A 72089-nucleotide genomic window follows, 5' to 3' on the forward strand; every position below is an offset into this window, starting at 1 on the left:
AGGGGCTGCTTCCTCATCAACGTCCTGCTCTTTACGCTAAAGTTTCTTACTGTTTTAAAAAGAAGAGTTGAGAGAAAGAGTCAAACTTTAGCGTAAAGAGCGGGGCGTTGATGAGGAAGCAGCCCCTTTCATATACGAAGTAAATTCTGTTCGTTTTAAGTTTTAATGTCGCTCCTTACTTTCAGTTGAAAAAACTTGTTTTTTTTTTAATTTAATCTTTCAATCTAAAACGAATAGAAGTTAGTTTATGCAGGAATTCAAAATTGATAATGAACAAAATTGCTCCATAACTGAAAAAGACCCCTCATTGTCAACAATTTGTCAGTAAATTAGTAATTATAACGTATTGAGAACCAAACAAACTTACAAAAGTACTAAATACGGTTGGCTTTGTTTGTTGTATTCTGCCAAGCTTTCATTAAATTGTGAATAATACATTAGTAATTAATATATACTAAACCAGACACGTCAATTGAGGAGCTGCCAAGGTTGAACTATTGTAAATTGGAGAGTTGCCATGGTGAAGCAATTGCCCCCTCGTATTTTTGGCACTTCTACAAAAATTTTCGTGAGTGGACGGGCGGCGTGGACGGGCGGCGAAACCAAATCAAACGGACTCATAATTAGAATAGACGTGATATTTTGTGACTCAAACCCTCTTTCAGTCCTACATCTGCGCGTCCACTCTCCGTGCTTAGATGTCTCTGGCTTACGCAAACTACTCAAGCTTGCAGTTCCTTGGAAGGATGAATCACTCGCTAAAAACGATTAAAGTCAAGAGTAGTAAATTACTTAGTGGTTCCTAATGTTAATAGAATGTGCTGTGTTTTTTCAAAACGCCATTTTAATACATTTATCAGGTGCTAATTTCCCTTAAAGTACTCAAGATTTTTTCCCCTACTTTAGATCTTTTGCCATATAGGCTAAGTCTTACGAACCAGCAGTATACTGGCTGCGTTTCAAAAGATATCAATCCTAGTTCATCTGGTGTAAGCGTAAATGAACCCTCTTTCAACTGAAACCCGTTCAACTCAGCCTATCTAACTGAGCCCTCGTCCAATTCAGCCACAATTTACCTCACTCCCCATGAAACCTAACACCTATTTAACTCAAAACTCATTCAACCCAGCCCCCGTTTCAACTCAGCCCCCATCGAACTCAACCGAGTTTAACTCAACCCTCATTCAACTCAACCCTGTGGAATCAAACCCGTTATAACCCAATTATCATGTAACTCAATCACTGTTTAATTCAACTCTAATGGGCCACAACCCCCGTTTAAGTCGACCTATGTTTGACTCAACTCAACAGCTGATATATGAATAAATTTGAACTAGCGCTGGTTAGGGGCTCAAAATTTGCCTTGCGCTTCGCTCGTAGTTCCTAACTTTTATCGTAATGCCCTAAACTTAAGGTGAGATCTGACGTTTTCAAAATTTTACAGGTTTAAAGTTTTTAGTGAAATCAAGCTTGTTAAGGTTTTGTGGTAAAGGTATGGGCTGGGAGTTTGCCAAATCTTCGATTAAATCACTAGCTCAAAGCTAACATTCAATTTACCAACCAAAGCTCTTTCCAAATATAATAATCGCGACGGCGTAACTGCCTTCCTGCTCCCCTATTGCCAAAAGTAGCCCTAGACTCTATGCCAAACGTCATATCTTTTTTTTTTTTGTATTATTTGCTATTATGAATCAACTTTTGACGAAATATAAGCACAAAAACATAGTACAAACAAACAAAATCATCAATTTTTTGTAAATAATATAGGGATATTTACTTACATTGGGGGTCAGGGAGTGGGACCCCATTGTAAAGGCAGCAGTTATAATATTCAAAACCAGCACTGAATGGCGAATAGAATGGCCATCTTTTAGCAAACGAATTTCAGAGACTTTCAGGAATGTATATGTTATTGTGAATGTCTGAAATCTGGTTATTGTCGACATTCACCGGTGAATGTCCGAAATTGCTTTTTCTGTGCTTGGGTTCAATTAGCTTTACGAATCAACTTTTTCAGTCTTATGCAAGCATTGACGGTAAAAGTTAAAGTTAGGTTAAATTTATGTTATAAATTTCAGAAATGGGTTGAAAATCTATCCTGTTACCATCAAACCTTGCAAAAAACTGAAAAAGTTGACTGGTAACACTTTCTAAATCAAAGGAGAAAAAACGGTATTTCGGACATTCACGGTAACTTATCTATATTGTTTTCGCTGTACTAGGTAGCAGCAATTAGCTATTGCTGCTATCATGAAGTTCAAATTTGTTCAGGTTTTGCTAATTTCAAATATATAAGACAAAAGGATAAATTGTTTTTTTTTAGAAGACGGGAGAGGTATTGTTTTGCATTGAGTCAGTATAAAATGATATAAAAACACTTACATAAGAATTAATCAAGGAATAAAGATCATTTCATTCGAATCATCTTTTATTATTTCCGACAAAACAGGCTGAATTACATTTTCATTACATTTCTCTGAATTACATTTAAAGAGGGTTCAGCTGAATGGGGACTCAGTCAAATAGGATTTGGTTAAACGAAGGACTGAGTTACAGGGCGTTTGAGCTGTATGAGGTTGGGTTAAACGAGGATTTTTTTTAATCGTTGGCTTAGTTGAACGAGGGTTTGGTTAAACGGAGTTAAGTTAAACGAGAATTCAGTTACACAAAACCCCTGTATTAATTTTTTGCATTTTTCTTTACATAGTTTCTTCATTCTGAGAATTTATTTTATATTTACTTTGCTATTTTTGCCGTCTATATGTATTTTTGAATTTTTGTTGAATAAATTTGTCTGTTAAAATGTTTTTTTTTGTGCAACAACAATAACTATGTTTTGCATTGTTTCCCCCTAAAATACGCTCCTTGAAAATATAGGGTTATTTATATTTATTGCTATTTTTGCAGGGTGACCCGTCATGCAAACCCCTCATATTTCTTTTTGGTGGGAACAGGGGTGTGGGCAGGGTAGAATTTTTTTTTTGAATCTACCATTACTCGCTGAAGATTTTGTGTGTATGTGCCTGTACACCATCTGTTAAAAATAAAAAAAAATAAAAAAAAAAGAATAGTCTTTGATTATTTGAATCCAGGCTGCATCAAACTAAGATAACGCTGGATAAACATCCTCAGGGTTGCGAACGTTGTCCACGCGTATCTTGGTCATCTTAAGAACGTAATCCTTAAGAATCCCTATTCTCACCAGTGGGGTTGCGTTTTGTCAGTGTCCATGCATAGGCTATATATGGTGGGTAATAGAAACTATACCAGAATTCTCGAATTCGAACTAAAAAAATCATGAAATGGACTTTGAATCGATGAAAGTGGTCGCATGACATGACTTCCAATTATTCAGAGGCGTTATCCAAAGTTATTGAAAGGGAAAGCAGTAATTTATGCCTTTAATAAAAGCATCACAGACAGCCAATGAAAACCACTCCTTGTCGAGTAAATTCAGAGTACCACGAAACTGTTTGTTCAAACTTGAGAAAAGTGGCTCCAAGTTTGAGACAGATGGTCAAAATAGCGATACTGGGGGCTATGGAAATGAGACTGATGGACCATGTTTGCCACCCTTATCCCCTCTCCAACTACTTAATATAGTATGCTTTTAATTTATTTCTCCTGACATTTACTGGTGGAACTAGAAGCTCTTGTTCAGTTCCACAGTAATAACATAATCATTATATTTCAGTACATTAATCTGCATTTCACGCCAGTAAGGAGCAATAGTTCTAGTTTAGTTCATTTCGCTCGGCAGTAATATAAAAAAATTAAGTTTTTTTTTGTCCTGCAAAGATAGACAATCGGTCTGTCTACCAAATAGGGTTCTCCACATTGCTTCATCATATTCATTGTTGCCTTTGCAAGATCTTTATGTTATAAATGTAGTATATCTTGCCATTTTTTTAATAAGGAATAACCAACCTGCTATAGTAAGATACAAATTTCAATCAGCTTTCTGAATAATGCCCGGCTCACACCGTAGTAACAACTGTAGATAACAGTGCATTTACGCGCAGTGCATTGCATTGCAGTGCAGTGCATTGCAGTAATTTACCCATTGCGTAATCTGGTGATTCAAGCTATGTTGGACTTTCATATCTAATTTTTATAATTGACAAATCAAAACAAATATTCAAATAATATTTTTTTTTAATTAGAAAAGAGGGAAGTTTGAACATCACTTTAACTATATGTATACTGAATTTGAAACGGTACAGTGATTACATTTGGACCCAAACTTCGATAGCTGACTACAGCTAATTTGGCTACAATCCAGTCTATCTTAATTCTGACTGCAGAGCTGACAACATCCTAACGTTAAACTTTTTTTCTTTGTCAATATGGCAAATTTATAGAAACTTTGAAAATTTTATCCTAATTCCAAAATAATTATAGAGTCCTGTTCAAATGCCGTAAGATCATCTTTGTCAAAAAATTAAACAAAAAACAAGTTTTTTTAACTTAAAGTAAGGAGCAAAATTAAAACTTAAAACGAACAGAAATTACTCCGTATATGAAACGGGCTGTTCCCTCCTCAATGCCCCTCTCTGTACGCTAAAGTTTGACTCTTTCTCACAACTCGACTTTTTAAAACAATAAAAAACTTTAGCGTAAAGAGCGGGGTGTTCAGGAGGGAACAGCCCCTTTCATATACGGAGTAATTTCTGTTCGTTTTAAGTTTTAAGTTTTAATTTTTGCTCCTTACTTTAAGCTAAAAAAAACTTGTTTTTTATTTAATTTCTGAACGTTTTTGAATTAATGCATGTTTTGGTTTTGGCTCTCCGCACATGAATAATTTAAACAAGTTTTGGATATTAATTTTTTTTTTTTGGCTAAATGGCTTTCTCATAGTTTTGATCGGACGATTTTGAGAAAAAAAGGAGCTGGGGAGGAGGCCTAGTTGCCCTCCAATTCTTGGTCGCTTAAAAAAGCATCTACAACTTTTAATTTTTTACGAACGTTCTTATTAGTAAAAAATATACATAACTTACGAATTAACTTACGTAACGAACTTCTATATTCGTATGTCTTTATTAAGTATATGAGGGGGTTCGCCCCCTCGTCAACACCTCGCTCTTAACACTAAAGCTTAAATTTTGTCCCAATTCCTTAAGAATGACCTCTGAATCACAAAGGCCGTACAATAAATAGTTGAAATCACTAAAAATACCTTAGTCTAAAGGGCGAGGTATTAGGAGGAGGTGGGCCCTATGTGTGTAATAATTTTTGTTCGTTTTAAGTTTTATTGCTGCTCCTTACTTACAGTTGAAAAAACTTTTTCATGTTTATTTTTTCTTTTTTTTTTAAATAATTCTAGAAGATCCTGCGCCTTCTTCATGGAAATTATCTTCCGCCATGATAAATTCCTCCATGGAAAAATCCCTCCACGTAACCCCCTACCTTAAACGCCTCCCCCAACCGAAAAAAAAATCCCCCTGAAAACGTCTGTACACTTCCCAATAACCATTACTATATGTAAACACTGGTCAAAGTTTGCAACTTGCAGCCCCTCCCATGGGGACTGTGGGGGAGTAAGTCACCTCCAAAGACATATTTAATAAGTTTTTTGACTATGCTGAATAAAATGGCTATCTCAGAATTTTGATCCGGTGACTTGGGAAAAAAATGAGCGTGGGAGGGGCCTCGGTGCCCTCCAATTTTTTTTTTCGCTTAAAAAGGGCACTAGAACTTTTCACTTCCATTAGAATGAGCCCTATCGTGACATTATAGGGCCACTGGGTCGACGCGATCACCCCTGAAAAAAAAACACGCATCAGTGATCTGTCTTCTGGCAAAAAATACAAAACTCCACATTTTTGTAGATAGATGCTTGAAACTTCTTGGGTTCTCTGATATTCTGAATCTGATAGTGCGATTTTCGTTAAGATTCTAAGACTTATAGGGAGTGTTTCTCCCTATTTTCTAAAATAAGGCAAATTTTTTCAGGCTCATAAATTTTGATTGATAAGACTAAACTTGATGAAACTTATATATTTAAGATCAGCATTAAAATTCAATTCTTTTGATGTAACTATTGGTATCAGAATTCCGTTTTTTAGAGTTTCGGTTACTATTGAGCCGGGTCGCTCCTTACTACAGTTCATTACCACGAACTGTTTGATTCTAATTCCATAAGTGAAATTTTAATACTCTTGCGCCAGTACTCGCTGACTTTACTCAGTGAAAGGAGGCAAAAAGATTCAATTGAGTTTGAGGGAAAAATGGTCCGAGTAGCTCTGACTTCAGAAGGGGAGACGCTGGAACTTGACTGTAATTCAGGCATAATCAACTGATGTCTCAAGAATTCAGAATTAGTAGAAAATGCTAAGGAGCAATTTAGTGTTGGTCCAACCTAAGCTATCGGCATTTGTGTTTTCCCTTCTGCAGTGCAGGTCTGAGGTTATCTGACGTTAAACCTACTGAAGAACTTTGATCATTCATAAATCTCTTTCTTTTCTTATTAATAAATGCAACTAATTCGGGTTTGGCACAATGTTTTGATACTTTTGCCAACCCAAAAAGCTTTCTTCCTTCAAAAGTTCCGTTTCCAGAACTGTCATTCTGGTGAAACTAGCCGATCGTTTATTACAGCCCTCTAGATATAATTAGTTTCAGAATGGCATCAATTTCTTAATGGTCACAAGTGTGTGCTCGAGCATAATCGTACAGTTAGGTGACAGGTGACAGATAATTTCATCATATAAGTTACGAACTTTCAGTATCATTCAGTGAGGCCAACAGGGGGGGGGGGAGATTTGCCCCCGCCGCTTGGATTTTGTAGAATGTCCTTTTTGGTGTTTTCAGCTAAAAACTAAAACACTTGCCCCCTCCCCCCTTTTGTTTCCCCGAATTGACACCGCTGGTGTCGTTGATGAACATTGGGACTATGCAGTGTACTAAAAACTAACGGGTCAACTATGTGTAAGGGTGGATTGACTGGGCTAAATTGAAGAGCTTCAGAATGATACACGTTTCGTTGTAAGTTGATCTCTTCAATAGTTAAAAAAAAATGGAATCGTTCTTTCCAAAAGGCATTTATAGCAGCTTTGCCTAATCGAGTAATTCCACTTCCATTTTGTAGTTCTTTTTCGTGATTTTTTACCTTCACTTTTGTAAGTTTATGATGACTTAGTTTAAGTCAGTAGCCTAAGTTTCGAAAACACTTATGAAGTTTTGTAAGTTTTTGATGTTCGATTCAAGCCTAAAATCGTGAAAAAGTGTTTATAGTAAAAGCAACAGTTGATTCATGACCTGCTATATAAACACTATATAAACACAAATAGAAATAGAAATAAGTTAGGAGGGAAGCAAAACCAGCAACAATAATGATAAACCAAAATTATAAATGTAAATGTACATAAACCCACACTATGAACTAACATTTGAAACATAATGGACGTTTTCAAAAATTTTGAATGCTAGATTCAGCCACAACGTAGGAAAAATGAAGCATCCCATTTAATTCTAAGTAAATTTATTGCTAAGACCATTCCATGCTCAACTGCTGTTCAATATTACCTATATGCTCAAAGACGTATCCAATCTAAAAAAGTTGTAAAAGCTCATCATTTATACTGTTGACTGTTTTGAGTCAATTGTGGTTCAAAAGAAGTCAATGATGCTCAAAAGAACATCATTTATACCAAAAGTTTGGCACACTAAAATAAAATCAGCAATTGATCTTCTTTGGCACTTGTCTACTGTTTTTTATAGATTTGATTGATTTGAGTTCTGGATGACTCACGTATCACATGCATGATTCTCTGTTGTAAGATGGGTAATTATTTAGTTTTGAAACATTTTTTCAATGTCGAATCTTTACAATGGAAAAAAAATACACATGTCATTATTTTCATTCAATGTGCTACCCACTTGTGTAACAATGTGTATACCCACAATGTGGAGAACCCCTCAAGGGCTTTTCACTACCTATGAAACAGCAATTGTAATGATTCAACAATGATGCATTGCAATTGCTGCTTCCTACAGCTATGGTGACAATTTACAACTATAAATACCAATAGTTTTTAGTAAAGGATAAATAACGCTATGGCCTCTAGGAGTTTTACGGGGGGGTACTTCTTTTAAATCGTTGTTCAAAATGTATATTTAATTCGCGTTTCTGATGAGCAGTAGTTTGATGTTTACCGGACAAAAGAAGGTGATATTGTGGGCCTGGGTGTCCTGAAGCTGTAAGATTTTCTAAGTAAGAATTCTTTTAACATAGTTCAACTGTCACTTTGTTATCTTTTCGAACGTTCCTCCTCTCCTCCATTCCTCTCTCCCAAACTCCATTCCTCTCTTTGGAGGAACGTTCCTCCATTCCTCTCTCCCAAACTCCAAGAATTTAATCCTTTTCTGGAGGGAAACTGAAAATACTCTTTGGTATTTTCATTGAAAAAATCGAAAAGAAATTCCCTGTTAATGGAAAATTCCCATAAAAATTTGCAAAAATTGTCTCACACTTTAAATTCAAACAAACTACTGTAATTATAATTTCCAAAGGTTCTCCAATGAAATTTCTGTTATAGCTAGTAGAGTGAATAATACATTTTTAATGTAGGATAATAATATTGGAATAAATAACTGTTGAACAGGGGTGTAAATTTCTTAGAAGCCAGGGGCAACTGCCCCACCCTCCTCATATCCCAGTTTGCACTCAAACTGAAATCTAGCGTCTTTAAAAATCTTGCCAACACTAAGGTAAGCCTACGTAATTCAAGTATATACAGAAACAGATCAGTTTTCTTTAGTACACCTTTGCCTTTATGGTACTATATGGCTTTTCTTTCATTCTCATTTGATTTGGAAAAATCTATTCTAACTTTACTCCCCCCCCCCAGAATTTTCACGAAATAACGCCACTGTTATTCAGTAGTACCCATAGAGATTTATTTCGATATCACTTGGTGGAGAATAAAAAAAAAATTATAGTATGTTCTTAATGCTTATTTGGGTGCTGCTTTAACTCACTGTTTCCATTGGGAAATATTCTGAACCAAGATTTTATAGACACTAAGCTTTTTATTGTACTCATTGTAGATGGCGTTGTTGCTTTTGAATAAAGCGTATAATCTTCTTTTTTGCGCTCCAAAACATAAAAAACCTAAATAATATGTTAAGATTTAGATTAGTTGTACTAGAGTAGTTAATAGGTTCAGAAATATTAAATACCTTTTGGTTGTAAAAACGGTCATAGAACGACGAAGCAGTGGACTTCAACCCCTCAAAACACTTTAAGGTGAAGCATATATACTTTATAGCAAAGAAAAAAAAAAGTGTTTTAGGTTTTTGAATAAAACTCAGGACCAGTCGTCTCGTAAGAAAGGTTTTTTCTAGGCATTCAACATTCTGTCTTGATACCAAAAGCCCAATTTCGAGACTATTCATGTGAGTAAGAAAAAGAGACATAATGCATCTTAAAAAAAAACTTTAAATATTCAAAACTTTAAATCAATATTCTGATAATAGAATAAGACATAATAAAACAGAATAGGTTACTTGGTAGATCCAGCTTAGAAAAAGGGGACTTCTATTACTTTTGGGATTATTTTTTTTTTTTATGTATTTTAGACTTCGATGTGGAAACTCTATTTATCTCAACCTTAGTGTTTTTGTTTTTCAAAAGGAGTATATATCTTTTGCAGAATAAAGCGTTTTCTTTACTAATTTTCTATTTAAAAATCCGTTAAAGTGTCAGAAATTAATTATATTTGATAATTTCTGAAGTTTCGTTTTTATGCACAATTTGGTTTGAAACATGCTCTTACGCCATTTTGATTACTACTATCTGGTCAAGGTCCGCATCTCTACTTCTACAAATCTTGATTAAATCCCGATGTTTTCATTGAGGTCCAATCATCTTCCATTCAGTAGCGTCAATGGGGGAGGGAGGCTCTAGATTTTTACCTTCCCCTCAGATTTTGAAAATACCTTTTTGTTTTATTTTCATCGAAAATTACCTTTTTTTTTGCATTTTCGTGGGTAGAATAAAAAAAGACAAATGTGTGACCCTCCCTAAAATTTGGAAAATACGTTTTACATCTTCTAAATTGCCGTAAATTAATCCCACTGTTATAATTTTGCTTATCGTCCTCAATGAACCATATTGAAGCATTATATTAAAAAAAAAAAAAAATCTAAAGGTATGAAAGGAAAACTGTCCAGGTGCACTTAATATTCATCCAAAATGTTTAAAGTATCCCATCACGCTGAAATTTGGCTTGTGCGAAGACGCCAATCGCTGGCATCGCTGGCATCGCTGGCATAACATACGTAGATCGAGTCTCAAGTGCCGACCTATTCAAAAGACTGCTGTATAACACTACCACCCTAAACAGGGTCCATGTCCAACAATTTGGGTGGCTTGGCCACGTCCAGCGCATGAGCAACGACCAACTACCTAAAATTGCCTTGGAAGGTCACATCCACAGTTCTCGCCCTCGCGGTCGCCCTCCGAAGCGTTGCAAGGAGAAATTTTCTGACTGCAACCTCCCTGGTCTTCTCAGACTGGCACAAAAAAAGAGAGCAGTATAGGCGACAGATACATTTGCTCGTGAGGAGAGAGGTACCGAGATGACCACCAAGGCCAGATGGGACTTAAGCTAAGTAAGCCAAGAAGACGCCAAAGTTAGTGAGCTTTTTTAAGTCTTTCAACAAAGGATTTTGTGATGGCTTTTGATTCTGGTAGGGGGTATCTAATGGTCTTTTTTAAGGTATTGAATAACTAAAATTACTAAATAAGCCATATTTTATGTACTTTTGTGTATTTCCAGGAGTAGAGAGGGTGTTCTAATAATGTAAGACGTAAGTTCGAAGAGCATACTCGCTAAACATTTCAGCCAGTGAAAATCCCGAAAATGGGGTTCTTTCAATTCTGTTTTGACTTTATTTCATTTGACATATTTCATTATTTAGAAACTTTCTTCTTTTTGCACTAAAAGCGACTGAGTGGAGATTTCCGCCAAAACATTTTCATAATTTTCTTGTTTTCATTGACTTTTCTAATTTCATGATTTTGTATAAATAATCTAATATATATTGTCAATAGCAATAACATGCATTTTAGAATTTTCAAACCCCTTATCCCCCCCCCCCCATTCCCTGCTAGATACGACCTTGCTTATGATAAAACTGTCTGTTTTAGGAGAACTTTTTATCTTATCTTGGGGCAGGAATAATGTAGTTTTAATTGATAAATAGTGTTTCCCTTACACATGGAGGATTTTGCATCTTTTTTTAACGTTCGAGTGAAACCTAAGCATTTTGTTTTAACTGTGGTAAGTTAAAAGGGACTGCTTTTTTTTATTTCATGTAAAGTCTATGTTTCGGAAATAAATTAGTCATATCGGTCGGTTTCAGCAGTTCTATTCTAATTTATTAGGTCCGGTTTTTGAAAATGATTTGTATCCAATTGTTTCTTACACTTACAAAGATTTTCGAAAATCTTTTTTGCCATCCTCTTCACAATAGTTAAATGGTGGTACCATTTTAGTTCTTTTTGCACTTATATCACGCAATATTTACCAACCGTTTTCTTACCTCACTATGGATGCAGCAATAGCAGCAGCTTAGTAAAGAGTGTAACATAGTCAATAGCAGCCGAAAAAAAAAAGGTTTTTGAATATACCTCTAATGTAAAAAAGCTGCCATTTGATAATGATTTAGGAATGTTGACTATTATTTATATCACTATTATTCTGTCGTTTGAAAGTTACGAAATAGTTGGTGGTAACGAACTGTAGGTAAAGAATAACTTGTGCGAATTGTAGCCAAAACCCTAGTAGAAACGCGATTTAGTGACAATGTATGCATCAACAGGGTCGGCTTCTTTATGGTGATACGCGGAATCCAATAAGTATAGAAATAAGATGCCTGAGATTAATTGCCTGCTCTTTGAAAAGGGGAAAAAACTTTGCCAAAAGTGCAAGCGATAAATTATTTCCATAGAAGGATGATTTCGGATGTGAGTTTATTTGTTCTATTCTCCAGGGATGATTGTATTGAATTGATGGTCCTAAAATACTGGGGTAAGGCTTATTTGAACTCAAACTGAAAGTTCTACTACCCCTGTTAGTCATAAAAAGATTGTGCCACAGCCAAGTGGCGTTTTCCGCCATTGCGTGGCTCCAAACAGTGATTTTGGCTCAAGTAGAATAAAAAAAACTATCGAGTGAAAATTTTGAAATAGTCAATCGGAGATAAATAATCGAAAAAGTTCAATAAAATTTCAAAAAAAGTTCTTATATTGAATTTTTCAGTCAGTAATGCCGCGCGATGGCCAATTTGAAACTAATGATATCAAATGAATTTAATTCTTTTCGGGGAAAGCTGATTTTTATGAGCGAGAAGAGAGGATACAATACATTTCTAAAACAAAAATGTAGAAACTTGAAAAAAATAAGAAAATGAAAATCTCTTTAGAATCAAATAAAATAGAAGAAAACGGGTTGGAATGCTGGATAGAACTTGTTGGTTTGTAGGAGCAGTCTTTAAACCCAAGTTGTCCAAAAATGTTACATTATGTCTTTTGAATCCCCGCTCCCGATAATAAATCAAATCCTTACTAATTGCTACTGAGTGTAATCTAGCCTTGCAATTTAGTTAAACTACAGTCAACTTCAACCAGTTGTCTTTCCGTATTCCAAGCTACTGTGACTGCTTTACCAGTGACTGTTACTGGGTAGGGTCGACGCGTAGTCATCTAAGGACAATGGGAAATTCACTACCGGATCTTGTAATTTTTGAAAGAGATGGTGTCAGGGTATTTCTCTTCTGCCGTTAAGTTGATAACAGCAGTTCAGGGTACGAAACCTCTCACTATCGGTGGGGTCAGGGCTTAAAAATCTAGGGAAGGGGGAAAAAAATTTATTTTTAAAAGTCTAGGGGGGCATATTTGTTGTTTTTTTTTTTTTTTCTTTGAAAATACTGAAAAAGACATGTTCAACGATAATACCAAAAAAGAGATATTCTTAAGAGCTAAGGAGTATGGGGGGGTGGGGGTGCAAATAATATAGAGGACCATGCATCCCTTCTCCCCAATTGAAGCTCCAGCTCACTATGTCTAGTAACAGATATATGCCTCAAAGGCTAAATTAAAATTATACTACAAAAAAGGCTGGGAATAAGATTGGAAAAAGTTCCCCTATCAAGTGCTGGAATTCTCTAGAAATTATATTGAAAATAAGCAGCTCTAGGCTATTTTTTCGTATAAACGCTAAGCTGTTGCACAACCAGGATGGCATGTGGCTTATAGGTGAAAGTGGAAATGTTTTCAGAGATAATGTTGCAACCACATTATTAGAAAAAGTGGCTATTGTTTTGTGTATGTACTATTATTCTTATCTAATATTGCAAATCCAAGGTAAACAAGTTCAGCAAGTTCTTACTATTATATTTATTTTACTCCAGCAGGTTTTCAATCGGGTATGTAACCAGGATTTTACTTTGGATATGCTCAGAATTTCAAGGGTGACATATGCAGCTTTAAATATACAAAAATCATGCAGAAATAGCAATAATATCGATTTTTTGGCTGTTTTACCAGTGACTGTCACATGGCAGAATCGGCGCGTAGTCATCTAAGGATATTGAGACTTCACTAACGGATCTTGGAATTTTGACAAAGAAGATGTTAGGGTATTTCTTTACAGTAGTTTGCTCCTAATAGTTCTTCTTCTGTAGACATGCCTGTTTTAATTTTTTAGGAAAATTTTATTGTAGAATAGCAAATTTTTTTATGCCTAACTATATATATTAAATTATCAATCTTAGCATTTCAAGTATTCCTATTAGGCCTATGTTGCCTTTTCTTTGTCATACTAAACACTTGTAGACTAGGTTACTCTAGTAAAAAGACGTAAGTTCTCGATTCTGTGTTTACATTTTCTACTATTAGAATCCTGTACCCTTCCTAAAACCTTACTGTTCTTCTCTCAAAACTTGTCTTCAGCATCAAAACACAGAATCAAAGAGGAAAGAAAAACTTTCCTGGTCTTAGATTAAGTTGATGGTTTAAGCATCCTAGATGAAAGTTAGAGCAAAATGAATGAAGTTGTAGAGGTTCTTCGAGTTCAGGGCGTTGGAGTAGATTTGAAAATTAATGTTAAGGAGAATAAGTCGCTAAGGCTCAGAGTTTTTTTTTTCACAGTTGAGAAAGTTTGAAATAACAGAATTAGTGAGGGTATTGTGGATTTAAAGACAAATAAATGGGGTATACTATTGGAGCTACTAGCCCCTCAAGAGGCTATTACGCACACCTGAGTCTTGCACAAGGAGTCTGTTTGGACATCAATGTCCAAACACATTCCTTTTTGATCATTTTTTGACTTTTTGACCATTATCTCTTTTTATATGCAGTTCTGATTGGCCCGAAAAGTAATATCTAGATATTGATATCCAGCTAAGGTTACGTGTAAACAGGACCTAAGGAAACGCCACTTAATTGGTTTCGCTAACCAAAATTACGTCTTGTATTAATAATTCAGCTCATAATTCCTATTTTCTAATTTGATGATCCATTTGACGTAAGATCGTTCAGGCTCAAAAGAATTATGACAGTTAAAATTTTTAGCACTTAAAATATATGCAGACATCCTGACATTTTGCATTAATTAATTACATAGCTTATACAATTGCAATTTCCGGATGCAACTAAAGTGCTTAACATAATTTTCCTTGTTGAGCTATTTCAAATTTTGCAAATAAGTATTCAACTATTAATAATTTTTCCTCCTCAACTTATTCCGGTTTTTTGCTAATGCTGACCTTGGCTACAAGAATAAAACATTAAAACTCTTTAAGTTAACTCTTTAATTATGCATGCAATTCAAGATGCTAAAGTGTTTCATGTAATAACTCCGGAGCCGGGTTGAAGAGTTCCTTTAACTTAACTGCACCACTACCTGCTCATGAGGAGTATAGTAGTTATTTTGACAACCTGCCTGGATCCTTAATTCATATTTGGCTTAATCAGGGATATTAATTAGTGGGGACACATGTCCCTAAATTGTTTTGCCCCCTCTCTCTAAACTTAGAATATAACTCTTTGGTATTTTGATTGAAAAATACCCCATCCCTACATTTGAAGTGGTGCCAATAGGCGCGGTGCCTAAATCCTTGAATTAAGGTAATAAGTGTTGACATCAACCAAGGCCACATTGAGGGGGGATAATGGGTTTGAATCCCTCCTCCAACCAAAAAAATTTCTGATTCGTAAAAAGGCAACAAAAATGCTGGTAAATAAATTTTGATGCGTCTCCTACAGTTTTTTTGGACCCCACCCCCTTGGTAAAAATATCAGATCCGGCCTGTTCATCAACTCCTTTTCACAAATTTTATCGTCGTTTTAAATTTGATTCTGGCTCGAATTGAGGTGGAACTTGAGCAGCGCATTTTAATGCGCTGCTCAAGTGATCGTTATTTGCTCCATTAGGCATATTTTTTAGTTTCAAATATGCGTAAATGTTTTCAAAACTTGTTAAGTCTTTACATAATCAATTACAGTTTATCCTGAAAGGCTACCTCGACAGTGATATTAATTGAGATATGAGGCATGTGGGACGTGTTTCCTATTTTTTTGCCCCTCTTGATTTCGACCAATACCTTGTTTGTGTGCCTGATCATTCATTTTGAACTGATTGACTTTTATTTCTAATTGAAGGCTTAATCAAGACTTTAAGCTACATGAATTGCTTTTTAACTTCCTAAAACTGCTTTTTTTATGTAGGCCTTTATGAACAACTTCATGGTTTTAGTAGACAGCACTGGTTGTTATTTCTTGGAGACAAACTTAAATTTCAGTTTTCAAGAATTTCAGCACTTGCATTTATACCATATCTATCATACAACAGGAACGTTTCCGCTCCAAATGTAGATGTCTCTAAGCATACGGACAGCAAACGGCCGGTACAAAGATTGTAGGAAACGACTAGGAAAGGGAACTTCAGCCTCTGACAAGGGTTCAATCTTCTGTTACCAGCTCTTTGGGAAAAATTGTGCTGGTTTTCTGACTTTGCGGTACTGCTATAGTTTTGAGCATGTATATGGTCAATATGCATCTGATATCCTTAACAATGGTAGATCATTTTCAGGAAATTAGCTTTTAGTTTTGAGAAACAAGGATCCTTTTTCTAAAAATGTATCTAATATCCTTACTAATATTAGATCATTTTGAGAAACTTGGCTTTTAGTTTTGAGAAACAAGGCTGTATATGGTCAAAATGTATCTGATATCCTGAGCAATGTTAGATCATTTTTAGGAACTTAACAAAAATTGGTCCATAATAAAAACTGGGGCACCCTTGCTTGGGGTTGTAAATACAGGTGGAGGAGGAAGAAGGTCTCTCATTTGTACACTCAAAGGGGCCTACCGGCGTGTGCAGACGTCCTGTGAGTTGCAAACATTCTCCCAGTAATGGGTTAAATTGGATGGGTTAAAGACAGTGGGAGCAGTGAAGATGTTAAAAATAGAATAGCCAAGGCTAAGGCTATTTTTTCACAGATAAAAAGAGTTTGGAAGAATAGGAAGATAAGTGTGCAAAGCAAGATTAGAATATTGGAAGCTACATTAAAAGATACGGAAAGGGGGAGGGAGGGGGTTGTTAATTCCTGGTTGTATCTCTAACTAGGATCGTAATTTGATTCAGAAGATACTTAATTTGAAGATCTTGTTTTCACTAGCTGTTTGTAAAATACAAAGCATCTGAGTCAGTTTCGAAAACGTGTACAGAGCTTCAAGTTCCTTAAATCGAAGTTTCGATCAGTTTATACGAAAGTTTCAGAATCAAAAGTAGCTTTGTCAAGGTACGAACATGGGGGGGGGGGTCTACCAAAACGCCAGATTTTGTGCATCATTCCTTTCTATTTGTATTTATTTATATATTATTTATTTATTATTTATTTATCCTTTATTTATTTTGTTTTATTTTCCTCCGGGTTATATATTTTTATATTTCCTGGTACTTGTTAAATATCCCGATAACATTCAAGAAGTGAAGTTAGGTTAATCATAATGCAATATATGATGAAAATATAATACTTTATTAGCAAAATTACCAGAAAAAAATTATACAAGAAGAAAATTATCAAAAGCAAGCCACCCAGAACGTATTATGTTAAAAACCTAACCGCCTCTATATATTAAATATTTAATTAAAATATACATGCAAAGTTGTTTCTCTCGCTCAGGCTTATCAAATATTTTTTATTACCCCCCTCCCCTCCCAACAAAAATTCCCGTGAAGATGCCCGCTCTCTAGTTATCTATTAGAGTTGTAGAGGCTGTTGATGCCGACCCCAGCACCTATTCTTAAAGCTTTATGAACTTAGTCTATTTTTCTCCCATTTTTTCATTTCCTCGTGCCAAAAAAAAAACTGTCAAAAAAATGCTAGTATGAATACTTACATATGCACAAAAGATTATACCTAACATAAAATGTGCAAATAACCATGTCGTAATTAAAAAAGGGAAAGAAAAGGGGACACCCGTTAGCAAGCTAGTGACGTTTTACGAAACCAATTTGACCCTTGTGACAAAAAGACATCTCTGTAAGGGACTAGAGAATCGAAAAACGCTTTTTGTTTCGGTGAAAGAATCCTTCTTTTTAATATCACTGAGTATCTCCTAAGTCGATGTTTTAGCTTTGAGCTGGTTCCTGGCAAGTGACACCAAACACGTGCTTTGATTCTGCGATTTAATTAGAAATTACATAAAAAAACTAGTTTTTTTAACTGAAAGTAAGGAGCGACATTAAAACTTAAAGGAACAGAAATTACTCTGTATATGAAATGGGTTGTCCCCTCCGCAATCCCTCGCTCTTTACGCTAAAGCTTTTAATTGTTTTGTAAAAGCTGAATTGTGGCAAAGAGTCAAACCTTAGCGTAAAGAGCGAGGGATTGCGGAGGGGACAACCCATTTCATATACGGAGTAATTTCTGTTCGTTTTAAGTTTTAATGTCGCTCCTTACTTTCAGTTAAAAAAACTAGGTTTTTTATGTAATTTCTGAACGTTTTTGAATTAATGTATGTTTGATTTTGGCCTCCACACATAAATTATTAAAGTGAAATTTGCATATTAATTCCTTTTTTGGCTAAATGGCTTTCTCTTAGTTTTGATCAGATAATTTTGAGAAATAAGAGATGGAGAAGGAGGCCTAGTTGCCATGCAATTTTTCGGTCACATAAAAGGCAACTATAAATTTTAATTTTTAACGATTTTTTTTTATTAATAAAAAATATGTAACTTGAGATTTAACTTACGTAACAAACTTTTATATTCTTTAATTTTTATTATGTATATGAGGGAGTTTGTACCATCATTAATGCCTCGTTCTTAACACTAAATCGTAAGTTTTGTCCTAATTCTTTAAGAATGACCCCTGAATCAGAAAGGCCGTAGAATAAATAGTTGAAATTACTAAAAATACTATAGCATAAAGAGCGAGGTACTTATCTCCTCCTAAATACCTCGCTCTTTATGCTAAAGTACTTTTAGAACCCCTTATATACTTAATAATCTAAGTTTTTTTTTAAGTTTCAATTCTACTCTTTATTTTCAATTGAAAAAAACTTTTCCATGTTTATTTTTTCATTGTTTTTTATAGTAATTTTAGAAAATCCTTCGCCCTTTTTATTGAATTTCTGTTTCCCCATGACATATTTCTCCAGGGAAAGATCCTCCCACAAAGCCCCCTCCCCTCAACCCCACCCCCAAAATAAAAAAAAAATCCCCTGAAAACGACTGTACACTTTCCAATAACCATTATTATATCATGAAAAGAGAAATCACCAATGCAACAGCACAAACACACACAAAAAAAAAGACAGAAGGAGAAAAGGAAGACTGTTTTCCTAAATTAGTGATTAATATAGACCAGCACTTGAATGAGGCATTAACCCTACTCATCCATACAATCACATTGGTCAAACAGCATAGCCATACACAATCAACCATAAAGAATAATCCATGGACAGGCAGTCATGTCGTCAATAAGTATAAGTCGTCATTTACCAAACAATAGAAAAAATAATATCCCTTCCCCAGGGACTGTGGGGGAGTAAGTCATTCCCAAAGACATTGTTATTATGGTTTTTGACTATGTGGAACAAAATGGCTATCTCAAAATTTTGATCTGTTGACTTTGGAGAAAAAATAAGCGTGGGAGGGGGCCTAGGGGCCCTCCAATTTTTTTGGTCACTTAAAAAGGGCACTAGAACTTTTCATTTCCGTTACAATGAGCCCTCTTGCGACATTCTAGGACCACTTGGTCGATACGATGATCCCTGGGAAAAAAAGAAACAAACAAATAAACACGCACCCGTGATTTGTCTTCTGGCAAAAAATACAAAATTCCACCTTTTTGTAGATAGGAGCTTGAAAATTTTGCTACAAGGTTCTCTAATATGCCGAATGCGATGGTGTGATTTTCGTTAAGATTCTGTGACTTATAGGGGGTGTTTTCCCCTATTTTCTGAACTAAGGCAATTTTTTTCAGGCTCGTAACTTTTGATGACAAAGACTAAATTTGAATACACTTATATATTTAAAATCAGCATGAAAATCTGATTCCTTTGATGTATATTTTAGCATCAAAATTCCGTTTTTTAGAGTTTCGTTTACAATTGAGCCAGGTCCCTCCTTACTACAGTTCGTTACCACGAACTGTTTGATTTTTTCAAAGTTATTTTTTGTAGAAAAACAGTTATGGATAGTATTCTACAAGTACTTCCATTTTTCTCTGTTATTAGGCTATAGTGATTCAGTATTCAGAGCGATGCTAAATTGCAGATAATGATCCTTCTTAGAATTCCGATACCACTTTAGAAACGTCTGGTCTATAGTCTTGGATTTGCGTATTCAAAAGAAAGAGTTGTATTGCCTTGCGTCAAGTCAAAATCCTGTTTCTTGAGACACTTGCAAAAACTAAAACTGGGGTATTTTGCCAATTTGCAGTTTTACTTGTCTGATATGCATAGAAGAACTACCATCTCTATTAGTATTCTTATCGACCAAAACATCACAAACTGCGATATAATTTAAATATAATTTGCGTGTCAGTAACTAAATTATTATTAATACATTTCTTTTAGTAATTTGCACGGAGGTCACTTCGTTAGAGCTTTGATGGATTTTGTATCGATGACCCCGGATATAAAGCCCGAAATTTCAGTTATTGTCGTTGGTAGAGTGCTGCAATTTTGACATGACTTCCCGAAATTGTTTAACTAATTGGGATACATCCCAAATTTCACTAGTCATATTCAGTTTTATTAGCGCAATCAGGGACATTAATTGGAAATATGGAAATTTAATATATCTGATGGGAGTTACAGTTTGCTCAATTACCTCAGGGTCGTTACAAAATCAGAACAATTTAGAAAAATTTGCCAGATCAGGCTAATTCGGGCTTACGACTTTTACTATTTGAACTTAATACAAGCAAAAAATAAATAAACACAACTGGTGATCAAATGTTGGCTAAGCTAATTTTATGATTCGGAGCTCTGATTCTGCCCTAAGCCGACCTTTGACTTAGTGCCGTGTTCCTGTGTCTATTTTGTCCCTTTAAAACTTGAACTTTTATAGGAGTTTAATTCTGCTTAAATTTAATATGGATATTTTTTTTAGGATATTTTCTTTAATTAATTAAAGAGCTACTAATGATTTACATCATACCGTGTAACTTAAGCACATTATTATACTGTTTAAGGATCTATAGTACTACTTGTTGCAAAGAGTTCTAAAAATTAAAAATAAAATAAGCTATTAGAGCGCATTTTTGCTTAAGGAGATAGGCATGGTCAGACCTGAAACACCACCGATATGCTCCCAAAACTTCACATGTGTGCTCAGGTACAAATCTATGCGAGGGGTCACACATTGTCAACAAGCTGCTGTGCATCTCGGAGCACCACGTGTGCCGTACAGTTCTGCCACGCTTTACACAGTTTTACCCCACTTGGCAAAGTTCCACTTCTCTTTGTACATTTTCGCCACTCTTGGCACACGTCACCTGGTGTAAGGGATTTCCGAAAGTCGCGTACGCCTGGCTTCAATGTCTAGAGAAGATCATTCTTAACCAATCATTATCGGTTTCCTTTGCATAGGCAGCTCTAATTAAGAGTAGTTTTAGTTAAAGATGGTAATTAAAGTCTAAAGATACTGAACTCGCTGATTGCAAATCTGAGGCTAAAATTGTGTTCGAAAAGGTCAAGGTAAAAAAAACGCACATCTTTTACAAATAATGGGTGCATTGCACCGTATAAAAAAGCACAATCATGCCCGCAATTTCAATCCGCTTGAATAAAGGACCCAGTGTACCCCGACCAACTACACTCTTGTACAATCCCCGTTTTGCTTACAAACAGTCGTGTTTACAGGGTCACCAATTCACGAAAACGTAGGGAGGATGGCAAGGATTGTCTGTTTTTTATTTATCAAAATACAAAAAAAAATATTTTTCAACATGTAGGAGACGGTAATTTATCCCATCCCCTTCTGATTGGAACACCTGTCTTTTCACCTCTTCCAACTGGCGATATTAAGGGAAAAGCATAATCAGAAATTATTTGTGGAACGGTGGTAAGCGTAATCAGATGTTATTTAGGGAGCATTTCTAAATGATCATGTACCAATAATTAAGTCATTAAGGTCAAAGTATGACTATCTGAAACCAAATTGCTTTAAATACACATTTCATAATTTACATTTGATCTCCATCAAAACTTGTAGTTTAGTGTTCCTGAAGTTGTTACGACAAGTGAAATCCTAATATTGTCGAATAGAAGTCCAGTATCAAATTTTTCAATAAGCACATGCTTCACAAATGGTATTAAATGGTATCACAGAAGCAAGTATTTAAGGCTTTCTGATGTTGATTTCAATTCCGAGGCTAATATTCCAACTTAGAATTCAAAAATTTAAATAGGTTCAGAAATATTAGATATGATTGGACGAGGCCAAATCAAGCAGGATTCAGACCTGGTATGGGATGCTGCGATTAGACCATTGCTCAAGTGGTAGTAACCATCCGCTTCACACATACCAACAATATACTCATTCTCATTTGGGGTTCCCATCTAGCCCATGTCTACTCGACTTTTTGTAGTCAATTACAGACAGTTGAAATTTTTGTTTCTCGCCCAAATCCCTTGGCTTATAAATGCAAGTTCACTTGCATAAGAGTCGAGGCAGATTGCAGGAGGCCCTTGTAGGCCTTGAATTGGACTCGTTATTTCCATTCATATTCATTTCTTTGGCGGGATAATCAGTTGTAAATAGATTGCCAAATTTGTCAATATGCTGCTTCCCCCTTTCTGCGACCGTGAACTAGCCTGAGAGAGAACCTCCAACAGGTTGAACCCAACCCACCGTGAATTAGCATGAGAGGGTTGACTCTAGTTCAGCGTTGTCGAGTGATAGCCATGAGAGGAAAATTTTCAAGTAATTTAACCCGTAGTCAACCTGCGTGTGTTCCCCAGCGAGAACCTCCAACAGGTACGACTCTAGTTTGGCATTTGTGAAGGGACACACATGCACGGAAAGGTGTAGCATAAATGGCAGACAGTAACAACGGCAATCAAAGGGATAAAATTAACCCTTGACTGGGCTGCCCACTTAATTCAACAATCTGTCTTGGCTTTTTTCTACAATTGGCCATGACTTTGACTTTTCCCACAACTATTCCCTCTTTTTTAAATTCAAAAAAAGGGGCTCGGTTAGGCTATTTACGTATTATAGAGACCATACTTAGTTCTTGATATGTAATGAAACCGGTTTTGTATGTCCAATCGGAGATAATTAGTTTAGCATGAGCGAAATAAAGTACTATACAGGTATATTTTAATTAAATATCTAATATATAGAGTTAGTTAAATTGGGTGTTAAATTAATTTGTTATGGGGGAAGAAAATTTTCATGAATGGAGCGCAGGATTTTCTAGCATTATTTAAAAGAAAACAATGAAAAAATAAATATGAAAAGTTTTTTCAACTGAAAGTAAGGAGAAGCATTAAAACTTAAAACGAATAGAAATTATTACGTATATGATGGGCTCACCTCCTCCTAATATCCAGCTCTTTACGCTAAAGTATTTTTAGTAATTTCAACTATTTATTCTACGGCTTTTGCGATTCAGGGGTCATTCTTAAGAAATTGGGACAAAATTTAAGTTTAAGTGTAAAGAGCGAGGTACTGACGAGGGATGAACCCCCTCATATACGTAATAAAAACATGAGAATACAAAATTTCGTTACGTAAGCTAATTTGTAAGTTATGTATATCTATTACTAACAAAAACATTCGTAAAAAATTAAAAATTCTAGTTGCCTTTTTAAGTAACCAAAAAATGGAAGGGCAACCAGGCCTCCTCCACCGCTCCTTTTTTTCTCAAAATCATTCTATCAAAACTATGAGAAAGCCATTTAGCCAAAAAAATAAATATGCAAATTTTGTTTTAATTATTCATCTGCGGAGAGCCAAAATCAAAACATGCATTGATTCAGAAACGTTAAGAAATTAAATAAAAAAATTGTTTCTTTCACGGAAAGTAAGGAGCGACATTAAAACTTAAAACGAACAGAAATTACTTCGTATATGAAAGGAGCTGCTTCCTCATCAACGCCCCGCTCTTTACGCTAAAGTGTTTTACTGTTTTAAAAAGTAGAGTTAAGAGAAAGAGTCAAACTTTAGCGTAAAGAGTGGGGCGTTGATGAGGAAGCAGCCCCTTTTGTATACGGAGTAATTTCTGTTCGTTTCAAGTTTTAATGCCGCTCCTTACTTTCCGTTAAAAAAAACTTTTTTTATTATTTAATTATATCAAGAGTTGAGCAGGATTGTATTTTATCGCTCTTTATATGGATTCATTTGACAGATTTTGTCCTAAGGAGCACAGGAAAGGCAATGAGAGACCACGAAATCAAATTGGGAGGAAAAACTCTCCTGGAATTAGATTATGCCGACGATTTCAGCATCCTAGGTGAGAGTTTGAGCAAAATGAATGAAGTTTTAGAGGTTTTGCGAGTTCAGAGTGATATAATAGGCATGAAAAGATTACGCCACTAAGGCTAGAAATAAGTGAAGATGAAAGTTGACGTTGGGTAACAAAATGATTGATCAGATGGGCAGCTTCACTTACCTTGGTAGTATTATCAGTAAAAACGGTTGGAGAAGTGAAGATGTCAGAAGTAGAATAGTCAAGGCTCAGGGTGTTCTTTTACAATTAAAAAAAAGTTTGGAAGAATAGGAAAATAAGTCTGCAAACCAAGATTAGAATATTGGAAGATACAGTAATGACGGTTGTCAATTATTGCTCTGAAGCATGGGCAGTCCGAAAAGTGGACGAAAATTAGGCTGTACGAAAAATGTGGTTCAATCCTGCTTTCCAGGGCTATAATGAAAGAAAGGTTGAGATGTTTAGGGCACGTTCTGTGATTGAAGGATGGTAGATTGCCGAAGATTGTCCTTTTTGGCCAATTGTCTAGGGCTAAACGGAAAGTAAGTTGTCCTCGTCTGGGGCGGGAGGATGTTATAAAGAAAGATTTAAAGCAAGAGGGAACTTCCTGGGAGAATTTAAAGAGGGAGAATTTGAATAGATTGGTATGGAGAAGGACTGTGCGTAGCTGTTTTGGCATCAGGTGGCTTGATGGGTGGCTTGGTGAGCTGTTAGTGGTAACAGTAGTAGTAGTTAGGTTAGGTATTTAATATAATGTGTTCTGGACTGCTTGCCTTCAACAATTCTCTGTTGTAGTTTCCATAATTTTGTTACTAAAGCAATATATTTTCATCATATTTTGGTTTATGTCATTATGATTAATCTAACTTCACTTCTTGATTGTAGTCACCCCAACACAGAAGTACCAAGATTAGATGTATAACATGTTATCATCAATGCAAAAATAACAGGTATGATTTAAACTAAAAAAAGTTTCAAGGGATAACACATAATGTCAAAACCCAATGAACAAACTTAATTTATTATTTTTTAACTTGAATTTACTCCCAATAGCTTACCTAGTAATTCTAGTCCATATAAATGTAGTGCGTGGGCACAGGAGCTATAGTACACGTTGATGAGACGCTTGTAACCCCACACAAAATGTACAAGTGAGGATCAAAGAAATCTTGGAGCAAAAATGTCCAGAGATTGCAACTTCCTACGCAGTACTGAATTTCAGTTTAGCTCTATGTTGAGAGTTGCCAATTCTTAAGAACGTCAATTATATCCACTTTAGCAACTACTTATGCAGTTGAAATTACTTTTTCCTGCCTGTGCTTAATATAATTTTACTGAGGTAGGTCTGCTAGGTTGTTTTCATGCTGAGTATTTTTTAATGATCGGAACAACAATGTAATTATGGCATTGTTTTAAGTAGCTATGCAACGAAATCCATAAAAAAAACTTGTTTAATATGTGTGTGCACTCTCTTTGTAAAAGAGCGGACTGAACTAATTAGCCATGGTTTAGTGGTTCTGACAGAATTTTCCACATATATTTATGCTATACTTTTATTTCTATTTTTTTGAGTGCAGTATATCAGTGTCTGCTAGTAGACACTACTATGTGTCTACACATAGTATTCATAATTATTAGAATATATTAATTTATTATTTAATTATTAATTTATAATTAATAATTTTTAATATTATTATTATTAAATTAATAATAAATTAATATTAATATTATTATTATTAATTTTAATATTAATAATTAATATTATTAATTTATAATTTATTAATTTATTATTAGAATACATCATAATTTATTAGAATATATTAGTATTCTAATAAAAGAATGGACTGGAGTAAACTACTTGGCAAAAAATGAAATGTCGATATAATCAGTAGCAACAACAAATAACAAAACAAATAGCAATTCAAAAGGTGTTTTGTGACATTTTGTAAAAAAGAAAAAAATATTTACAATCCACTCTCCAAAAATGAGAAAGTTCTGTTTATTGGTCCAACCAATTTTTTGCATCGTGTTCTGTTTTGAAACGTTGAAAAGTTTCTTTTTTTTAAATCCTTTATATCCTATTTTCTTACTCACAGAAACAGTTGGAACTTTAGATTTTAGTATAAAGATAAATTTAAAGTAGGTAGGACACCCACTAGGACCTTTGTTGCGAAAATAAATGGCCCTTAATAACATGTCAGTAAACCCAAAACGTATTTTTATATCAATTCTAGTGAGAAAAAAAATTTACAGAGTACTTTGTATATTATTTTTATTTTGAATGACCCACATACAATTTGTGCTCTAAAAAAACAAACAAAAAAGAAGTGTTCTTTTTCAGCAGTAAGCTACTTCTGTATTTTGTTTTTATTTTTTTATTTTCTTATAAAAATTATTACGTTTTTTATACCACATCTGATAGGAGGTAGATAGACTAAACGTTTCCTCAAACTGAAAGTTTCTGTAGATACATTGACGATTTGTAAACACGCGGCTGTAGTGGGTGTGTTCATGTGTTTTTGTTTTTTGTACTCATCCACAATATCGTGCTATCTCTTAGCAAAATCGAGCTTATCTAGAAATTACTAGAATAAAAAAAAACACAAAAAAACATAAAATATATTGAGAGAAAACGTAGGAACAGCAACTTTAACAAAGAAAGCGAAAACTGGAGGAATATATATTTTGGAGAAATTGAATCAGATGAAAAATGAAGCAGGGCAAGTGATGCCAATTGGGGGTGGGTATTATCTCCCTTTAGGTTTTAAAAATTACCTTTTTTTCAGTTATTTTCTTCGACGAATATACTTTTCCGGTATGCTTGTTGGGAAAATTCACCTAGATTTTTCAAGACATTATCCCCTGACATTTCAATGAATCGATGTCTCTTTCTCCTCAAGGACTGACGTCCTTTACGTAAAAGCTGAAAATCTTACACTGTTTTTTACTGTTGTGACTTCCAGTTGATCCATGTTGTGTTTTTTTTGGAGTGGGGGCGGGGGAAACAAGTCTCATGGACAAGCATGTCTTCAGACCTTCACACTGGTGGCTACGATACTACGCGCTTTTGCGTAGCAGCACGTAAGTGACGTAAAAAGACGTTTCATCTACAGTGTTACGCTTTGAAAATCACTCATAACAATTTTTTTCCACTAAAGCATGTCGTATTGAATGTGACTGCTTATATGTCGTCGACACACTTTTGGATATGCACGTATACGTAAAAATTCCTTTGGACTAAGACCCCAACCCCAATTTAATGATCCTAGCTTCTCTCCACGATTCTTTCCCTTCCAGAAAAAAAATGTGTTTTCTTGCCTAACTCTTGACCATCGTTCTTTAAAATAGATTTTATGAAGGCCCAGTTCAAACCAGGAACTCCCATCTCTTTGGTGACTTAAATGATAGAAATTCCACACCTTTTAAGGAAGAATCTCCAGTAAGCAAGGCATACGGAAAATTAGTCTATGAAAATGATTTATTAGTTTGTAATTTTTGATATTTCTTTCAAAACTTTGCGGTAGATTTTAGCCTTTAATTCGTCATCCCCGAAGAAAACGTTGTATAATAAACATAAAAAAAATCATCTATTGAAATCAAGGTCAGGCAGGTTTATACCTCTTATAGGAGATTTTTATCTTAGAGGTTCTTAGCTAAAGGTTCCTTTTATCATGGTTTTAGCAGTAGCTGCAACCTAGTAAAGAGCGAACCACAGCCCAATCATACCGAAAGTTGAAAAACACGTTTTAAAAAAAAAAACTGCCTAGTGAAGAAAAATCGCCATCTGACGCTGAATCAGGAATGACAACTATTGTTTCGGCCAATCTCAAAAGTAAATATTTATTGCGAAAGCAAAGTTATGGTGATTTCGAATAAGAGCTTGAAACCCCTTGAAAATGGTGTCAGATCGAAATAAAAAAGTACACCATTGGAATCAGCATGGTCGAAAAGCTTTCGTAGGACAATTACAGTCCTCCACCCTGAACACGAAGGAAAATGACTTTTTTACATGGGTAGCACTGGCATGTCTCCTTTTCTTTGCTTTTTTTCCCACTCGGGATTGCGAATGACTTGGCTCGGACGGAAATTTAATTTGCTAGTGTCTTTTTTAAGTGACCAAAATTGGAGACATTTAGCCCCCCTCCTTAAAAGGCCCCCTCCTTCCAAAGTCATCCAATCAAAATTTTGAAATAGCCATTTTGTTCAACGTAGTTGAAAGGTTTTGTGGATGACATGATTGTCCAATCGCTGGGGAAAGGGCTCTACCTTGTATCGGTATCAGATGTATCGGTATGATGCGTATCGATATGGGCGTATTGGTATTACAGGTATCTTAAACAGATTTAATAAGCTCATATAAAAGACATTGCTCATATCTACGTTCTTCCTATGAATTCCACCATCAACAAATTCCAAACTGCATTAAAAGCGGCACTTTCGACGTCATGGTTCAAGCGAAAAATCTGGGGCTAGTGGGCTACCAGAACTTTTTAGAGTGACGTTTAGTGGCTCATTTGAAAGCTATTGGTGACATCTACGTGATTTTCATCAATTGTACCATCCGTATGATATCAGACAGTTCGCGGTAGCGAACTGTAAGTAAGGAGTGACTCGGTTCAATAGGAACCGAAACTTTCAAAAACGGAATTTTAATATCAGTAGATTATAAAATGATTCCAAACATATAAGATTCATCAAGTTTATTGTTACCCATCAAAAGTTGTTATCTGGAGAAAATTTACCCGATTTTCAAATAGGAGGAAACACTCCTTAAAATTGAAGGAATCTAGGTAAAAATCACCATTAGTTTCAGCATACCAGAGAATCCTACTGTAGAAGTTTCGAGCTTTTTTCTGCCAAAAAATGTGGAATTTTGCTATTTTTTTTTTTCCAAAAGACAGATCACAGATGTGTGTGTTTTTTTTTTCTTCCAGGGGTGATTGTATCGAAATAAGTTTCCTAGAAGATATGGAGAGGGTGCAGTTGAATGCAAATTAAAAGGTCTAGTGCCCTTTTTAAGTGACGAACAAGATTGGAGGTCAACTGGGCCCCCTCCCACGCCCAGTTTCCCCAAAAATTATCTTATCGAAATTAGTAGATAGCCTTTTAGTTCAGTATAGTTAAAAGATGAGATAATTTTGTATTTAGGTGTAAAATGATCCCCCAAAGTCCGTAGGGAGAGGCCTGTAATCTATGAACTCTGCTCATTGTTGACGCATAGTATTTGTTATTGGGAAGTATACAGACATTTATTTTTGGGGGGCTTGTGCTTGGGGTGGATTTCTGTATGGAGAGTCTTCCTTGGGGATGGAAACTTCGGGGGGGGGAGGTGAAGCGAATATTCCAGGAGATATATTATGCTGGGCGATTACTTTGTGAAACTCCTTGTATTTCTATTATATTCTCTCTGCCAAATTTTCCATTTGGAGACAATGCGAAAAATTTCCGCGTATTTTGATTTTCAGGAAATAATTCCCACAGAAAGGGATATTTCTGGAGTGATTGTAGAAACCGATTAGAGATTAAAGTCTTATTCAAATGAAAAAATGCCTGGGAGATTTTTTCAGGCTAAATCGTCCGAAGCAATTTCACAGGGAGAAGGATTCTCAGCAAGAATGGAACTCTCTGGAGGGAATTTGACGGGAGGGGGTGAACTTTATGCTGGATCAAATTTCCCTCGAGAAATTATCCGTGGCAGGAGGGTATATTTTACAGAGGATGAGCCAGAATTACTGGCATTATTTGAAAAACGAGAAGAAACTGTTCAATATATGAAGGGTTGCCTCTCTTCAATACCTTGCTCTTTACGCTAAAGTTTGACTGTTTGTACCATTTTTTTTAGAGCGTCTACTGAAATAAGGGGGCCGTTTAATTAGAATAGGAGCTTTTTTAAAAATGGTAACAACTTTCGCGTAAAGAGCAAGGTATTGAGGAAGGGGCAGCCCTTTATATATGGAACGAGTCTGACAAAATTAATACGTAATTTTTTTTTCTAATTTTTCATGTACGGTCAGCCTAATTCGAACTTGCTTTAGTTGAAAAACCTCAGAAATTAATTATAAAAAACAAGTTTTTTAAAACTAAAATTAGGGAGTAACATTAAAACTTAAAACGAAAAGAAATTATTTTGCATATGAAAGGGACTGTCCCCTCTTCAACGCCTCGCTCTTTACATTTAAGTTTAACTCGTTGTCACAACTCTGCTTTTTGAAACCATTAAAAACTTTAGCGTAAAGAGCGAGGCATTGAGGAGGGGACAGTCCCTCTCATATACGGAATAATTTCTATTCGTAATGAAATTCTGAAGTTACTCCTTACTTTCAATTGAAAAAAAACTTGTATCTTTACTTAATAGCACTAAAATAGCACTTCTTAAGTCGAAAAGCTTGGAAGCATAGAACGATATTATCGTTGCAATAATTATGGTCCGAAGCCCTTAAGTGCAGGTTTACAATAACACCCCCGTGTGTTCATCCTCCAAGCCCCCTCAATAAGCTAGGTAATTAAGGTACGCACACTAAGATATAAAATTAGATTATTACAGGCGTGGTTCTGTCAGTAGTGCAGTGAGATTCCAATTAGAGTATCATGTGTAGGATCCATGCTTGTTTTTTTTTCAAACATGGTTTTGTCCCTTCTATATGATTATTTTCGGATAATTTCACTTTTTTTGTAAGTACGATGCAATCATTTTTAAAAGTATGTCCCGAGAAGGCATCTTGCTAAGCATTTTGATTCAAATGGAATAGAGGTCATCTAGTTCATGGTTTGCAACGATATTCTAAGTAGATCACTAAATCCATACCCAAACAAGGGTGTAATTTTTTCAAAATCCTGTGGGTGAGGGGTCAAAGATGGAGCCAATTTTCCCAAATCAAGTGAAAATGAGAGAGTCAACAGAAAAACGAGTCACAGTAATGAAAAAGGTAAAAATGTGCAAAAGAAAACTGACCAGTTTCAATGGATCCTTGAATTATGCAGGCTTATCTTAGTTTTGACAACATTTTTGAACAAACTAAATTTCAGCCTGGGGTGGGGCAAACTGGGGTCTGGTGAGGCATAGCCATGTGGTTTTGGAACCACTCAGTTTATATTAAAAGAAGGGTTACTTATTGTTATACTTACTTATTCCAATTATATACTTGACAATTTCACCCTAATATTCTCTCCATACGCAAGTTTGTGCATCCAAAGACGAAGAGAGAAAAATGAAAACAGTTCTGTAGGAGTATTCGGGCAATTCTTCCCCAAATTTTTGGAATGAAAACAAACTTAGTTTATAATACCATAAATCTTACCTACACAAGAAATGATTTATTTATTTCTGAGTAATTCTCTATTATCCATTTCTCTATTCTAATATCTCCATTTCTGGGTATTTCTCTATTTAGGGACAAGTCAATACTGTATTTGTTTGTTAGTAATTAGTGCAGTTATTATTACACATGAAAGTTCGTATAATTATAGAAAACACAAAGAAAACAGCTTAATAAGGAGTATTTTCGATAAAAAATATGCCGCCAGCTTTTGCTTGCATTGCAAGAGTACCCATGAGCTGATATATGAAGCCAATATAATCAGAAATGTTTCCCCTGAAGGGAATGCTGGGAATTTTTGTATTTTCCCCGTGAAAGGACACATTTTTTGTGGTTTATTATCATTTATTTTCTTTCCCAGGAAATATTATATTTATCTAGTTGTCACTTTGAAAAAGATTTAAGTTTTTAAAGTTATGAAGCATAAAAATGTCAAATACATTGTTTTTTGGTATTCAAACAATGTATTCAAATTGTTTTATCTGATTTTCTTAATCTTAGTTTTAATGTTTTACTTTGAACAAACTACTTTGATAATGTGTTACTTTTATAAACACTGAGTCTAAAGGCATTAAATATGTTGGTATTTGACAACTAAGATCAAAACTATCGATATTGTAAAAAAATATCCGTCCAACGCTTCAGCATTGCTCAACAGAACTGAATGCTGAGAGTTTATATCTCAGTTTTTGTAAGTAGACTATTGTTTTATGTATTTTTTGCAATTACTCACTTTTTCATTTTTATATATTTTTACTTTAATTGACATACTTTTTCCACTGCCTTTAGAAAAATGTTAGTTTTTAAGCTTCATGAAATAAAGAAAAAATACAAATTGAATAAAGCAATTTTTTCAACTGATAGCCACATTAAAACTTAAAGCGAACAGAAATTACGTCTATGAGGGGGATTGCCACCTCCTCAACACTTCACTCTTCACGCAATTGTTTTTCGGCGCTTTAAAAAAAATTACTTATTGTTCTAGTTAGACGATCTTTGTGTTTCAGAAGTCGTTTTAAGGAATTTGGATAAAATTCAAACTTTAGTGTAAAGAGCGAGGTGCTGAGGAGGCGGCAACACCGCTCATATACGTAATAATTTCTGTTCGTTTTAAGCTATAATGTTGCTCCTTACTTTCAGTTGAAAAAACTCGTTTTTGTTGAATTTCTGACCATTTTCTTAAGTAAGGCCAGGATACCTGGCTCTAATTCCACGGAAAAATCCCTTCCCCATAGAAATATCCTCTGGACAATTCAATTGTTGTGAACATTTACCCCGGACAATTACCCTTAACATGTCCACGCGTAAAATTGAATTGGTAAAGAGAAAGCAAGACATATAAAGAAAGAATCGTATAAAAATTCCGGCAAATTCACCCAGTGTAAAATGTCTCCTGAAAAGTTCACCTCCTGGAAACTTCTCTCTCCATGGAAAATTCCCCCTGCCGAAAATTTGTCCTCCCCTCCCACCCGAAAAATATATGCATACTTCCCAATAAAAAATAAAACAATGGGCAAATTTTATAACTTAAAAACCTTTCTCCAGGGGCTTTGGGGATACGGGATCATTTTATGTCCAGAGACATATTTATTGAGCCTTTCAACTATGCTGAAAAAAGCTATCTCAAAATTCTGATCGGACGATTTTGGGAAAATTGATTTTGGCGTTGGAGGGGGTCTAGCTGCCCTCTAGTGATTTTTGTCCCTTAAAAGGACACTAGAACTAGCATGAACCATCTCCCGAAATTCTAGGCCTACAGCGTCGATACGATCACCCCTGGGGAAAAACAAATAAACACGCATCCGTGATCTTACTTCTAGCAAAAATTACAAAATTCCACATTTTTGCAAATACGAGTTTGAAACCTATACAGTAGGGTTCTTTGATACGATGAATCTGATGATGTATTTCTCAATAAATTCTATGACTTCTATGGGATTTTCCCCCCTTTTTCGAAAATAGATAAAAAAAAAGCCGAACTTCACAGTAAAGCTTAGGGAGCAAAAGAGCAGACAGCCCCCTTCATATAACGAATATTCTGTTCAAATAGACTCCAAATATGTTCCTTGCTTTCAGTTGAAAAGCTCTTTTTTTATTTAATTTCTGATTGCTTTCCAAATCATAACCAGGCCTGACCAAGATATTATTTAAGGTATCAGTCCCTTTAATTCCTGGATAATTGTTTTTAAAATGTGAAGATCAATAATTGTACGTTGATTAGTACCGTCTTACGTTAACATTTGCAATTTCATTTTTGGATAAAATTCGAATATACTAAAAAAATTGGCGATGAATAGTAATTTCGGTGAAAAGTTCTTGTAAATGAAACTACTACAGAATTTCGATTGGATGAAAAGGAGTATTATTCTTTGTATGGATGGAAATTCTGTGAGACTTTTGATCTTCTATATAACTGAACCATCACAACCTCTACAATAGTATTTTCTTATCGGTAAATACATTACATAGATTCGTTTTAATTACGTTTAAATACATAGATTCGTTTAAATACATTTAAATACATACATATTGTTTAAATACATTCGTTAAATACTTCAGATAAATATATTTATCTGAAGCCTCAGGAAGAGTTACCAGTCTGTCCATTAAAATATACTTTTGTAGGAATCTATCCTACCCCCACCTACACAATGACTCACCTCCCTTCATTTTAGCTGATACGCAATGTTATTAACATTAATAACATTAATTACCTAATTAATAACCTAATGTTATTACAAATAAAGCGAATCAACTTGGTTGAATCTAGTATTGCCACCGTTTACTTCTTTTGCAACTGGGATGCCTTAAATATAATTATTGATACTTCTAAATCAATTAGCTCCTCAGAATTTTTAATTGATTGCAAACTCGTCCTCTTCGGGGTTAAGTCGTAGTTTGGTGCCCTATACCACCTAAACTGTCACCCAGCACCACTGTTGCTTTGGCGTCTGTCCCCCCTGGAAAATATAGAAAATAACTAGTTGAACAGATAACTATAACCTTGAACAGATAACTAGTTATTGAAGTAGATAATTGAAAAGCTATTGAAGGAAAAATTACAGAACTCTGGGATAATTGGATTATTCATCTATAAAATCTCAAAGCAATCTTTCTCCAATTAGTGCGTTTTATTTTTTTATGTTTTTAACTTTCTTTCCCCTGAAAATGGATTCTGATATGGATCCTTCAAGGTTCTCCATAATACTCTTTTTTGCTTTAAAGTTTTTATTGCACCTTTCGACTTGGACAACTCAAATGCAACTAATTACAGTACATTCTAAGACTTCACAAATCAGCTGTTAATCGAACTTCGTGGCTGGCTTTCGTCAGAAAGTCCAAAATGTGCCTTACGTTCAACATGGTAGATATTTGTCACTGACAGCCAATGGAAACATCTGTTTGACAGAGACTGGTTTCTATTGGTTATCAGTGATAAACTCAATTGCAATTGATTACAATGAGTTACATTTAACGTCGGGGTGACCTTCACATTTTAAGGCGAAACTTGAATCTTTTCGGTTAAAATTCAAACTGATTAATCCCACTATGTAAATGCTTAGGGGAATCCTAGGAGATATTTACAAAGAAATTGGCATGGGTTGGCATCTTGACATTCATCTTACTTTCGTTTTTTTATAATTCTTGTCATTGCTGGAAATGTAAGATTTCCTGGTCTTTCAACACAAATTTACATTCTTTTATCCAGAATTTAAAACTTAGAAAATGCTAACTACTAATTTTTTTAAACAAAAAAAACACAATAAGCAACTTAATCATACTAAAGAAGATTAATTTTGCACAAACTATTCCAAGATCACGGGGGTGGGGGCTTGGATCGAATGCTCATTCCCCCTTATAAATGTGCGTATCTTCTGATCAAAACTTCGCTCATTTACTTTCTGTAAAGAAATTTCTTCGTTAGAGTCCACTTTGACGATTTTTTTTTGTGCTTTGAAACTCAAGTCCAATTTAGACCAGTCTTTCACAGGTTTAAACTATGGTTTCGTGATGTTTAGGTCTAAGAGAACCTCAGGGACTTATGACTTATGAAGTATTTCAGCTTCAGCATGCCGATGTTTCTTTTGCTCATCTTATAAACGCGTGCTTGCGCACTGTCAATACGCATGTGCATGCATGGTGTTTATTTAGAAACTTTGCCATCTGCCACGTTTAAATGAAATTTAGTATGAAATGGGCTTTGACTGGATGAAAGCGATCGCATGACATCACTTTCAACTAATAATAACAATGATTTATTGAAGTCCATTATACAAAAACATAAGGGGGTAAAGAGGAAAAGAAAACACTATATCTATCTTCTATATATATGTATATATATATATATATATATATATATATATATATATATATATATATATATATATATATATATATATATATATATATATATATATATATACAAATGTACTGTTTGTCTGTTACACTATTTACAATGAAAAGAAAGGGAAAAAAACTAAAAAAAAAACTAAAGAAAACAACAACAAATAACAACAAAAGTGGGTCAATAAATGCGCGCGATGTTAGTTTTTTCCGAGGAAGAAAAGGGAGAAGGAGTCTGAGCTGGGACTACCTCCAAGGAGTTGGGCTGAGGTTTACAGTACTGGATGAATAGCTGCTGAGCTTTTCTTAAGATGGTTCAAAAAATTTGTAGCATTCTCTATGACATCGAAGGACTTTTCGGTTCTTCTCATATTAAACCCATACCGATTCCACCCACACCAAGAACCTAGAAGTCATAGACTACCCAAGATACAATGATGTTTCTCTGCTGTGTTTACTCCCGCACTGTTTTCACAATTACAACCGCTTGATGTGTCTTTTATGAAGCCTTTGAGCCTCCACTGTGCTGAAGAGCTTCGGAAGTGGCTCCGTTGCAACCCAGGGGAAGTTGTAACGCTGTTTCAAATTTCAACGCTCTTCGGATCAGCGTTTATCCAAAGCGCCTCTATTAATACTGCAATTAACGGGTTTAAAGCAACAGGAATTTGACCACTTAACCCAGTCTTATTCTCTGATTCAGATTTCCTACCCACTGACACTATTGACATCCAACAAGGTGGACCTTCAACCCAAAAAGCGACTGAGGAACCTCCAGTGACAGAGAAAGAACAAGTGAGAAAATCATCGTCTAGATCAGCTGTTGATAAAGAAGATCCCTCACTTGTAGTGTTATGAATGAAGATGTTACAGTTTCTAGCCTTACTGTTGGTTGTAATGGCACCCCAGTCAAAAAGTTTCAATTAAACACGGATGACAAAGGCTGCTCAAGGATGACAACTGACATGAAGGACTCCGCAATTGCATTTATTGTTTCATTTGAAAATTGCAGCGTCAGAAGAAAAGCAAAAAGAACGAATCAAAGGAGCAGGAAGACTGCTGTTATATCTGATTCGCCGTACAAAAAAAGTTAGAGGATGCTATAAACTACTACTGCTACTAATAATAATAACTCAGTGAAGCACCAAGCCGCCTGAGGCCAACACAGCTATGCAAGCTCCTCTTCCAACCTAATCTATTCAAGGCCTCCCTCTTTACATCCTCCCAGAAAGTTCCCGTTTCCTTTAAATCGTTATTTATGACATCCTACCAACCCAGACGAGGACGACCTGCTTTCTGTGTAGCCCCAGACAGTTGGCCAAAAAGGACAATCTTCGGCAATCTGTCACCCTTCATCCGCGGAACGTGGCTTAGCCATCTCAACCTTTCTTTCATTATAGCCCTAGAAAGCGGGATTGAACCACATTTTTCGTACAACCTACTGTTTGAAATATGGTCAATCAGCCGGGTCAATCAGTAGGCAATTTCTGTGGAAAACATCTAGTAAATTTTCGTCTGCTTTTCGGAGCGCCCATGCTTCAGAGCCATATTTGACCACTGTTATCACTGTAGCTTCCAATATTCTAATCTTGGTTTGCAGACTTATCTTTCTATTCTTGCAAACTTTTTTTAACTGTGAAAAAACACCCTGAGCCTTAGCTATTCTACTTTTAACATCTTCACTGCTTCCACCATTTTTACTAATAATACTACCAAGGTAACTGAAGCTCCCCACCTGATGAATCTTTTCGTTAACCAACGTCACCTTTCAATCTTCACTTATTCCTAGCCTTAGTGACTTAGTCTTCTTAACATTAATTTTCAAACCTATTCTAGCACCCTGAACTCGCAAAACCTCTAGAAATTCATTCATTTTGCTGACACTTTCATCTAATATGCTTAAATCATCAGCATAAGCTAACTACAGGAGCGTTTTTCCTTCCCATTTGATTCCGTGGTCTCCAATTGCGAGACGATGAGACTATACTTGAATGTAAATTTGTAATTCAGAGTCATATTAATTTGACGAAAAAGTATATTTAAACTAGTTTTTTTGCCTTGAGCAAAATAAATGAAAAGCCAAACAACAATTTTACTTTTATTAATCAGATTAATTAATTAATTTAATTAATCATAATCAGATTAATTTGATAAAAAACATGTTTAAAATAGTTTTGTTCCCTTAATGAAAATGTGTAAAAGAAAAATAATACTTTTACTTATTCAGATGTGCTGTTTTAACTACCACCCCGTTATTCCCCGTATTTGGTACAGAACGGGTACTTGACCTTTTTTAAATTTTAATTAAATAAAAAAAAATTGTTCACTTTTTATAATTGAAGTGTGAAACATTTTTTACAACAATATGATGTACTTTTATGAAATTTTGTATCTTTTTATATTAACTCTTTCCACTTAATAAAAATTATTTTAAACTTAGTACTCCGTTCAACCCTATGTTCCCCTAAGTGGCTTTCACACGACATACGTAGCTTTTATCCCTAAAGGATAAAGCTTCTTTGTTCCAACTATATTTTATATATATTTATTTATATATTTTATGCTTAAACAAGTCATTTTATACTAATTTAAGGTAAAAATCCATAAAACCTTCGTAATCATCGTCTAAAGGTATAATAAGCAAACTAATCAAAAATTAGAAACCTGCAATGGAGATACATACTTAAGCTCTAATGAAGCTTGAAAGGCTTTTTTGAAATTAGTTTATTAATTAGTTTAATTTTTTATTAATTAGTTTATTAAGTAATTAGTTTATTTTCAAAGCTTATTAATTGTTCACCCATGATTTTTATTCTGTTGCCACTAAACATACTTTTCTATTACTGAAGAAAAACTTACCTAGGGTAAAAGTCTAGGTAAAGCTCGAGTTTACTTGGAACTGCCCAGGTCACGGATAAAAGTTGCTCCGTATACTTATATCACGTAACTTAAATTCTTAATATGTGCTATTGTTGAAGGCTAAGCAACGTAGTGTGAAAGTGCAATCAGTTAAGGTGGCAAAGGTGGCAGTTATGAGCTATTGACCCACCCTCATAGATTTTGGAAATACTCCTCAAAAATTGCTGGAGTTTTTTTCCAGTCGAAACCATGCATTTTTCACGTTTTTTAGATTTAATTTTTTAGCTGTTTGCTTTGATAAAATTTTGTAGGTGATGTGAATATTCATAAAAATTCAAAAATATTGGAACCGCTATCTGTCACAGAAAGGCTGCAAAAATCTCCAACATTTTTAAAAACCGCATTTTAAATGCTCAAAATTAAGAATATTGAAGTACGTATCTTGAATAGTCAATAAATATCTAGGCACATGTTTGGAATTTAAGAAATTAATTAAACAAACTTTTCCATAGTTACAAAAACCATAACTTATTTCACTCTATTTATCTCCAAACTCTCATTTCAAAATTTGGCTGAGTTCTCGTCTTCGCTAGCTGGTCATTATCGAGGCCAGTATTAGAATTATGGGATTTTTACATACGCCGTGAGAAAAGATTAGGTCATAATTTCCCTTTTTCACAAAAGCTGTTTTCGTGACCAGGGCCGTAATATTTGAAAAAACTAGCATGCAAATGCAATTTGCGTTGCAGTAGGTTTGTTTTCTCCCTCTTTCTCATTTGTACTTATCTTTCATCTCCTTTATATATTTTTATTTTAAGTTTCTCTTTTTTTCTTGTTTTTACGTTCTGCAATTTGAGCTGTTGGAGAAAACACGAATAACTTGATTTAGCGTTTGAATTTTAATTGAACAGCAAAAAAAAAAAAAAAAAAAAAAATGGCGAAATGGATGAGACTGGTCCACCATTTTTTAATTTTATCTTTATCACTAGTCCCAGAGGTAGTGCTCGTATTCTTAAGGATACGAGAGAAAGCAGTCAAATAAATACTTAGTCATGTACAAGCCTTAATTGAAATTTCTACTTTTCACAAAAGCTGTTTTTCGTGACCAAGATTGTTTTCCCCCCTCAAGCACCGATTTTCTATATCCACTCTAAATGTGTGTTATAATGTCACAATGAAAGGCATTTTAAGCATACAGACCTGCCTAAAATTTGAAGTAAAAATTTTCTCAACCGCCTAATTGCTTATGTTTTCTCATTTGAGCACGAGTGTGGTATTTATTATCTTCGAATTTTGAATAATTTTGTTAACTTATGTTAACCAGAAAGAAAGAGTTAAAAATAATATCCACATCTTTTAAGTAAACTCCAACTGTATATAACAAAGGTGTGGTAGGATAAATGTTGGCAGCTACTGATATATACTACCAAATATACTTTCTCTAGTTGGTCACGAATTTACTGTTTGTCTTTGTAATCTATAACGAAAACATGCTTAAAACGTCGTGCGATGTAATATAAATTAATGGGACTTTCCCAGAAGCTTAACGTGTGAAGAAGAATTTAAGGGTGTTGTCGTACCCATTTCAAGACCAAGGAGGAGGGGAAGTTAATGACACAAGACTCCTTTAATACTAAATGCATTTTGAATTCTGTAGGGGGGGGATATGTCTGGTGATAACCTCCCTTTTGCATACGTGCCGTTTCCTCGTCTATGCTTTTGAAAGATTGTAGCAATACGGATTTTCCTAGAAAAATCATGAAATAAATCTCAGTAAAATATTTTATTTAAAAAATTTGTTTGATCGATGTGCCTTTTGAGTAAGTTTGTTTGCTTTTTGTTTGTTTAATATTCTATTTGCTTGATGACGGCTGCTGATAGCCGAAATATTCGAATAGATTGTAAAACTTTGTTATTCACTGTCTTAACAAATTTCTCATTATATTCTTTTTTTATGTGATAGAAAGGCAGTGTGGTCTTCGTCACTATTTGAGTACCAATACTCGTCACTTCTGATGCATACATTGTTGCAAAAAGTAGATGATATTTTAGTTCTGACTTCCTCATTAGTTTCAATGCCACTAGATGGAAGTTGATATTCGTCTTCTCCATTTAAGTTTCTGAAAAGAAACTGAAAAAAGTCAAGTCCATTCCATCTATTACATTTTATCAATCATAGATAATAAGACGTTCAAAAAATTCTTTTTCACGTTATTGCGGGAATGCAGCTATGGTAATTCAAGAAGATTTATGTAACATTTTCCCCGTACCTTTCACGGATTTATAATCCGTTCCTTACACTAAATAAGTCATATGGATTGGACCAGCCCGATTGTCTGTCTCATTGCCTGCCTAATTGCCTGTTTTATTTTCAAAACGTAGAAAATTTTCTCCTTGTTTAAAAAAAATGTATTATAGCCGTATATTCCCTTTTTTCTCGCATAAAAATGACTGGGCTTTCAGTTTTTCACTGTCATAACTGTTTTTGCGTACCTTAAACGCTAAGGATCGCCCATCTCGTCTATGGTTTTTTTTAAATTTGTGTGGCCACAATGTGGCCAAACCGTTCGGATTTGATTGGACCGTCTTGCTATAACTGGTATAGCTTTGATAAGAGATCCAAATAAAGGACAGAAAACTAAAAGTCAATACCTACTCTCCCGAAAATCTTAGAAAAACCATTTAACTTATCCAGTTTCATGCCAGAAACAGAGATATTCAGATTCAATGAAACTTATGCCATTTAGTTTTTTTTTTTTTTTTTTTTTTTTATTGAACGGAACAAATTTTTTTTAGTTTAGGAAAGGGGAGTCCCTAAAAATATTCTAGTATACTTGCTTAGAAAACATTAAAAATCAGCTCAAAAGAATTTTCTTTGAGCAATTTGACAACTTTGGAGGTTTCCTGCTGTGCTTACTGTCTGGATTGAAATTTTTGCGACAGATGCACATTATTATTACTATATTATACATTATTATTATTATTATTATTATTATTATTATTTTTATGCTGTGTGTATATTGATTTTTGCGACAGGATGCACATTATTATTATTATATTATACATTATTATTATTATTATTACTATTATTATTATTATTATTATTATTATTATTATTATTATTATTATTATTATTATTATTATTACTATTATTACTATTATTATTTTTATACTGTGTGTATATTGATTAGACTTTGCTTAACACTTTACTTAACAATTAGTAAGAAATTATATGTTTCCCTTGCTTTCAAAAAGCCCATCGTTAGCTTTTCGAACTGTGGACATATCTAAGGTACCCTATCAACTTTTACCGAAACTGCTTCGTAAGCTCCCTGTGGTGCTAGGAAAATTTGCTAATGGATTTTTTGTCTTTTTGACAGTCTGCCGACGCTGAGACTCGCAAAATGATATTTTTTTTTATAGAAGATCCTTAAAGACCAGATGAAAAATTACCGGTCAAAATAATACAATCAAAAGTCCTAAAAGGTATTTTCAGTCCCCCCCCCACTTTCTTTTTTTAATTTTTCCTCGTTTTCCATTTCCTTTTAGCTTCCACGCCAAAAGATTATACCTGACATTTTCACATTCCTAAGATAATTGTTTGCTAAGCTGTGCTCAAAGAGAGGCAATGAGCAAGGTATTGTAAGTTCAGTTACACTGTGAACCTCCTCATGTACATTGTCTTGTTGATCATTCTTTTAAGAGCAGCTTGTCAAACGATTTTTGTGAGTATGTCAGTAACGATTTTACGACATTACGAGGCGTCACATTAACAACAAATTGTATTGTATAACATAGCGTCTTTTGAATTGCCATAGACAAAAATAAACTTGATCATTTTAAAGAATCTTTTAGAATCATTTCATCTATTGTCCAGACAGGCCTTGAGAAACTGCACCTCTAGGAATTCCATCTACCCACGTATTTGGACGAATCTTCTACTTTTGTTTGGTACTGGCTATTAAAACCATTATTAAAAGCCAGCGTGACACCTGTCAAGCTGTGTTGCCAGGTTGAATTATTTCCCGCCAATTGGGCTTTTGAAGTTTCAGCTTCGCGGTACAGGTGCACAAAAACCAGTGAGGCGGGTTTTGGGCTACAGTGTTTCAAATTTCACTACTTTTGGGCATAAATTTAATTCGCTGGACCCCCCCCCCAAAAAAAAAATGTGTTTTTATATCTGTGTCATCATTTACCTTCTTTGAAATCTTGGACCACAATATAATTATAATTTGTCATGGATTGTGTGTTCTCCCTTCTTATTTCTCATTTGTGGGTACCCCCCCCCCAATCTTCATCACCATTCCTTGAAAATAGAAGTATGTAGACCGTTTACTGTCTCAATAAAGATAATAAATACGCATAATTGTCACACTTTTTTGTGAGTAATCACTTTTGGCCTCAGAGCGGGAAGTTAACGAAAAAAACTACGAAACTTCGCATTCTGAATGATATCGTGTCACAGCGAAACAAGCTACGCAGGCAGGGCGAATTTTGTTAGTTTTGAAAAAAAATCAATAAAGAAGAAGGGTCTTTCAGTCAGAGAGAAATTAACGTAAGGTAATATAGATTAATTGTATCTTTACACAGAGCTGTTCATAGGGTTGATGGTGTCCGGGGAAAAACCATTTACAACACTTCTAACGCGACACAAATATAAGCAAAAAAGCTGAATCAAAGTTAAAAATTTGATCAGAGTGGGTAATCCCTTAGCCATAGCGATCCCGTTCCTCAGCTGCGGCGTCGAGGGATCCTGACCTTGCTGCCCCCTCCCCAGGAACTGCTCTAACTTTACGTATATATATATATATATATATATATATATATATATATATATATATATATATATATATATATATATATATATATCATGCTGTACGAAATGTCTGCTGCGATTCTTTTATTCCTTTTACTCTGAAGTTAGCTAGCAGATATGACATGTTAAACTTGATTTTAGAAAAGACCAGTTTTTCTTTCAAAATCCACCAGCTAACCAAAACTCGATTAACTAATAGCCAAAAGTAAAAAAAAAACTCAATGCCAGAAATAAAAAGCCGCTTTTTTCATGTGTTTGTGTATATGAGTGTGTGTGTGTGTCCGTTCTTATGTGGTAAACACTTAATGTGAAACTGTGTTTCAAGTGGACATTTTTTTTAAATCCGCCCGCTGGCCGAAATCTTATTTAAAAGCTTAGTCATATGTAAAAACACTATATTTAAGACAAAATAAATTTAGATGGCGTTAAACTACGTAGATAATAAACAGAGCAGCAAAAGAGAGAAAGAGAGAGAGAGAGAGAGAGAGGGGGGGGGAGAGAGAGAGAGAGAGAGAGAGAGAGAGAGAAATAAGTGATGTTAACGATGGACATGGGAAATAAAGCAGATATGATATTAATGAAGTTGAAAAACCAACCATTTCCGACAGTTCTTTCTTCTAACTAGCAAGGCGTGTTGTTAATGGTATTTTCGCGTAAGCGAACATTGAAATCCCGTTTCATTATCAAAAAATATTTTTAATAGCAATATTGGTGGTATATAAAACTGCTTGATAATGTTTCCAAAGATATTTGACCATTTTAGCGATCATAATAGTTTTGTTAGGGATAAATAATCTAGTTTTGCTGGGTTCTAAAACTCAAAGGATTGTGTTACCATTAAAATCTGAAGATTTTTACAATTTTAGTCCATTCAGACATATTTGAAAAGTAATGAGAAAAACTGATCGGTACGAGGGGAAGTAAAATTTGTCTTAGAAAGCACAGATAACATTCACTTGTACGCGCCAAATCTCTAACCCAAGTGTATTTGCCAAGTATCCTCCTCTTTCGTCTTAGTTTTATGCAAAGTATTACGCATGTTGGACAAAAACTGAAGGCTCTAGATAAGAATCACCAAATCTCAAACTTCCGCATGTTTAACGGTTCCCCATGCTTTTTACTTTCAAAATTCTTATTTTTGCTTGACGACCCGCGAAAAACCGATCGACACCACCAGGAAACGAGAAAAATTCTTAGCCCAAAAACGGATCGGTATTCCACACACAGTGCCCATCAGTTTTTTGAGTCTTTCTCCATGCGTCTGAACGCGCCATAATTGTCAATCTTTTCTCAGATTCATTTTTTTCTTTCTTTAGCCCTCCACAACATATACAAAATCGTACTGAAGAACCAGCATTTTGAATACTCTTGATTTTCAGATTGAGTTTCTTTTCTCCGTCTGTCAACTCAAGCATTCAAATCAGAAAATGATAGAACTGTCAGATAATTAAGATATCATTGACAACTAACTAAAAGGCCTGATTTGTAGTACTTGTGCATGAGCAAAAAAATAAACACATTTTTCTATTATTAGACAGCATCTTCATTCTTGTTAGTTTTTATTTTTCCAATGTGAAAATAAATCAGACAAGCTTATCATGGTTGCAATGGTAGCTGTAACCTAATAAAAAAGGAACCACGGCAAACTGATAATTAAAAAACGGGTTTAAAAAAAACTGGATAGTGAGAAAAAATTGTCATTTTTAGCTTATTCTGTAATCGTCACTATTATCTCGACTAGTCCTGGTAGTAAAATGTTATTTTTTAAAACAAATCTACAATAAATCTTTTATTCAGGGAGCTATTATAACTATCATATGGAATTGTTGGAATAAGAAGACCCAACTTTAGTATTATTTTTCCACCTAGTCCAGATGATAGTTTGTCTCAATGTAAAAATACGTCGACATTTCAACTATTCCTCGTGAAAACGGTGATGTGACATTCTATTTTAAACAGTTACTACTAACTCAAAATATATACCCTTCCTATCTTGAAAAAAAAGGAGGAAGGGGAGGGAACGATTAGGAATAGGTGGGGCCTATGTAACTTTCGTCATTTCTAGTTTTGCTTAAGCATAGTCGATTGATACTGCATTGTCATTGTTTCAGAAATTTTATATACCTTTTCGTTTATCAAGGCTGAGTAATTGTCATAGGTGGCTACTGAAAACGAAAGAATTGCTTTTAAATTACTTTTATTTTCAGGGAGTCACTACGATCATCATATGGAAGCATTTCAATGACTACCCTTGACTTTGAGCTTGATTGGTTTTTCCCCATTAGTCCTGATGATGGCTATGGGAGCCGAACCCAGTCAGTGGGAAGCCAAGATGGTGATATTCTGAATGACCAGTTTATCAACCTTTTTCCGTCTGTTGCTGACGACATAAAGAAGAATGAATCTCTAGTGTCTCTAAGTGATCTTGACCTTTACTGTAAGACTGAAATTGCTGGGAAAAATATTAGTGTTTCCCAGATTCGAAATGAAATTGGGAATAAAAAAGAAGAGTGGATAAGCAAGTACTTAAGTAAACCAAAGCTGGCAGAAATCCAGGATGGTTATAAAAATGATCAAATTCTAAAAAATTCTGCAGTGAATATAAAACATGTGAAAGTTAAAAGTGGTGAAAAAAGTGGATATAACATAAAAAGTACGTCTTGTAATAGTGCTAATGAAATAGAAAATGTCAAGGATGGACTAAGAATTCAAAAAACTGGAACAGAGCCATGTCAAACAAGCTTTTGTGTCACGCAGCAGCACATAGCACGATTACTGGCTGAAGATACATCGAAAGATTTTCAAACCGAGCAATTAGTGAGCGATATTTCATCTAATCCGAGAAAACCGAGTTCAGAGATTGTAGAGATTTCATCTATATATCAACCAGATAATATCAAGATCAAAAATGATTCAAAGACAGAATTTCCTTTTTTACGGCGGCTATTAACAAAGGATCGAAAACTACAAAATTCTAGCAGGAAACCAGGTGGCAAAGTTATTATAGAGAGACGGGAAGAACCCCTGTTTGTCTCCGTACCTTCAAAAACCTCTGCACCAGACAAAAAGGATCAGGCAGATATTACAAGGAAAATTCGTGATTCTGGAAGAAAACGAGCCAAAAAAACTAAGATGTCAAGAAATAAAAATAATATTTCGGAGCTACAGGAAACTTGCACAACATTAGCAATGCTACCCCACCCTACTTTAGAAATTCATCAAAACAACTGCGAATCAACAACCATACTTTCTACAGCTGAAATGGGTGTGCAACGCTCTGAAATTAACGTTTTAAATCCTCCACAGGATAATAACTTAGACTTGTTATTTGATATACCGACTCTTGTGGGGCTTCGAACTGTGGCATCTGAGACTGATTCAACTTATACAAATTTGTTACCTGTATCCGAAGCAGTAAACACGGATTTTCCATACTCTGTAGCTATGAGTGAACCATCTCTAGAGCAGTTTCTCACTGATCTTCTGGAAGAAACAGACGCAACTAAGCCCCACCAAGTTGGGGGTGAAATCAATGATCTACAGCCGGATTCATTGAGTGATCTTTTATTTCTCGACACTGTCTTTCAGTCTAATTCGTCAGTGGTTAGTGCTAATAGTGATACAACTGTGCCATCAGATAGTTACATGGATTCACCAAATATATATTCAGATGTTAGTTCCGACAGTGTTAACAATAGTTATGACAGCAATAATAATTCTGCTTATCCTACGCAGAATCAGTCAACAAATAGCAAAAACGCTTTAGATGCTGTGGAAATTCGAAGCAAATCAAATCACACATGTCGCATCTGTGGGAAGGTTTTTAAGGACAAATATTCAGTCACTGTTCATGTGCGTGTGCACAGCGGAGAAAAACCGTTTCCCTGTTCATTGTGCAGTAAACCTTTCCGACAAAAAGCGCATCTAGCCAAACACTTTTTAACGCACACAAATCCAAATGGAAGAAAGCGAAAAAGAGAATTAAAACTGCTGGAAGAAGATAAGACTCTAAAAAAAAAGAAAAAAATATCGTGAGAATATATCTTTAATCTATTTTCTGGAAATGTCTGTGATTAATGAAAAAGGCCAGTGTAAAATGAGTTAAATTACAAATTGCATAGTTTTATATTATTTTTTAAGACGAAGCCAATTAGGCCTTTTAATTTACCCATTTCTTAAATTGTGCAACTTGTCACAGAATAGTATTTAATTCTTCTTCCTTAAAAGCTCTATCGTAGATAATACCAACAGATTGTCCGCTCACAAGTTTCTGCAAGTTTTTACACTCACAAAATTTTACGCTAACAATTTCTTCAGGAAAGACTAAATCAGGCTATGCACGTTCACGGAATTTTTGGCTGGAGGGAGAGAGTGTAGCTGAGGTCAAATTCAAGAAAAAATTCAAATTGGGGAGATCGTATTTTGAAGTTTGGGGTAGTCCCTCCATTCTGTATAGATGTTTGAATTCAAGACTATTGTGAAATAATATAATTGGTTTCATGACACTAATTTGTTCTTGATTTAGGGAAAACTGTTTTTGCATAAAGTAATGATAAATATTAATTATCGATTTCTCTTTTCTGGGAAACTTTAAGTTTGTTTTGAGAGGGATATTGTTTTCTCTAGAGAAACTGTTGCCTTCAGCTTAAGTTTCTGTAGTGGCATTTGTAAATACTGCACCAAAAACAATATTCGAAAAAAAACATTGACAAAAAGTAAAACTTAAAGTTTTTAAAATAGCCTTTACCAAGAAATAGTTTCTCATGCAAAGCTCAATTTGTAAATCTCACATTAAATTTAAATATAATCTAAAACGTAAAAAAATTAATAGCCTAACATATTATATCTTCCATGGCATTGAGTGATCTTCAAACAACTGATAAAATACTATTTGATTTTACGGTATCAGACTAATCGTCTACAATTTAAAGTTATTTTATCATCCAATTTCGGAAAAATGGTCAGTCATAATTATATCATCTTTTTTTCATTTTTAAAATCTTCAAATAAAATCTTGTTACCTGTAATGGGACGGTGGAATTGATGTCTGATTCGTAATGCGGGACCTGGAGTTCGAACTCAGCTGCAGCAACCTGTCGAAGGGTCCAAAATTTGATTCGTCTGATGATATTATCCATATTAATAAAAACTAAAAGAAGAATAATAATAAATGAAAAGTAGGACAAAAAAAGACGCGAAAATGATTATGAATTTGATTCCTGTGATGACATTAAGTGTGTTATTATTCCCCAGATTATTACTATTAATCTAAAGAAGAAGAAGAAGTAAAATCTTCAATAAAATGAAATTGATAATCTGAGAAGATTTTCAAGGTTAATAAACATAACAAGAAGAAAAAAGTAAAATCTTGGATAATAAATGAAGTTGGTGGACATTTCGACTAGATCTAGATTGATCCAGATATCCACATTAATAAATACAAGAAGAAGTAAAATCTTAAATATAAACAAAATTGATGGATTTTCTGAGCAGATTATCGAGATTATCCAAGTTAATCCAAACAAGAAGAAGAAGTAAAGTCTTGGATGATAAATGAAATAGGTGGATAATCCGACAAGATTATCCAGACTAACCAAAACAAGAAGAAGAAGACGTAAAATACTGTCATAATTATAGAGTCTTTGTCGCTAGTCGAATACTAAACACATAGCAACACAATATCTCATATATTTTAAGGGGAGTTAATTTATCTTCAAATACCTGAAACATTTTCTTGGTGTTGTGTTATATCTTTTTTTTATGTAATCTAGCAATTGTTTGTGCTTTCTCCTAATTTTGTTTAATTGGTTACCATATTTTTGTGAAAATAATTTGTCATTTAGCTTATAGTATTTTTGCAGTATTGTTATCTGTCCAATTATGCACATATAAAACCTGTGATAAAAATATATTTTTACTAAATGTTTTACACTTTAAACCATAGAGTAACTGTATAAGAATGGGATCTTCTCTTTTTTTCTTTTTTTTTTGATGTTAGTAGTACCCCAAGTAGCAAATGAGACTAATTGGGGTTGCAGCGGCAGCTGCAACCTAATAAAGAACGAACCTATACTCATAACCGGCTAATCCAATCATTTTTACCTGCATTACATTTAAGGGGAGGAGCTAAACAACAAAGCAGCCAAACAAGTAAAGGGCATGACCATTTTCCTTGGTCCTTAGACCTAATATAGTGAACTCACCAGGTAAAGACATTAATTTTTAACTAACAGAAATTGAGCAAGCTCTTTTTTCTTGTATATGGTTACTCTATGCTTTAAAATAGCATCACAGAGGAGCAGAAAGATCAATTGTAAGAAATTTTTTGGTTTAAAAGCTCTTCGATTCTTCGACTGATTTAAAATTTTACACAGATAATGCAATTAGATTCTAAAAGTTGAAGCTATTTGAACCTGCTTGAATGTTAAAATTGTTTGGTTTGACTTCCTTTTTTGTCATAAATTTCACAAATAAAATGTCTTGTTTGTAACAAAAGCAGCGACAATGAATTTAAGGAAAACTTTTTGCTAGTACGTAGCAAACAGATCTCTCTGATTCTCTGTAATAGAACACTGCCTAAATATTATCTTAAATTCTATTTTTTTAATATGTATATCTTATTTTATTAAAAATTTTCTGGCTTTTCTTCTTTATAAGGCGTATTTATTTTTTTGAACTAAGGTTTATTGACGTTAAATCTTTTAACTGAATGTTAAGCGTTTAAAAGCTGAACGTTCTTGGTGAGGTTTGGACCAAAGAATTTGAAGAAACTGAGAGAGAAGGCAGAATATCATTTTTGGTGCTCTTCTAGCAACTAAAAACACTAGAGTCACAAATAGGAGAGCGGTGGTCAGCATAATTTTCAAAGCTTAGCAGACTGGTTAACCATCGCGCAGCAGTAGACTGGTTAACCATTGAGTTTGTAAGCAAAGAACTTGCAATTGAGAAGTGAGTTTGTAAGTACAAATTAGAATTAATGAAACCTACAAAACTTAGATGATGAGAACAAACACATGCACTAAGAGATCTGCATATACTTCATACAAATATTATGTGTTAATGTATAGTATATATCCATGTAGTTTCCGCCTGTAGCTGTAAAAACACAAATGAAAAAATACAAATTCTGTATTTTGGTAGATAGAAGCTTGGAACTTATAAGTAGGGGTTTTATAACATGCTGAATTTGATAGCGTGATTTTCATAAAAAAATTTCGCGTTTTGGGGAAATTTTATAATTTTTTATTTTCAAGCTTAAAACGCCGCTACAATTTTTAAAGCTTAAATAGTTAGCAAACTGATACTAGGAAACAGTTGAGGGGTTAAAACATTGAGTTGTAAACACAGAGTGTCCACTTCTTAACTTCTTACTTATGACTGTTGACTTATGACTTATGGCTTATATACTTATGACTTATGACTGTTATGTCAAATCAAATGCTCTAGTAACACTTACTAAAAATTAGATTTTGGAAAAATTTTCCATTTGTACCATTACTTTTCGTCTTAGATTTTGAAACAGCTTTGTCATTTTTGCTTCTTTTCGAAAATTATTACCGTCAATTTTAATTATTTTTAGAGAGGTCTTTTCTAGAGGCCTATGCAAAAGACCTATAGTAAAAATCTATGTAAAAAGGCCTATTTTAAGGGAGGTAAAAAATATCAGTTTTCATTCATGTTTTTGTCTGTCTCTAAATCTTTTCGCATGCCTGTGTGCCTGACTTTGTGTTTCTCTCTCTCTCTCTCTCTCTCTCTCTCTCTCTCTCTCTCTCTCTCTCTCTCTCTCTCTCTCTCTCTCTATCTCTCTCTCTCTCTCTCTCTATCCGCACTGATTTTCACGTGTCCGCTCATTCCTTGCTTCCTCGAACCTTATAAGCATAATCATCACGGATACTTCGGTAGCCACATCCATGAGCGATATCCCTAGGTAGTTGCGGCTATCGTATTTGTGTCCCAGGGTGCCACAGACTAGCCATAAAGTGCCACTAGGGCTTAAACTGTCTTCAACTGTCACGATATAGCGATGAAATAGAAAGTTCCACTTTCCATAAAAACAATGGCCAATATTAGTATTCGGTTATTTATTATACGGTTATTTTTTAGGAAAATGGCTGAAAATGTAGTCAATTTCTACAGTGGACACAACCTTTGGTGACGGATTATAAAGATTGTCTGAATCTAAACACATCATGTGTAAGCACCTTGGGGAATGTCTTGATGAAACATCTCGAAGAAAAAAGAGCCTTGAAGAAAAAATCTTGAAGAAAAACAAATCTCGAAATAAAAAGAAAATATCTCGAAGAAAAAACAGTCTTGAAGAAAAAGAAATCTAGAAGAAAGGAAAAAACGTCTAATGTAATACGTAATGTAGGAAAAAAGACCTAATGTGTTACGTAGCACCCACGTCTGGGCAATACGTCAGTCTCAGTTACATCCGGGGGTTCCTCACTTGAATGGTGGCCCGTAAGCTCTATTGTAAAAAGTATTGTTGACACGTGAAACTATGTCATCCTCGTTTACAACTGGGGTTCCCCACTTTGTTTGCGGGTCCTGAAGAAACAAGTCTTGAAGAAAAATTTCTTAAAAATGTCTTGAAATGCCTTGAAACGTCTTATGTCTTAGAGAATAATGTCTTAAAAACCTTCTTGAAATGTCTTGACAAATGTCTTGAAGAACGTCTTAAAGAACGTCTTGAAGGAATTTTGAAGAAAAAACACTCCCTAAAAATTATGTAACAAACGGGTATCCTCGTGTAATAATACTGGCGTCTCTAAGAACTCCTGGAACTAGTTGCTAGGGCCCAGCCAAATCCACAATGCCCCACTAATAAGAATAAACATATTTTTCTTTTTTTCAGAAATAAAACAGGGCCTACAAACGACAACACGTATTCAACAATAACTTTTATGCTTCAGAGTCGAAGAATATTTATTTCAGGTAAATTTCACATTAGCGTTGCCACCTAAAATGACTAAAAACAAAAGATAAAGCCAGAAAATTCAGCCAACATAGATATAAATCACATAAACAAGATTTGTATCAAAACATAGAGAGAGAGAGAGAGAAAAAAAACACAGACGAAGTTGGACACACAGACATGCAAGCAGACGTAGAGACGGTAGTAAGCTAAGTGATAAGTAACCTAACATGAGTAACGTTAAATTACTGTGGCTGTAGTAGCCTAAGATAATGTAACCTAAGCGATCAAATCAGTTGTGGTTCCATCTATAACTTTTGTGAAAAAAAGTGGTAGCACTTGGGTAGGAAAAAAAAGGGATGTCATCTATGACAATAAAGTAGTAGATGACAGCAGTAAGGACGTAAGCGAAATATTTGATGTCACGAACAAAAGAATCCCAAACTTTTTTTTAGCTTACAAATCAAAATGTATTTCGAATAAATCCATTCAACATTTCCTTTCTGTGGGAAAATTCTTGGTCTTTTCCATGGTAATAGAATGTCATTAGGAAAATTAAACTGTGAAGTATGAGAAATCTCGAAGAAACTCATCTGGTCTTGGATTACTTTATAGTTGAATAAACGAAAAAAAAAGAATTGCCCCATTTTTGCATCTCTGACCTGTGAAAATCTCAGAAACTCCTCTGGTTTTGGTTTCATCTCATAGAATAGAGACAGTAAATAGAGTTTTGCTTTCTTATATACTGAACAACTTCTGTTCGTTTTTGTCTCAATGTAGCTCCTTACTTTATAGTCGAAAAAACGAAGAAACAAAAAGAAGTGTCCCATTGTCACATCTGTGTCTTACAAAAAAAAATCTCAAAAACTCTTTTCATCTTTGTTTAACCTATTAGCGCAAACAGCGAGGCATTCAATAACCGTCCTTTTCTATGCTACTAGATTGTCATTAAGAAAAATAAACTCTGATCTATGAAAAAAACTACAAAATTCTCCTTTGGTCTAGGTTTTACCTCCTAGCGTAGACTGCAATCCATGTCTCTGCTTTTATTTGCATGTCTGTGTGTCTGGCATAAGTTCTGGTACCCTTTCTAAGATTCAGATTTATCGGGTGAATACCCCCCCCCCCGCGTATTTTCCCAAAATTTCTATGATACAAATTTTGAGATAGCCATTATTCGTCGTAGAAACCACGGAAAGAGCTTTTTCTTTTAGAAATTTAAAGGGCTAATGCCTTTTTTAATAGTCAAAAGTGATTAGAGGGTAACTCCCACACCAACCATTTCTCCAAACACATCCAATCAAAATTTTGAGATAATAATTTTGTTCAACACAATTAAAAGGTCCGGAAATTATATCTTTGAGGATCACAACCACCACCACCACCACCCCCCACAGCCTTCATGTCAAGTATTGTAAGTTATGCCTTGGAGTATATAAAGTACATTTAGAAAGGGTGATACTATAAACCTCAGAGGAGATTATTAGATTGGTAATCATAAGTCGTTCCACCCTTTTAAGATTCAGAGTTATTGGAGGTTGGACCCCCCCCCTCCGTATCATATTTTCTATATTAATTTTACTTTTTGGCTATATATTTTTCTCAAAATTTTATCGGACAATTTTGAGAAAAACAGGAAGGGAAGAGGTCTAGTTGTCCTGGAATGTTTTTGGTTACTTAAAAAGAGCACTAGAGCTTTTAATTTTATTTGATGGTCAGTCCCTTCTTCTTGTGACAGTAAAGGTCGGGAGGTATACCCTAGTGGTTGCAGAGGAAAATTAATATAGTCTTACTATAGCTTCATGATCCCATATATCACTCATAAATATCATAATCTTCAATTAAAGTAAGAGGTTACATTGGAATGTTTCTCACATAAACTCCTTGAACAAAAGAACATGTTTCAAAGTGTCATATGTTCATCTATAGGTACATAGCTCTCTTCCCACTTTCTGACCAGAACTGTACAAAAAGTACACTGAAACAAATCACTGTGGCCAACAAAAAAGAATCCAGCAGTTGCAATTTGTTTGGTATCGATTATGAATATATTGGCTTAAGGAAGTCCTCGTGTGTTGTGATTTTTAATTTGTATTTTTTTGCTTAATATGGATTTTAATTAATTGTTATGCCATCATTCGCATACCAATTATAATATGAGTTTCTGCAATACAGACTTATAGAGTAATTCGTTAAGACGGTTGAATCATATAGGTATTTGCAATCAGTTGATCCCCTGATGCTATGAAGGTGGGAAGAAACTGAACACTAATAAAGATGAGGTAAAAGAAATATGAAGTTTTTTGGAGTTGAAGCGTTGTTTGTTAAGGCAAATGTGCCTACAAATAAACTTTTAATTAAAAAGTGCGAGCCAAATTTATCACTAATCAATTTGGAAGACTTTGATTATTCCAAATATCTCTATAGGATACACAACCCCGAGGACGAGACGCGACTTTTTATTGCATGGATTCCAAGACATATTTCTTCTCGGAATATGGGTATAAGACATGTATTTTTTTTATAATTTTCATGTACACATATTATTATACATATATTTTTTTTTTTTTTTTAATTTTTATATAATTTTTTTATATATTTTTTCATATATATATATATTTTTTTTGGTGTATAAGACGTTCTAGGGAAAAACTAGCTCCTAGTATAAATTGGGATTACACCAAGTGGCTAATGAATGGTGATGAGTAACAAATGTTTTATGTATACATGTGTTTTTAATCAATAATAAAAACCTATCATAAAACGCCTTTTGGGGGGTGGCTAAGATTTTTTATTACATTTTTTGGAGGGGGACATGGAATTTAATAGGTTTATCTAGACTTTTAGTTAGATTTTTTTTTTTAATTTGGGAGACTTAGGACTTTGAATAGGGGGACTTATATCAAACAAATTCAGACACACAGGAATGCAAAAAGAGACACTAGCACACAGAGAAGAGGGGTAGAGAAGGATAGAGTGAGAGAGAGAGAGAGAAAGAGGTAAGAGAGAGAGAGAGAGACAACATAGACAAAGTCAGACACACAGACATGCAAAAAGACGCAGAGACAGGCAAAAAGACGCTCAGAAACACAGGTACACGGAGAGAAAAGACAAAACAAACAAATACAAAAGTTAGACACTGAAACATGCAAATAGCAGCAGAGACATGCAAACAGAATTTTTCTAGAGGAACGACTATTGAATGCCTCACAGTTTACGCTAAGAGGTAGAACCAAGACAAGAGGAGTTTAAATGAGATTTTCCATAGGTCGGAGATGCAACAGTGGGACACTTCTTTTATTCATTCGTTTATTCAAGCATAAAGTAAGGAGCTATTAAAACTAAAAACGAACAGCTAAAACTAAAAATAAAAGCCTGCGTGCACACTTACCGAGCTCAAACTAACCTGACTTAAAATCACTTAACGTAATGTAACCTGAGTGATCAAATCAGTTGTGCTTATATCAAAAAAAGATGGTAGCACTTGGGTAAGAAAATAAAAAATGAGCCATCTATGACAACATAATAGTAGATAACAGCAGTAGGGACTTAAGCGAACTATCTGATAAAATTCAAACTATTTTTAGCTTTAAAATCAAAATATGAAAATAAATATAATTCAATAAAACGGAAAATGATTATAATTCATGGAGAAAATAATATTTTATATCCTTTCGGTTCTCAAACAGTTCGTAGTAGCGAACTGTGAGTAAGAAGAAAGCCTTAGTGCCTGTAACTTGTAATACCTTAACCTGTAAGTTACCGAAAGAATCAGATTTTTATGCTGATTTCAAATATATGAGTTTTATCAAGTTTAATCTTACTCATATAAAGTTACGAGCCTCATAATATTTGCCTCATTTTCGAAAAAAGGAAGAAAAATAAGACAAAGGAGACATAAATATCATAGAATCTTAATGAAAATCTCACTATCAGATTTTTGCGTATCAGAAAGCCCCACTGTTGAGGTCTCCTATCTATAAAAATGTGGAATTTTGTACTTTTTGCCAGAAGAAAGATCACAGATGCGTGTTTAATTTTTTTCACGTGTGACTGTATCTACCCAGTGGTCCCAAAATATCGCAAAAGTGCTCATTCGAAAACTTGTCCAAAAATGGCCATTGGCGGTACGGTCTTAGGTCGAGCAATCAAAAATGTTACTTATAAGTTAAGTCAAATATTCACAAATTATGCTATTTTTTAAGTTAATTATTGCATATATTCTGAATCGGATATACGGTGGAGGGATGGATACACTCATATGGGGGGGACACTTGTAAATTTCAGAAACTTGTATGCCATCTAGATATCTGTGGATATGGATCCCGGCTGGGTAGATTGCATCAAGTTGCGGAACCGAGAAAAAAAAAGCAAAGCTTTTATGATTTGTTTTACTTGTTTAAAATTAATTTCATGGGCAAAATCCTTTTTTGGATCAAAAGAAAAAGGGCATTAATGGCTCCATTTCTGACAGATGAACGGTTGATACCCAGTCTTCAGCCTTTCTATTGGGGACCTGGCTGATGCTCCATCTTTATTGTTAATCTCATCTATTTAAGAGGTTTACCTTAAATTCGTATCGACTGGACTGAGTTTTGGTCTCAGGCCAGGACCCAGGTTTTGCGAAACCGCGTTTCAAGAACGCGTGTTTAGTGAGAGGGCTATCTGGTCTGCAACAAACATGACAAAACCAGGTTAGGCGCGTGTTTTTTATTAGTGCACCAATGTCGCTTTTTGGTGGCACCATACATGAATTTCAGCTTTTCTGTCCAAGTGGAAGACGCTTAGTTTTTTTTTCACAGCAACTTTGCTGTGATTGCTAGGTATAGTGTGCATATCATCTGTCTGGTTCGCCAGCAGCACAATTTTATCTGCATAAAAAGGGTAAACTATTGGAAGAATTTCGATTGTTTTTATACTGACTACGAGTATGGAGAAATGAAAAGATAACATGAGTTTTAAGTTGGATGATCTAGCGGATATCAAATGGGGTTAGGCTCATCTTTAAAAAACCTATTTTTCTTTCATAAGATAAAGTCGTATCCTACCTTAAGATAGGATAGGAAAATGTATCTTATGAAAAAGTCGCAGCGGAAAAGCCACTAAGAATGCTTTGGGTATCCGCACCATCTATATATTTTCATGTCAATCCTTATAAAATTCTAGTATTATAAGTTTTCATAATGGGACTTTTCTGGCTTTTATGCTAAGTATTATTATTTACATATTGTTGTAAAACTTATTGAAGAGCAGAGTCTTGTTTTATTAAAATAGAATTTTCTCCTGTCAAAAATCTTAAGGATTATGAGATATCAGAAAAATCGAAAAAAGTATTAGTTTGAATTTCGAAGTACATAGACTAAATTGATAACTTTCTAACGGTGAAGATGGTTTTCTATACGTTCCTTTAGTTGGCCCAGACTTAGAATAACTGTGTATGCCCAATATTTCTTTAGATTGGCAGAGATCTTTTTAAAAAAAGCCTCTGGCGAAAACTTTCCAGGCTTGAAAATGTAAGGAGTAAAAAATAAAGAATTTTCGGTAGACGAAAAATTTTTGACCAGGAGAATTTTACATTATTTCTGAAAGCCAAAAAAGTTTGCGCTAATTGTCGTATTTTGCGACGGGGGGGGGATGAACTGCCAGAGCCCTCCTCAAAGCACTCCGGGCTTTGCTTGTAATTTTTATGTTTAAATGCGTTTTATAGGTAGTGGAGAAGCTCAGTTTCTGACCGACAGAAATATCTGTAACCTCCCTGGAAAAAAACACAGTGTAATTTTGCTAGTAGTTAAAAGTGTATTCTATTCCTTTTCAAATGGTTTTAAATTATTTGTTAGTGCTAGGTACATGTGTCGGTGGTGTCAGTTTTTGAATGACACTCTCTGTTGAGATTAGCACTATGACTTTGTCAATTCTAACAGGAAATACAATTCTAACAGGAAATTCTAACAGGAAATCCTGTTATTCTAACAGGAAATAACAGGAAATACTTTTTATGAATTACGAACCAGCATCTTGTGGCTCTTATAGCTTTTAAGACGGCGAGACAATAGATGTTGGTTCCTGCAACTGGGCTTTTACCCAACATTCTTGTCCTTGTATGACTTTACTAGCATGTTTGCGTTTTGCATATTAACATTGGTTATTATCTATTCCTTTTTTCTAGTAATTCCAAAATATGAGCAAGACTGTTGGGTATTCAAGCCAGATGCCACAAGGTGCTTTATCAAAAGTGAGATCATGATTTAATCAAACAGTTCGTGGTAACAAACTGTTGTAAGGAGCGACCCAGCTCAATAGTAAACGAAACTCTAAAAAACGGAATTTAGATGCTAAAAAATCCATCAAAAGAACCAGATTTTCATGCTGATTCTAAATATATAAGTTTCATCAAATTTAGTCTTTGTCATCAAAAGTTACGAGCCTGAGAAAATTTGCCTGATTTTGGAAAATAGGGGGAAACACCCCCTAAAAGTCATAGAATCTTAACGAAAATCACACCGCATTCGGCGTATCAGGGAACCCTATAGCAAAAATTTCAAGCTGCTGTCTACAAAATTTGGAATTTCGTACTTTTTTGCCAGAAGACAAATCACGGGTGCGTGTTTATTTGTTTGTTTTTTTGTTGTTTTTTCCCCCAGGGGTCATCGTATCGACCAAGTGGTCCTAGAATGTCGCAAGAGGGCTCATTCTAACGGAAATGAAAAGTTCTAGTGCTCTTTTTAAGTGACCAAAAAAATTAGAGGGCACCTAGGCCCCCCTCCCACGCTCATTGTTTTCCCAAAGTCAACGCATCAAAATTTTGAGATAGCCATTTTGTTCCACATAGTCGAAAACCATAATAACTATGTCTTTAGGAATGACTTACTCCCCTATAATCCCTGGAGGAGGGGCTGCAAGTTAAAAACTTTGACCAGTGTTTACATATAGTAATGGTTATTGGGAAGTGTACAGACGTTTTTAGGGGGCTTTTTTTGGTTTGGGATTGAGGGGAAGGGGCTGCGTGGGAGGATCTTTCCTTCGAGGAATATGTTATGGGGGAAGTAAAATTCAATGTAAAGGGCGCAGGATTTTCTAACATTACTATAAAAAAAAACAAAGAAAAAATAAACATTAAAACGTTTTTTTCAATTGAAAGTAAGGAGTAGCATTGAAACGTAAAACGAACAGAGATTATTACGCATATGAGGGGTTCTAAAAATACTTTAGCATAAAGAGCAAGGTATTTAGGAGGAGATAAATACCTCGCTCTTTATGCTAAAGTATTTTGAGTAATTTCAACTATTTATTCTACGGCCTTTCTAATTCAGGGGTCATTCTTAAAGATTTGGGACAAAACTTACGATTTAGTGTAAAGAGCGAGGTATTGACGAGGGTACAAACCCCCTCGTATACATAATAAAAATATAAGAATATAAAAGTGTGTTACGTAAGCTGGCACGTACGCAGGGTGGGGGCCTTCGGCCCCCCCCCCCGAAACTTTGTGAAATGTTTAATTTCCCCATGGTTTCTTGGGATTTCTGGCAAAAGTAGGACATTTATTAAGAATCTTATTACATGTGTGAAGCCTTTTTGGGGGGATTTTACAGCATGCCATTATCCGGTCAAGTCACTGCCCAATTATTAACCCATTTTCTGTCTAACTTTTTACTCTCTTTGAAGTAATTAGCATTTGTGCTGTTATTTTTTTGTAAAGAGAGTTTGCTTTCCACAGCAAAATAGAATTATCCTATATATTAGGGCGTTTATCCCCCCCCCCCTTCAGGATAAAGTACAGCTTTTGATGGATCAATTTTGGAAACTATCATTTTTCATCAAAATCTACATTTTTGCAATAAAAGAACTACTCCCCACAGAATCCATATTGCACTGTTAACCCTAAAATTTCCCTTTCAGTGGGATATAATAGATTAATCACTGGCTCTAAATCGCTATGAATATAACCTGAGCCTAAAACATACTGTTGAGGCTTCAGTCTTCTTCCCCTCCCCCATCCGCTACAATACTACAGGATCTGTATTTTCCGATATACCTGCTTTTTGCATTACTAAATAAAAAAGTGCAACTTTATATCTGCTGTTTCGAAGGTTTTGGCCCCCCCCCCGAAAAAAATTCCTGCGTACGTGCCCGTACGTAAGTTAATTATTAAGTTAACTATATTTTTTAATAATAAAAACGTTCGTTAAAAATTAAAAGTTCTAGTTGGATTTTTAAGTAACCGAAAAATTGGAGGGCAACTAGGCCTCCTTCCCCACCCCTTATTTCTCAAAATCGTCTGATCAAAACTAAGAGAAAGCAATTTAGCCAAAAAAAGAATTAATATACAAATTTCATTTTAATAATTTATGTGCGGAGAGCCAAAATCAAACATGCATTAATTCAAAAACGTTCAGAAATTAAATAAAAAAACTAGTTTTTTTTTAACTGAAAGTAAGGAGCGACATTAAAACTTAAAACGAACAGAAATTACTCTGTATATAAAATTGGTTTTTCCCTCCGCAATCCCTCGCTCTTTACGCTAAAGTTTGACTTTTTGCCACAATTCTACTTTTTAAAACAATTAAAAGCTTTCGCGTAAAGAGCGAAGGATTGCGGAGGGGACAAGCCATTTTATATACGCAGTAATTTCTGTTCGTTTTAAGTTTTAATGTCGCTCCTTACTTTCAGTTAAAAAAAACTAGTTTTTTTTATTTAATCAAAGGGTTAGGGCCAATGTCATTTTCAGTTATCCCTCTTTCTTTTGCAGAGGATATCCATGGACGATTTCCACGATATTTTGACATTAGTACTTTTGACTTAAAATACCATAATTTTAGGGAAGGGGGGTGGGGAGGAGAGTAACCTTTTAAAAATTTATCTGGTCTTTTCCAGTGTCTATGCTAAAAAAAACTTCTTCCTTCATCATTGGAGATTCCCTCGGTCAAAATAGACCCGTCATGCTACTCACTGCATAGTTAGATTTTGGTCAAATCACTTAATTATAATAAGGAATAAAGTAAAAATGATTACAAGAAAACAACATTTTGATTAAAGCTTGTTAAATTACCTTTTTGAAACTGACTTGGTAAAGTCTATACTAAAATTTATGAAACCGTATTTTTCCGCACCCAAACACGTAATAGAACCTGTAATATCATGAAGATAATTTTTGACAGAAATCATTGGCACATTAATATCAAAAGTAGCAGCGAATTCTTATTATGAATTGTCTTCGCGTCGTTTTATGCTCTTGGTCAATTGGCTTTTCTTTGGACTTTTCAATTGTATCCAAATAAGATTCTCATTTTTTATGGGCTTTATTTTAAGTGATGCCACCTAATTTTTGGTTTTTGATTTACGTTTTTAGGGAAAATAGAAAGGAATAGTGTAAATTTGGCGACGTTAGTGGAATGTTAAAACAGCATTTAAAGTCGATAGTACACCTTAGCAATGAAATATTAGATTTAGATTGGGCCTAAATCCAGACTACATCCTTTTTTTTAAATAGCCCATTCCTTCATCTTATTTGGCCAGTTCAGGTAAATTGAGAGGTGAAGTGCCTTGATTTCACAGCAATTTAACTGATATAAACCTAAGTTTTGAATTCTAATGGAATCTCGATCCCAGGCGTTAAAAAGTAACCTGTAGTCGCCTTTAGCCCTTGAGTCGATACTTCTTTTTGTCTCTTCTGTTATCGCCAGCCCTTAAAAATCTTACTGAGCCAGTTTTCTTCTGTTTTATATTACTGGCAACATAATTCCTTGAGGAGATTGGCCAAAGCAACTTCCCAATTATACACACACAATTCTGCTTAAAAAGAAAAATGTTAGCTTTACGAGCATAAATCTGGCTTTCAACTTCCTATTGTTTTTGTGGAATCTGAATCTAACTTTACAAATATGCAAGTGCCGCTGTCTGAGTGCCGCTTTTAGTGTCGCTTTCTGAGTGCTTTGCACTGACTATTCTATAAAGTTCTTTTCATTCGAAGATTTTGACGTAGTCTCACAAGTTCTGTAACACTTTTCTCATAGGTATTGAAAATCAATACTCTTTCCGTCAAGAAATATTCAAGTATGGATCATCTGAAATTTATTTTGCCGTTTTTAGCCCCAAAATCTCTTTATCATTCTCTAGTATACTACTACTAGCAACTCACCATAGCACCAAGCCACCTGAGGCCAACACAGCTACGCAAGCTCCTCCTCCATCCCAATCTATTCAAAGCCTCTCTTGTTACACCCTCCAAGGAAGTTCCCATTTCCTTTAAATATTTTTTATGACTTCTTCTCACCTCAGACGAGGACCACCTGCTTTCCTTTTAGCCCCAGACGGTTATCCGTCAGATTATCGAAAAGAACAATCTTCGACAATTTGTCACCCGCACAACGTGCCCAAGCCATCTCAAACTTTCTTGCATTTTGCCCTAGAAAGCAGGATTGAACCAAATTTTCCGCGCAGCCTACTGTTTCAAATATGTAAGTCAGCCGGATACCCAAAAACATCCGTATGCAATTTCTCAGAAAAACATCTAGCAAATCTTCATCCACTTTTCGGAGCGCCCATGCTTCAGAGCCATATTTGACCACTGTCATCACTATCTTTTCCGATATTCTTACCATGGTATGCAGACTTATCTTCCTATTATTCTAAACTTTTTTTCACCTGTGAAAAAAACACCCTGAGCCTTTGCTATTCTACTTTTAACATCTTCACTGCTGCCACCGTCGTTACTAATAATGCTACCAAGGTAAATGAAGCTGACCACCTCATCAATCGTTTAGTTACCCAGCATCACCTTTTCATCTTCACTTGTTCCTAGCTTTAGTGACGTAGTTTCTTAACTTTAATTTTCAAACCTATTCTAACACCCTGAACTCGCAAAACCTCTCAAAGTTCATTCATTTTGCTCACACTTTCATCTAGGATGCTTAAATCATCAGCATAATATAAGTCTAGGATAGTTTATTCCCCCTGTGGATTGAAAACAATCTTGCTTAACTGCTGATTTAATACAAAACCAGCTGCTAACCTCATTTCCTGCTTTAACTGCAGCAGTATTATTTTCGTACATAGCACTAATCACTTTAATGTATTTGTCTGGCATACCATACAAGGATAAGACCTGTGCTAAAGCTCGTCTATCAACGGAATCGAACGCTTGCTCATAATCTATACAAATAAGGGATGTTTGTAACTCAGGCACTTCTAAATTATTAACCTAAGTGTGAAAAGTTGGTCAACACATCCTCTACCTTTTCCAATACCGCACAGTTCTTCTCTTAAAACTTTGACAGCATCTCTTAGTCTAAAAACTATCATAATATTACTATGTAAATTGCTACCAACAGAGGCCAGACTAATGCCCCGATAATTACTACGTTCACCAAAAACAAGAAGAACAATAGGGAACTTTCTCAAGACAGTGGGAAACACATTAGAATGAACATTTCGGCCCTATATCCAAGGGCCGCTCTAAGCAATACAAAAATATATAAGAAGAAACAACTTACAAGAGGATAAAATCAATAAAACTAAAATGAACAGTTTTTCAAAACAGTCCCAGCATCCTTGCCTCAGTGAAGTTCAACCAGGACTGATAAATAAATTGTGATGAAACGAGGCAATTCATTGAAATGAAAGAGAATGATTTAAAAACACGTATTCAATGCCAGCCTAGCTTTTATCACTGCTGATCTCATAGGTCTATTTCTGTCAGGTTCTGTGTTAATGTCTCTTGGTTTTCTATAATATCTTGTAAGGTCATTTTTAATTAATTTTGTGTATAGAGTATTTACTGAATATTCTCCTAAATCTCTATTTCAGGAAATACTATTATTAATCTTAAGTCTGATTTCAATAGCTTCTAGAACTACTTGCTTTACGCCTAGATCATTGCTAATAAATGGCCTTCGTCGCTGTTTACGTCCCGCTTTGGGAGCAGTTGACCAATGATATATTTTACTTGATTAGTTTAGGCAAAAACACGCTAAAATTACTAACCAACAAAAATTCATGGAATCCCGCAAATTTGAAAATCGTATTCCCAAGATTCAGATTACACTTAAATACCCGAAAAGAAGAGCGATTTGCTCATACATTATTTAAAAACATTAATAAACATTACTAAAGATAAAAAACAAGAAAGATACATTATTTCCTCTGAAAGGATATCTCTAGAAAAGTGTACGAAATAGTTGTTACGAAACATAAGACCTTAAACGAAAATGGAAAACAGCATTTTGCTCTTAAAAATGAACAAGGAATATACAAGAAAGAGATAAAATACAAGATAAACGGTAGCTCTAGATTTTATAACTGACAAACTAAAGACTGAAAATAAGATCAAACACATAAAACTATGAAAATATATTGTCTTCAAGCCATCTATTGCCTTTCGTTCTACAGAGCAACTGCAGACCAGGTCAAGGGTTTTTTCAGCCTGAAAACACCCGTCAAAACAGACAAAGCCCGGAAGAATTATCCATTGTTCAAAATCCATTGCGAATACTGCGTCGTTTACTAGGCTATAATTTTCTTTAAGGGTTGCCACTCCTCAGGTGGGAATAGATTTAACCCCAAGGTCCCCAGTCTTGCAGGCACCCTGAAAGGGTCAAGGCAGCCTTTTTCAGAGGCCATTGGCCATAGATCGGGATCTTACAACCTGTCGCAGTTTTCCCTTCTATAGAGGATCCTCCCGCGATGGTTTTCTGCGTCATCATGCCATTTAAACCATTACTGGGAGAAGGTATGTAACTGAGACGTGTGGACACACCGAAGAAACCCTGTTGAGTGCGCATTTGAAAGGCCTTCTTCCTCCTCCACCTGTATTTATGGCCCCGGGTGAGGGTGCCCGAGGATCTATTATAGAGGTATGGACCAAGGATGTATCCTTGGGCAAAAAATACATTTTTCCATAAATTTGGGTTCAGTCTGATTTTCTTTTGCACTATGATGTCTTGAGTTTTGTCTTATTTTGCATGCAAATTTAGTTATTTATTTACTTGAGAATTTTTTTCTAAATGTATTTAGAAATAAACGTACTCCTAAGAAAATGTAGCCTAAAATATATTCTTGTGCCCTCCATCCACCGCTGCTATTCTGGTGTCTTGTGTCTTCTATTCTAGTGTATTCATATGTAAATTACTGTATTATTATCTTCGAATACTTTTAAAAATCATATTTTTCCCCTTCAGAGGCAACAAAATAAAGCTTTGCGCATATTGAAAAATTGCCTGTCTAGCCCGCATTCTTACCCTGGTAAATTGTCAAGGAGAAGAATGTATGAAATTTTAAATATCCTTCAACTGGATCTTTTCGCTTTTTTCCATTATATTCTTTATATGATAAAACACGTTCAATGTCTTTTTCCTGATCATTTTTATTTTTATAATATATTTATTTTCAGGATTACGTCAGCCTTTAATAAAATCTGGAAGGTCCCGTTTTTAACCATGGCCTAACATTTTATATAATTGGAATTAATTTGGTAGTTTTGTAGGTTTGAAAAAATCCCTGGTTAATGATAAAATTAGATTAAAGAGTCATTTTATTAGTAACTATTAATTTAATTTAGCTTCTGGGGTGGAAGCTCCTGATTTTGTTTTATTTATTTTTTATTTGGTTATTTTGAATTTGTTGAGTGTTTTGTTTTTTGATACCGTGTTGAGAATTGAAGAGCCATCTTTTTATTCCAGTGTCTGGAGTTTTATTTCTTTATTGTTAAGTGTATAACCAACAGTTATTCTTACTGTGTGTCGTCAGATTGATAGATTTGTGAAATTATTTTTGTATTGATTGATAAAGAACTTGAATAACGCTAGTTCAATGCCTAGCCTAGAGGTTTAAGTGCCTCCTATCAAACAGTTCGTGGTAACGAACTGTAGTAAGGAGCGACCCGGCTCAATAGTAAACGAAACTCTAAAAAACGGAATTTCGATACTAAAAGATATATCAAAAGAATCGGATTTTTATGCTGATTTTAAATATATAAGTTTCATCAAATTTAGTCTTTGTCATCAAAAGTTACGAGCCTGAGAAAATTTGCCTTATTTTGGAAAATAGGGGGTAACACCCCCTAAAAGTCATAGGATCTTAACGAAAATTACACCATCGCATTCAGCGTATCAGAGAACCCTATAGAAGAAATTCCAAGGTCTAATCTACAAAAATGTGGAATTTCGTATTTTTTGCCAGAAGACAAATCACGGGTGTGTGTTTATTTGTTTTTTTGTTTTTTTTTTTTTTTTTCCCAGGGGTCATCGTATCGACCAAGTGGTCCTAGAGTGTTGCAAGAGGGCTCATTCTAACGGAAATGAAAAGTTCTAGTGCCCTTTTTAAGTGACCAAAAAAATTGGAGGGCACCTAGGCCCCCTCCCACGCTCATTTTTTTCCCAAAGTCAACGGATCAAAATTTTGAGATAGCCATTTTGTTCCGTATAGTCGAAAACCATAATAACTATGTCTTTGGGGATGACTTACCCCCCACAGTCCCTGGGGGAGGGGCTGCAAGTTACAAACTTTGACCAATGTTTACATACAGTAATGGTTACTGGGAAGTTTATATATGGGAGCTATACTGGGAAGTGGCTATATGGGAGGATCTTTCCTTGGAGGAGTATTTCATGGGGGAAGAGAAATTCAATGAAAAGGGTGCAGGACTTTCTAGCATTACTATAAAAAAAAAACAAAGAAAATATAAACATGAAAAAGTTTTTTCAATTGAAAGTAAGGAGAAGCATTAAAACTTAAAACGAACAGAGATTATTACGCATATGAAGGGTTCTAAAAATACTTTAGCATAAAGAGCGAGGTATTTAGGAGGAGATAAATACTTCGCTCTTTATGCTAAAATTTTTTTAAATAATTTCAACTATTTATTCTACGGCCTTTCTGATTCAGGGGTCATTCTTAAAGAATTGGGATAAAACGTAACGTAAGTTACGTAAGTTATGTACGTTTGTTACGTAAGTTAATTCTTAAGTTACGTTTTTTTTTACTAATAAAAACGTTCGTTAAAAATTAAAAGATCTAGTTGCCTTTTTGAGTAACCGAAAAATTGGAGGGCAACTAGACCTCCTTCCCCACCCCTTATTTCTCAAAATCGTCTGATCAAAACTAAGAGAAAGCCATTTAGCCAAAAAAAGAATTAATATGCAAATTTCATTTTAGTAATTTATGTACGGAGAGCCAAAATCAGACATGCATTAATTCAAAAACTTTCAGAAATTAAATAAAAAAAACAAGTTTTTTTTTAATTTAAGTAAGGAGCGACATTAAAACTTAAAACGAACAGAAATTACTCCGTATATGAAAGGGGCTTTTCCTCCTCGACACTCCGCTCTTTGCGCTAAAGTTTGATTCTTTCTCGCAAATCTACTTTTTAAAACAATAAAAAACTTTAGCGTAAGGAGCGGGGTGTCGAGGAGGAAAAGCCCCTTTCATATACGGAGTAATTTCTGTTCGTTTTAAGTTTTAATGTCGCTCCTTACTTTCATTAAAAAAAACTTGTTTTTTTTATTTAATTACTCAAAAACGTAACTTGCTGTATTAGGCAAGTCTTTGAACCTTCACATGCTAAGGAAACTCTTATAACTGATAAAAGTTCTTTTATAATTAATAATTATAATAAAATGAAGTAAATTTGTAAGTGAAAAAACTGAAATACAATATTAAGAAATAGATTATATTAAAAATTAAATTGAAATATAAAATAAAGAACAATTGAACTTTAAAATACTAAAGTTGTTAAAAATTAGAAAAAAATTTGAAGGTTGAGTTAAAATCAGTGATTGTGATCATTTAGTTTAAGACGATATTTTGTTACAACATGGCACTTTGACAAAATATGGATGTGCATCAAAATTAGCGTAACTTATTAAATATTGTCCGAGGATCATGTCTGTTTATTAATTTAGCAGTCCTTTATCATAATTAAAAAAAAACAAGTTTTTTTAAATGAAAGTAAAGAGCGACATTAAAACTTAAAACGAACAGAAATTACTCCGTATATGAAAGGGGCTTTTCTTCCTCAACGCCTCCCTCTGTACGCTAAAGTCTGATTCTTTCTCTTAGCTCTACTTTTATAAAAAGGAAAAAACTTTAGCGTACAGAGCGGGGCGTTGAGGAAGAAAAGCCCGTTTCATATACGGAGTAATTTCTGTTCGTTTTAAGTTTTAATGTCGCTCCTTACTTTCATTTAAAAAAACTTGTTTTTTTTATTTAATTTCTGGACGTTTTTAAATTTATGCATCTTTTGATCTTGGCTCTCCACACATAAACAATTAAAAAGAAATTTGCATATTAATTTTCTTTTTGGCTAAATGGCTTTCTCGTAATTTTAATCGGAAGATTTTGAGAAAAAAGGAGAGAGGGAGGAAGCCTAGCTGCCCTCTAATTTTTTGATTACTTAAAAAGGCAACTAGAACTTTTAATTGTTTTACGAACATTTTCATTAGTAAAAAATATTCGTTATTTACGAATTAACTTACGTAACGAACTTCTATGTTCGTATATTTTTATTGCGTATATGAGGGAGTTCACCCCTTGTCGATACCTCACTCTTTACACTAAAGCTTAAATTCTGTCCCAATTCCTTAAGAATGACCCTTGAATCACAAAAGCCGTAGAATAAATAACTGAAATTACTAAAAATACTTTCGCGTAAAGAGCGAGGTATTACGAGGAGGTAAACCCCACATACGCGCAATAATTTCTCCTCGTTTTAAGTTTTAATGCTGCTCCTCACTTTCAGTAGAAAAAAACTTCTAATATTTTTTTTTTTTTCCTTTTTTTTTAATAATGCAAAAAAAATCCTGTGCCCCCTTCATAGAAAGTCTCTTCCCCCATGAGAAGTTTTTCCATGGAAAGATCCTCCCGCGTAACCCCCCCCCCCCCCCCCACATCAACTCTCCCTTCCAAACCGAAAAAAATACCCCTGAAAACGTCTGTACATTTCTCAGTAACCATTACTATATGTAAACACAGGTCAAAGTTTGTAACTTGCAACCCCTCCCAGGGAGACTGCGGGGTAGTAAGTCGTCCCCAAAGACATAGTTATTAGGTTTTTTGACTATGGTGAATAAAATGGCCACCTCAGAATTTTGATCCGGTGACTTTTGGGAAAAAATGAGCGTGGGAGGGGGCCTAGATGCCCTCCAATATTTTTGGTCACTTGAAAAGGGAACTAAAACTTTTAATTTCCGTTAGAATGAGCCCTCCCGCGACATTCTAGGAGGACTGGGTCGATACGATAACCCCTGGGCAAAAAAAAAAAACACGTATCCGTGATTTGTCTTCTGGCAAAAAATGCGAAATACCACATTTTTGTAGATAGGAGCTTCGAACTTCTACAATAAGGCTCTCTGATACGCTGAATCTGATGGTGTGATTTTAGTTAAGATTGTATGACTTTTAGGGGGTGTTTTCCCCTATTTTCTAAAATGAGGCAAATATTCTCAGGCCCGTAACTTTTGATAAGTCAGACTAATCTCGATGAAAGTTATATATTTGAAATCAGCATTAAAATGCGATTTTTTTTATGTAGCTATTGGTATCAAAATTCCATTTTTTAGAGTTTTGATTACTATTGAGCCGGGTCGCTCCTTACTACAGTTCGTTACCACGAACTGTTTGATTTTGATTTCCATTAAATTACGTGTTCACTGAATAAAACTTGATTTTATGCTAAAAAAAAGCTCTTATTAATTACCAGAACGAAAGAAAAACCTGTATAAAGATAAAGTTTATCAGGGTAGCAGCCCAAATCTTTGGCAATAATTAGGGGAAGGCACTTGTCACCCGAAATTTTGAAAAATATATTTTTTATTTTTATTTTATTGATAAATACCAGTGTGGCTATTTTCGTTGAGAAAATAAAAATTGCTTATTTACAAATAAAGAATAAAGTAAAAAGAAACTACAGAACGGACGTATTTGAGGATTGTTTTAAACGGTTTTTGGTAATTAGTTAAGGATTAGGAAAATAACAGATGCGAGGTTTCAACGTGACAGTCATCAAAATTTAAACCGTCTTTTTTCAATTTTTTAAACTGACCAAATTCCACCTAATTCTGGTCTGCTTTCCTTTCGTTTGGAATTGAATTCCATTATTAAATTTTCAGCTAGTGATATGTGTATACATCATTGTTTATGATCCATTTTAGGAAGTGGATTGGGCTTACGGGCAATGTGTATGGGTACTTTGTTTATTTATTATTTCGTTTATTACGACCTATAAGATCAGAATACATCAGTTATAAATGGAAAAAATACAAACTTACAAGGTTTTTAAGGGTTTTGACAGAAAATTTATTTGGAGAAAAAAATCTGGTTTTTGGGAACATATTGGACGACACGGTGTTTTTCAAGAGAATCTTAGGGAACCAAAGAACAAAATTTTCATTCAGAAATACTAAAAATTTCCAAAGCTCCGGGAATACTAGACGTATTCTCTTTTAAAGGCCATGGTGCCTTTTTGGAAGTTTATTTCGTATATTTGTAAAAGGCTGTTTCTTTGTTTTTTGTTTACTGTTATGGCTGCAGGCCAATATTAATTAGCATTATTAAACCGCGGGAATCTGCTTCGCTGTGTATATACCACAGTCAAATAATTACTAATACCCTCGAGTTTACTTACACAGATACTCGTCAACACTCATCCCAGAGCGACACTTTACCGACGAGTGCTGTAAGCACCCTGAAGTTGGTTTCTACCGAATTATCTCTTATATCACCACAAGAGAGTACCTAACAGCATCGCTTGACCAAATTAGCATACAACCTCTGAAGAAAAACTGAGGAAATTAGGAAACGGAAGAAGAAGTATAGAAACACCAAAAGTAGAAGACAAAATGCCAAGTGGAGAAAAATGCAGCCAAAATAGGAATCCTTTGAGGGAAGGCTATCGTAATCTATCGGTTAAAAATGCCAGTTCCGATATCCAAAACATTTTATCATCTTCAGTGCCACATCTATCATGGATTAAATGAGAATTCAATTTTAAATATAACAGGATCAAAATTCCATTGAATAAAAGCTAAGAAAATAGCAAAAATGCTTTGATTTATTTTGTTCATGCTTATTTCAAAAGCTTAAGTTGAATTAAATTGAAAGGTTGTTCAAAATATTTTTAAAATCACATCATTCATTGCTCACTCTGTCATTTATTTTTATTCATTTTTTATTTCTATACTTCTATCCCTTATGTAATCAACTAAGGAGATTTTGAAAGACTTTTCAGAATTAGAAGAAAAATATTCGTTTAGTCTATAACATCATTAAAATAAACAACTAATATACTTTTTAGGACAGAATATAAAACGAAATCTTCAATGCATATAATCTATTTTTGTTGATAGTTTTACTGAAATATAGCCAGCTATCTCGCCACTCTTGGTCCAGCAGCCTAGCCTATTCAAATAGGTGAGTGTATTTTGACTATAATGGTAAGTCATAGAGTATTTGAAGGCTTTTGTAATATTGTTTTCTTTTTTATTTAAAAATTCGTCGGAAGAACCTAAAATGACGGAATAAGTACACCTTTTTAAAGCCATTTTTTGTTCAATAGATGGCAATCAACAGAAAGCAATATGTCGGATTTTAAAATTTATTATTTACTGTGGGTGTGAAATGGATATGCTCAGACACTCACAGCCTTATCGTCTTTGGAGGTAATTGATTCCTGTGTCCTTATTAGGTCTTCTATAACTTGAACCTAGTCAATAGTCCAGTAATTGTTTTTGTAGGTATTTTTTTTAATATCCTTGGCTAGGCCCACACTAGGCTAATTATGGCCTAGGCTAGTCTAATTGGGGACAAACTAGGTTAGGTGGTAAAGGTTTACATTGTGGCTATTGAGAAGAAAACAATGCTTGACAAGGAGTAAGAGATGAGGTAGGCCTAGGTT

The 72089-nt window shown here is 34.7% G+C and overlaps 2 protein-coding genes across 3 annotated transcripts in view; both read left to right on the forward strand.

Moving 5' to 3' along the window:
• The first annotated feature begins 25172 nt into the window (after positions 1–25172).
• LOC136037059 (zinc finger E-box-binding homeobox 1-like) lies at positions 25173–49936 on the forward strand. The gene is made up of 2 exons (XM_065719494.1): positions 25173–25297; positions 45498–49936. Exon 2 carries the CDS (start codon positions 45532–45534, stop codon positions 47323–47325), a length of 1794 nt encoding a protein of 597 aa, XP_065575566.1. The 5' UTR covers positions 25173–25297; positions 45498–45531; the 3' UTR covers positions 47326–49936.
• Positions 49937–71752: 21816 nt separating this feature from the next.
• The window catches only part of LOC136037060 (DISP complex protein LRCH3-like), a 120132-nt gene continuing 119795 nt past the window's right edge, over positions 71753–72089 (forward strand). Inside the window, exon 1 of one of the 2 annotated variants that reach the window (XM_065719495.1) lies at positions 71753–71853. The gene's annotated coding sequence lies outside the window, so the exon portion shown is untranslated. The remainder of the gene's footprint in view (positions 71854–72089) is intronic. The other variant, XM_065719496.1, reaches the window with a different exon arrangement.

This window comes from Artemia franciscana, chromosome 16 (genome assembly GCF_032884065.1).
Source record: "Artemia franciscana chromosome 16, ASM3288406v1, whole genome shotgun sequence".
In the NCBI taxonomy this organism is placed as follows: Eukaryota; Metazoa; Arthropoda; class Branchiopoda; order Anostraca; family Artemiidae; genus Artemia; species Artemia franciscana.

Bases quoted from the DNA above. Each gene is read 5' to 3' on its own strand.
- LOC136037059 (XM_065719494.1), top strand. From the start codon at position 45,532: ATGACTACCCTTGACTTTGAGCTTGATTGGTTTTTCCCCATTAGTCCT.